Below are 71097 nucleotides of genomic sequence, written 5' to 3'. Positions count from 1 at the left end.
CTATCAGAAATTTCAAGGTTTTTTCCATCTGTTTTTTCACATTAACTGGTAATTATCCAGAAAGGCACATAATAGTGCAGAAATGACAGAAGCTGACAAAGGTTTTCCTAAGATATGTAAATTGTCAGTGATAGGCAAGGTGCAACAGAAAGGCTTTCTACAGCACAATTATTTATGCCAGTTTCATTTGCTTTTAGGTAGCACTGATGGCATACCGCACCGCCGTGCTTATCACCGCCGCTGCACATTCCCTCCACCACCAGCACGTGGGAAAGATGGCAAAAACCGAGCTTGAAGGTTGGTGGTCTCCTCCGACTCCGCTATTTTATATTAAATACGGGTGCGCGTCTGCCTGTGTGTATAGCTATTTCTGAGGACTCTCCTGTTTATTAGAACATTCCCCTTCGTTTCTCGTGCCGCATAAATAAATAAATAAGTGGGACCCTTCCCACTGAAACAGCTTCCACGTATCGGTTACGGTACGTCTACGAGTCCACCTTCCTCCCAGCAGCAGTATTTGAGGGAGGATGTGTTAAAAGAGGCACTCAGCCCTGTGCACCGACGGCACGTTTCCAGCAAGCAGGTGAGCCCGTTAAAGCGGCTGGGGTAAAGCCCCCCGCCAGCTGCGGCGCCCGGCGAGCGCTGCGCAACGCTCCTCTCGCTGGGGTTGAGCAGGTGAGTGGTGGGACAGCCGCGCCTTCTGCTTCTAAAAATTCAGTGCTGGCATGGCCGGGCTCAGATACGCTTAGCTCACACTTCTTAAGGGAGAAAAGACCCTCTCTCCCTAAACTGCCCAGCCGGTCTCAGGAATTCATACACACAGGACTGCAAAAATGCCGCCCCCTCCGTGACACGTCCCTGCAGGTCGCCAGGGTGGGCTCCAGGTCTTGAGCAAGGTTTTACACAGGTATTTCAGGTCTCTGCTATACAATGGAGGGTGGAGGTTTGATAAATAACCCCTTTCAAAAGGAGAGGTTGGGTTTCTGAGTCCTTCTGGGAGGTTGATTTTTATTTAAGTAAAGCGTAAGGGGCTGTGCACGGGAAAAATTCCTGCCTGACCTTCGCCACATTTGGCTCATACCGGAATTACAGGCTTTAATTAATCTTTTCTGGGAATAGGACTTCATATGTAACTACGTACGTAACGAGAGGTTATAAGATCTTTAATGGATGAAAGGACTTTACCTATCAGTCCCTGATGTAGTGGTACCAGAGGTATTATGGTGGTATAATTACTTTACATTACCATGTGAGTGATGTTAAGCTACTCTGATGGGAGGTGTTCCCATGTGTGTGGCGGGGGGGGTAGAATTAATTTCCTTTATGGTAATATTAACTTAGGTAATGGGGGCTGTGAGAAAGTAAACAAGGATGCAACGCAATAGATTTATATAGAAAAAAAACGAAACAAGATTGCATTTGAAAGTCAATGGGCTTAGCTATTACCTATAAGGACCTTGTCTCCTATCTTGAGCTTTGTTTTCCCAAACCAGGAGGCTGCAGATCAAACTCACGTGAGAGGCTTTGGGGTGGAAGGGAAGGATTTGACCCACTAGAGCCGGCGAGGCTGAAGGCTGCTGCCCGGGGGGGTTTCTATCCCTGCAGGAACCAGCCTGGGTAGTTACTTGTTTTCTTTATTTCTTTTTTTTTTTTTTTTTAAGACAGATTTTCTTTCCGGTGTTTTTGTGCCATAAAGAATAAACAAAAACTTTCAAGAGCTGCTTTACTTCATCAGTGCTTAACTTCATCAGGAGGTGCAGGGTTGGCGGCTTTGGCTGTAGCGCCCCAGCTGCTGGGGGGATCGTGGCTGATTTATGGGGGCTGCAGCCCAAAGATGGCTCCTGTGCTCGTGCCACCCTTTGTCCCCCCTCCTCACACGTCTCTTTCCTCTCCTGCCTTTCTCTGCACAGCCCTGGTAATGCTGGAGAGACTAACCCACCAGCTGACACTGGGCTGTAGCTCTGCTGCACGCTGGTAAAGCCCCCAACCCTCTCCTTTCCCTCTGCTGCTTCTCCCCTTCGTTGCAAGTTTGGGCTAAGCAGCGGCACCGACAGGACTCGGTCATCACGCCTACTTTTAGGAAGAAGCTGATATACAGCAGAAGCAAGGAGAGGGAGTCCCCAGAGGAGACCCCACCTCAGGCCCAGGGGAGGCCCTGGGACAAGACGAGGTGGGGGATGAGACCCCAGGCCCACCTGGAAATGGATTTGGGGAATATGCAGGTTATAAATCAGGTGCCTGGCCCAGCACTGTACTTCTGATACTTTTACAGGGTAAAATATAGGGTATTTTTACAGGGTATAAGCTATTTAAGCTATTTTAAAATTGCCTGAGCGTTAACTATTTCATTAAACATTCTGCATTTGCTTTGGGTTTAATTTTTACTTTTTTTTTTAAATAAAGTTTAGATTAGATCAAAAACTGTCAGGCTTGTGAAGAGGGTTTTAGGGGGTCTGTGCAAGGTGCAGCTGAGGACGTTGCGCCATTCTCATGTGCAAACATCAGGTTAGAGCTGGCAAAAGGCCTTCGAAAAGGCACCAAGGCGCTTAAGGACAGAAACCTCTTTTACTGGGTAACAGATAGAGCTGGGCGAAAGCCCGGGGGTGATCAGTAAGCAGTCACGGGCATGGTGGCGTGAGGGCAGCGCCGCTGCCCTTACACGGTTCTGCGCTTGCTTCTAGAGACATTTTGGCCACCATGTCACATTCCTGAGCAGAGCGAGGACACTGCCAGCCTCAAACTACCACAAAAAACCTCAAGAAAAGAAAAAAAGAAAGGCCATCTGCCTGAGTCTGCTGCCAGCCTGGAGCCTGATGTCCCCATCAGCCAATGCCACACATCGGCTTGGAGAGTGAAGGGGAGGGAAAAACACCCACACAACTCATGTGAGCAGTTGTACTTACCCAGCAGAGCTTAAATTTTGACCATTTATAATGGGAGCAAAATACTCACCATCCATTTACAGCCAGAGATTTATTTACTAAAGCTATTCAGCAAATAATTGGGAATAATGAATCCATCAAAGGCAGTCGTATACTGAAAAAGAGGCGAAATTCACTGGAGGAATTATTCACTTCAACTTATTCACTCAGCCCTGCTAGTAGAGAGTTGAAATATGGGCTTCAAGGAGACTGTTCAGGCGTGGGGGACTGTGTGCAATGGAAGGAGAGAAGGGTAAGGAAAAACACGGAGGCCGAAAGAAGCACAGCACCAAAACATACCTGCCCCCGTGGCTCTTGCTGTCCCCTAGTGACCCTAAGGATGCTCGGCAGCCGGTCGGGGAGTGCCAGTCGTCTGGCAAAGCGAGGCATGGCATAAGCCCCCAAATAGATCTTCTGGTGCCTGACTTCAAGGTTGGCTGTAAGTCAGAAGGGATTTCTGGAGGTGATGTGTTTTGCCTAAGTCCCTTGCTGCAAAATTTTGGACGTGCTCTGAGCAAGCAGCGCCCCTCCTGAGACGTCTCTCCCTGGGAAGCTGAAAATCATGAAGTAAATGGTCACTGGGGATGGCAGGAGCTCTGCATCTTTCTAGGTCATAAAAGGATTTAAAAAAAAAGAGCCATGTAGAAAAAAAAAAAGCTTTAAAATATCATGTTTTCATTGACCAAAACCTTCCAGCTTCTGCAGTGGCAGAGCTCCCAAACATCGTGGCCAGCATTTTGGGCGGAAAAGGCAGGGAATAAGAACAGGCAAATGTGGGGGCTGAAATACACAAAAAAACCTGAATGCATCGCCTGGATTATCTGCATTTTTTTCTGCAGCCTCTTGTTAGACTTTGAAAGAAAAAAAATAATAAAAAAAATTAAATGTATTTCAGAGTTATTGAACTGTGCTCACATTAACTTACACTAAAATTATTTTTAATTAAATGAACTTCCTCTGTTTGTAGCTGGAAGGTACTTATGTGAGATAAAAACTCCGTTCTAATAATGCTGAGGCTCACCACCAATTAATTAGCATCACAAGTCAAGGCAGACTGAGCAGGAAGGCGAGTGGGGAGGTGGCCTTGTGCTGCAGGGTGGGATTTTGGGGAGAGGTGCTCCCTCCTACAGCAGCCCCGTCCCAGAGCCCACCCAGCGCCGCGAGGCACGCCGGGAGTGAAAATCGCACCCAGTATTTGACACAGTTTGTGGCAAAAGCAATTATAATTAACATTATATTAAATATTAAGTCAAGATCATAAAATGTTGATTGGTACTGATTAGCTGTATAATCCATAATTAGAAATCACTGCACCCTTCACCAGATACTGTAGTGCTTCGCTTATGATTTCACAGCTAAATCAAGCAAGTGATTCAGCTTTTGCCCCGAGTTTCACTTTTGCATTTAGTTTAGGGCAGAACCGCAGTCAGGTGAAGAAAGGCACAAGACCTGCTCCTGCTGGCACGCTTCCCAAACCCTCCATCCCAAAGGCAGCGCCCCGTCACTCCCGCGCCCGTGGGAGGGCGATGGCCCAATTCTCCTTGAGCAGCCCCAGCACTGCCTCGGTTGTGTGCGAAACACAGGAAGATGGAAGCGGCGAATGCAAGAGGTAGAGCCGAGGCCGTGCGTGCCGTGATGGATTCGATTTCAGAAGACCAAACCCACCTGTGCATCGCTCATTAATGGGATGGAAACACCAACCCTCTGGTAAAACGGTTCGGCGAGGACGGTGGCGCTGGGCGGGCGAGCTGCTGCCGCAGCCCTGCCTTCCTGAACAAGGCCTTCCCCTGACTTTATGGGCCCATTTACAATGGATAATGTCATCACTGCACACTAATAAGCAGTCATGTGTTGTTAAAGTGAAAAACAAAATCCACTATCCATAAGATTTTATGTCTTTGCTACTGTTTTTCAGTGACTGCCTTGGCTGGAGACCCACCTGTGATTTTTCCATAGCATTTCTGGATAAAAATAATAAAATTCGATGGATGAAAACCCAAACCCATGGCAGCCGGGCCGTCAGGAGGAAACCAGCTGTACCTGCTTGAACTCCAGCAGCCTCCCTGCAGCACTGCTGGTCCAGAGGGAGCTTCATGGGCTGAGCTCAGTGCCTGCTGGCAAACCCAGGACTAGAAAGAGAAAATACACTGTAATAATTTTTCTTTTCTGAGGTCGCTCTTTGGAGTCCTATAGAAGAAATCTCTTTATTCCTTCTGAAACTAGAGTGCATGCTGTTATCTTTTGCACCGATTAATATTGCCTGGGAGCAGAGATGTGATGCTGGGCAGAGCCCGGCGCTCTCAATCAATTAAATCAATGCAGTCTTGATACTCCACCGATTTTTCCCTAACGAAGAGTTTGGCCTAAAAGGCAGCGTACACAGTGTTATGGAGGAGATGTGGAATCACAGGCAACGTGGCTGCCAGGCAGGCTGAGAAAAACAGGAAAGATGTGCTCCAGGTCCTCGTTTCCCCGCGATGGGCACTGTGGGCTGCAGCCCCGGACCGGGTCAGGGAGGCACTGCACCCCGTGGTGCTCACACCTCATTCCCACACCCTTTTAATCATTCTTATTAGTATATCAATGATTGTATTTTTACTTAAATGATGGTTTTAAGCTTGGATAGCTCATCTCCTTTTAAGAGCTGCTTTGGGTTAATCCAGGGAAACACCAGTGTGTGCTCTCCCTCGCAGGGACTGCCCTTGCCGAGCTCCTCGAGCAGCCGTGTGTCCGGGCAGATCTTCACCTGGTCTGCTACAAAGCAGCCGAAAAACAAAGTCACTTCCCTGAGCATCTGGCAACCTGAAAAAAACAAAGGAGAGGCACAAACCTTGTGGGTTATTTGCTGAAATGGTTATAGTGTAGGGGTTACCTCTGAGTCAGCAGCTAAACAGGCAGATAGCTGAGACGATTCCCATGCCATGACTGCCCAAAGCAAGGTATTTCTACTCTTTCAGGACTTTCATTAGGAAAAAAAAAATGGCAGAAAATAATTGCAGATGTTCCTCCCTGCAGGCAGCTGCGATGCTGCTGGGCACAGGGTGCTGCATCCTGGTATAAAACGCTGTTTGCATCCACTTTACAGCCCACATCTCCTACCTGTGATGTACGACAAAGCCAGCCACCCAACAGGCAGCATGTTGGCTTGTGTAATGCTAAAAAGCTCTAGTTTTTTGCCTGCAGAACCAATGCATTAACTCAGAGAAGGGCACCTGAATGAAAGCCTGGCGTCGCTGCCCACCCACCTACCTCGGGGGGCTCCGACCGCCCCGCGGGGCTGTGCGGGGCTGCCCACCCTGGAGCCGAAATGTCGCCCCAGTAACGGCGGCGGGATTGCTGCAAAAGAAAGAAAAAACACTCGTCTCCAAAATGGCCACAAAGAATAGGTCTCTGCGGTCCCTTCTTAAACACTGGGGCTATTTTCATTTAAAATTATCTACTTAAAGGCAGGTTTAATGAAAAAAATGGCATTTTCCAGTTTAAAAAAAAAACAAAAAACAAAAAAAAAAAAACACCAAAAAAACCAAAACCAAACCCATCACCTTCAAAAATGTCTCCAGTTATTTCTCCTTCAATATTTTTCCAATTAAATTAATTTCAAATGAGCGAAAAATGTTTCATACCCTAAGATCCTGAAACCTCCGGTGTCAGCTGAAACCGGCACTTCTGCGCTCAGCTTCAGCCCTCGCTGCAGGCACCTCTGCTTTGAAGCCTTTGAAGTGTTTGTGGCGCAGGCAGAGGCTCTCTGCAGAGAAAGCCAGTCATTTTATATATAGTTAATGTGTAAAGTGTGCACGTGCATGTGTTTGCGTTAGTGCAACATGGCTTTTCACAACGCAGATGGAAAGACATAGAAGAGCTGTTGACTTGCAGAACAAAATTGCAGGAAAAACCACTGTCTGCCTCGCTGAGAGCATCCATCAGGTGCCTTTTGCCCAAGCCTACGTCACTTCAGCATCACCCTGAAGATATATTTGAAACTACCTGTGACCTTCAGAGAGACTGAAAGAGTTCATTGAGGTGTGCCTATAGGACCCACTTGCTAGCCCCTCTCCCGGCACCACAATTCATTTTTTTAAAGCTTAGAGGAAATAACTCCCCCGAGAAAGCACAAAAACACCCCGAGCGAACTGGCTGCGAATGCCCGCCCCAACTGGGAGCTGCAAAGCAGATGCCATGACTGCCCTGCCTTTATTTTGGGGATGCGATGCCAGAGAAACGTAATAGATTTGAGTAAGGGTTGGGTCTTGGAGCCAATTATTTGACTCACGAGGTAACGACCTTGATTCTGGAAACAAGGTGGTGGTTTGAGAGGCAGCATCTCTGCCTGGGTAAGAAATGATCTGATGCAAAGGCTCCACCTCAGCAAGCAGCAGGACTAACCCACTGGCTGATTTGTCTAAATTGTTAAATTTCCCTACTTTATTTTGGCAGGGACAGAGTCAGAATTGATGCCTCTATTTTGGAATGAGCTGCATTTATTCGCCGTACACTGTAATTATTCCAGCCTGTAACTGGTGAGGTTTAATCAGTAATAAAAGCTTCAGACCTGAAAGCATCCAGTTCAGCCTATGTTATTTGGGCAGCATTTCTGAATGGTTTGGGGAACAACTTCTCCCACGGACTGGTTTTTAAATAGAAGAAAAGTACAAAAGATTTCTAACAACATCTGAAACGGAAAAACAATTACATTCGGTGACGCTACAGAAATATTTGGGGACTGGTAATATATATTGCCAGGGTAACGTCCCTATTCTAGGAGCGGTTCCTTCTTGTCAACATTTGTTTCTTGTTTTAATGCAGCCTATCCAGAGAAATACCGGAAAATGGAGAGGGAAAATACAATTAACCCTGTGTTTTCCACAGAATTGACCTTTGTGCTACTTTATTTTTATTTTTTCTAGCTTTTAGGAAGCCATCATTAATCTAGTGAGCCAAGGTCAGGCGAGACTTTTGTCTTCTTTGCAGAGCCTGAAGCTTTTAAAGCTTCAGTCTACTCTTCCAAAACCAAATGGTTGGTACCTACCAGTTGGGTTAATTAGAGTGCATTCTTTACAGCGCTGATAATAATCACTGCTACACCATCATAGTAGTGGCTGTAGAGACTATTTTTTTCATTTGTTATTCCTTTTTAACAGTAAGAATTTACGTAGCCACACTGTTTAAATGATTGGTTCTTTTGGGTTCAGCCAAGGGTTCATGCAGTCCTACCTGGAAGTATCACGTTCCAGAAGATAAGAGCATCACCTGCACTGATGGCAGGTCCTAAACTAAATGCAGCACAGCGTCTTGGCTGTACCTCAGAAATAAGTGACTTCTTTTTCTTTTAAGAGGAGGAGAGAATATTCAGAGGGGAAAAAAGATGAGAAGAAAGAGAGAAGGTCGCTGAAAGTCCAGCATTAGAAACAGACTTTGCCATGCAGGGTGAAAAGGAGCCTTCCCCAATCCATTCAGCGTACGGTTATTAGTATTGATGACTCCCAAGAGAAAGAGTGGGGAATGAATTATGAAAAAAATACATTTCTCTAAATAAAGTTTTTCTAATTCAGATGTTTTTTAGGAAATGGGAAAAAAAAAAAGCGCTGCTTCTCAAATGTCAAGTACTTGAAAGACTAAAAATAGCTCACCGGAATAAATAAATTAACCCAGAAGACAGGACTGATGCTTTGCAGGCATCAGGGATTAAATAAATTCACTAAATTCAAAGTGGTATTCCAGATAAGGGCTCTTTGTGCTGCAGCATGTACAGCTTATTGATTATAGGATTGAGGTGCTGTGCACTCTTGTAAAATGTACTCTGGCTGATATGACTTAATCCTGCGGTAATGTACAGCCGGTGCACAAAGCATGGAGCTAGCTTATATTTTCTTATTTATTTTAATTTTGTTTGTGTCTTAATGTGCTGCGCCGCGTCTCCCACCAGCACTTCCCCGGGCAGCGTTCGCTCAGGATGAGTGACGAGAGGCATTTCAGAAGGCGCCGACTCAGCAGGATGAGGGCTGGGCTGCCCAGTGGAAGCCTGCAGGACACCAGCCGTGGGCATCTGCTTTGGTTAGCTTCCGTCGGGGTGCAAAGCCTGAGCGCCTCACTTTTCCATTGCGTTGCATGGGCTGGCTGCAAGGATGAGTTGCTTGGTTGACGTAGGGAGCCTTGGGGAGCAGCCCAGATGCAGATACTTGCTCTGCAGAACTTCACATTCTGTTCCGTGAGGCCAGCAAGGCAGCAGAAGTGTGTCGAAGCAAGGAGATAACACTACCTGTGCAGGTAAGATGAAATCTTCTGGACAAAAAGAAAAAGTAGGAAGATTTGTAAATCCTGTTGGTCAAGGAAAACGATCCTGGAGGGGCTTTTATCCACCCAGCTGGAGTGAGCTTTCGTTACGTTCCACTTAACCTGTTTTCCATAGCAGAGGGTGCTTTCACCCGCCCGGTCAGATGTTGAACTGCCAAGGTCACTTCACACTAGTACAGAAGGACATTTCTTCCCTCCTTTGGAAGCGCTCCTGCCTCTGCTGCTCAGCCCAGCTCTCCTCTGCAGGTTGCTCTGGGGACCCAGCAGACTTCTCTGAACAGGTACTTTTACCACATAGTTTATCAAGAAAGACAAACCCCTCCAGGCCTCCGGTGGTGTGAGGAAGCAGCTGGGCACAGCAGTGATGCTCTCCTGCTCATCACTCAGCACGTTCCCAGCCTCGGGCCAGCCTAGTTTTCTGAATCACCAGTTAAAAAGTTGGTGTGACCAAAAGGAAAAACTTTCGTCACTAATTTTTGTCTCCTTGGTGTGAGGGTAGAGCTGAACAAAGGACCTGCAGGGGCTTGGTTTCTGGGTAACCGCCCCAAATCCCCACACCTCCCACAGGTTTGGCAAATCTCCCAGTATCTTACTTTTTACCAAAATCAAGCCTCTTAATCTCAAGACACGCAGCCTTTACTACATAACACTGCCTCCCGAGCGTGATCCACACGGCCTGCATTTCAACACCCAAGGTTCATTAATATTTCCTGCAGAGTGTTCAGTAAGTAGCAAATAAAGCAGGAAGTGTCCCAGATGTTGGAAAGAAAAAATGGAATTATTCATTGCTTACTAACGTCAAATGCTAATGTGAGAAAAGCATCCTTGAAGAAATCCTTGACTAAAATTCATCAGAGTGATGTGAAATCACTGTTTTAATTATGCATTTTTGAATGTATTTATTAGTCCCGGTTCTGATCTGACTTACAGATGTTTAACAGTGATAAGGGTCTACTGCAGTCTTTGGAATTACTCATGATTTATAATGACAAACCTTGGATCAGAATTAGGTCCTTGTCACTACTCTATAATAGCCTTTCATCAAACTTCTTCACATTCAACAGATGAAAGGGGCGGTGGTTTCCGCCATCTCAAACCCTACCACTGAGTCCATTAGCTTGTTTTTTGAAATTTATCCTCCAGAAATGATGATTCTCACACAAAATTGTGTCTGCTTGAGTTACATCTGCCCAAGAAACTTGAAAGCTAAGAAATAAAACTCACTAGTCCACAAAAATGATGCATTTCGTCAACACGTGTGCTGGCTACTAATGTTGTATTTTAATGGAGAGGGTAATTAATTTAGTGATGCTAGTCTATAACCTCATTCTCTGTATCCTTAGTGCTGTGACTGTTAGAGTATGCTCAACACCAGAGGGGTGTTCTTTTAAAAAAAAAGAAAACATTCAAGAAAGATTCAAAGTCATGTGTTTTTCAAAAGAATGATGGAGTTTTAAACCATTGCTTGTTCTAGAGCTGATCCAGAATGAGCAAGTCTCCAGGGACGGTTTACTCCCGACGGCATGAATGCGTGATTAAGCTAAACGTATTCCATAAATGCCTTGATGACATTAAACTAAATTTTTTAAAGAACAGATGGAGAAAGTTAATAAATATTTCATTCTATAATATAAAACTCACTTCTATATTCACAAATTCAGGGATCCTCAGCTTCACAGATATCAATAAGTCTGATGGATTTCTTGCTGCATTCTCATTCTTCTGCCCTGGTGTCTCTTATGGGATCATCATTTCTGCATGCTTGGATTGTTTTATGGGATCAGTGAAAGGCAAGTGACTGTAAATCTTGACCTCTTCTGCTCCTGGATTATATACTTTTATTCTTTGTGACCATAAGTGTTCATCTCTACACTGAATAGATAATTAAATGACAAAAATTATTCAAAGGGAATTTATAGTGAGAAATTATCGCTTGAAGAACTGATGGGGCACAGGCATAACCAAGGAGATATTGCAAAAAAAGCCCAGCTTAGAATGGCCAAATAAAACCCCGAAATAGCTGTGTATTTGTAAATGTCATGAAACATCTATTCACTGGGGAAAAAAAACCCACAATTTTTACCTGTGTACACAAAGTCTACTCAAACAAAATTTCTATTAAGGGAAGACAGTGTGAATTTTGCTTGAGAACTGTAGACCAAGCCTGTTATTCATCCGAAAGGACTAATCTTTACACGTGGGATTACAGTTTCTCACCCTATGTATGCCACAAAGCTTGTAAATGAATAATTAGAACTTACTCCAAAAGGAAAGAAATGCCGGGCTTGAGTAATATTTTAGGAAAAGCATTAACAAAATTTTTTATACTGCCAACCATCTTCACTGCTTTCTAGAAGAGATTTACATTACATTATTAATTAACTATACTGAGTCAATAGTAAGGCACACAGCTTGGGAGAGCTACGTTTAGCACAAACTATGACATTCACGAGAAAAATGCAGACGACTTCAGCAAACAAGGGCCCAGCAAACTACTTCAAAGCATCAAGATCCAGCTCGAAAAACAAGATCAAATCGTCGTCGTTTTGTAAACCTCCACATACCCAGGGTAAATTACGTCACCTGCCGTACCGCGATAGTTTGGTATAAAAGCAGCACGCACCCCTCCCAGCGGGACCGTGTAGTTTGCCGGACAACGCCCACCCGAGCTACTGCAAGAATTTAAAGGTATCTCAATAGTATATAATTTGTCTTTTGGGGGCTGACTCTTGTGCTATGGCTACAGAATACAAGGTCCCGTGGTCTACCATAACGAACAAAAATGAATAGTGCTGCTGTTCCCACTCCCTTTCCCCCAGCTCTGACCAGCTTTTAGGTTTTGGGCTGAGCATCCCCACAATGCTGCGTCCAGGGAAAATATTTAATGCAGAGTAATGTGCTGTAAAGAAATACCAATTAATTCAGGTTACGTTTCATGCCACAGAAATCGGTTTATTCAATTATTGAAAGTTAGGTTAGGTCCAGGTACATTTGTATCTTCAGAATCAGGGCTTTTAACAAAAAAAAAAAAAAATGTTTCTCATGTTTCCCGACATCCCATTAAAATGGTGGTCCTTTGACGTCAATTAGAGCCAGCTTAAAAAAAAAAATCATACTTAATTGCTTTACAGAAATAGACATTATACCGTATGCCGTCGCAGCCAGATTCGATTACCTTTTACAAGAAACAAGGATGCTGGGAACGCCATAAAAGTCCAGCTCTGCTGAATGTGGATGCGGGGCTCTGCTGACGGCCGGCGGAGCTGCTTTTCACAGCGCAGGCTCTTCCTTGGGCCGCAGAGAAAACTGATGCAAAACCCATAGACACATCTAAATTTCTCCAAAGCGTAGAAATGCTGAAACTGGACGTTCAGCTGGGGCTGGTTTTGGACGGACAGTGGTTGGATGCTCAGTGCTCCATCCCTGCCTCCATGTAAGCGTGAGTGTAATCATGCACCTATGCTGACCATTATAGCTACAACAACCATCTAGTCCTCAAACTTGTGTACGGTTCGTTACAAAGAGCATCACCAATTTTCTCAAAGGCTTTCTCCAAATTTGTCTTACTCCAGGGACTTCATAATGTCTCTGCCGACCAGGTAGAAGAGGAGTCCGGAAAGTAAAACCAGGGGCACCCCCGCTGCGGCGAACATGAACGACCACCCGTAATACACATGCACGGGCACATCGTCCATGCACTTCTCGCTCCTCTCCAGAAGGATGTACTTCTGAAAATCAGCCGCAAACTCCTTCCACACCACGAAGAGAAATATGAGCAGGAGAAATAATCCTCCTGGAAAGAGAGGCAAAGAGGAGTTATTCTCACAACCAGCATACGGAACACGGAAATAAAACTGAGAAAAGATCGCAGCAGGTTTCCATTTATTCTTGCAGATCCTTTGCATCAAAGATGAGTGTTGCGGCATTATTATTCATTAGCTGCTCTGCAGGTCCCCGTGACAGCCAAGCCCGCCCGCCCTGGGAGCCCCACACCGCCACGACCAGCTCCCGCCCAGGCACAGGCACACCGACTCCGGCTGCCGAGGGCTCCGTTACAGCGAGAGACGGCCACGGAGGAGCCGTCATGAACACAGCTGATGTTCACAGCAGGGATCCGCATGACGCTAACGCTGCGCTCCTGCCTTAAAGGTGGGTTGTTTCCCCTTTTTTATTCCCAATTTGTCTGTGATGAGTGAGAAGGCAAGTCTAAGACTTACTTTTTCCATGTTTTTCTACCCTTCCAAGTAGGGTCAGATCCAATTCCCGCCAGAAATGCAAAGGCACGGGATCAGTCCTGCTGATGGCAAGCGTCATCCGGCATTGAACCTGCTACGCCCAGCCCCAGCGCAGGCAGAGCCCCCGCAGACACCTTCACGTCTTGTGTTACCCTTCCTTAAACTGAGCTTGGCAAGCGAGTATTAAACCACACGGCAAGGAGTATAGATGATCCTATTTGGCAGAGAACTAACATGTAATAAGGTGGAAAAGGTGTGTAGCCATGAGATATTAATCTCAGATGGGCTACTGAGTAACAGAATAATAAACAGCTTATACCATGAGGCTAGAAGGTCTTTTTATTGGCAAGTGAGACCTCCTCTGCCCTCCCCTGGAGCCAGCCGGGAGAAGGGCCAAGGCCACACTCAAGCCTGAGCAGCGAGTGCGAGGTCGGCATCTCGCTTGGAGAGGGTCTGCGCTCCTCGGAGCCTCCCAAGCCTCGCGGGTGCCCGTGACCCACGCGGCAGCTCTCCCGTGAGACCTCGCGGTCTCCTGTTTCCAGACGCATACCCATGGGAGGCCAGCACCTGGCGGAAGAGCTCGGTCACGTCTGAAAAGCACGTGGCAAACAGGCACCTCCCGGACCTGGCGCAGCCCCGGGTGGGCTCGGGGGCTTCGGTGCCTTAATAGGAACTGCCTTTCCCCATGATTCAAAGCGATGGCGGTCGGAGGCTGCAGGTCTTGCTCCCGCACCGCCCCCCCCACCGTATGAAGCAGCTGACAAAAACTAGAGCGGCCCCAATATTATTTACTGTGTCACATTAAAGAATATATATAGTGCATTTTACAGTCAACATTTATTAAAACTAAATAGTGACAGTGCGCTGACAGGTCTGAAAGCACTTCAGTAATATCTGATCTCGCCACATCACAGCTAGAAGCTTGCTATTTTTAAATGGTGCCATATAACATATAGATATACGCACATGCACACACATATATGAAAGAAATACATCACAGATTATAATATTTTTATAGTAGAAGTGAACAGTTTGGAATTAATTTAGTTGACACGTTACCACACAGTTCTGCGGATGTGTTGTGGCTTCTGCTAGATTTAATTTCTCCCCCTGCAATTTTTAAATCAAAGGTAGCTTGTACAAAATTTAATTATTCTTCCTGGCAGCTCATACACTACAAGACCCAACTCCCATGCTAAGCAAAGGAAGCGGGTGAAGCTTGACATTGATATATCTGCTTAGCGATGGTGGTTCCTGAAACCTCGGCCAGAGACAACACGTCAGTGTTTAACTGTGTTTCTGCTTCTAATGGGCAGAAGCACATCTGCGGCTACAAACCTCCGCTTCGCCTCTTGTAGCCAACAGTGAGGCTTATGTGAAAGTATAGAGGGTTTGAAGTCCTCGCTCCGCGGTATATAGACGTTGAAGCCACTCATCCTAAGTTGCCATGCCTGGTAAACTGCCCTCTATACCCTAAGGCTGCAAACTGAATCGTAACGATCAAAAATCTGTGCAACCGTGGGAATGTACTTTACATCACCACACGCTGCCACTGCGAGCCGTTCCGCCGCACATGGAGAAGCCCTCGCCGTTTGCTGGAGAGGCAGGCTAGGAGTTAAACAGCAGCTGGTGTAGCATTTGCATGTTCATTGAGATTTTGATACCACTTGAAATTAAGTGCACAAATAAATATTTTACACTTAATATGATAGTTGTATGCTTAAAATACCAATTATTCTACTATAAGAAAACGATTGCATGTTTAAATAGTCACATGTCCTTTACAAAATACAATATATTGATAAGAAGGCAATTAAGTCTTTATTACTGATGTAATTTAAAATTAAATTAATTAGACAGCAACTGAACCTTGAAAAGTGCTCTTTTAAAGATCAATTTCTATTTCATTAGCTTATAATACCTGCCGTTAGAGACACAAATAAAAGCGTAGCCCCAGCGGGACAGAGGACGCGGGTACGGTAGCGTACTTTTGCATTCTCCCACTTTTCTTTAACTAACTGGGGGTTTTGCTTTGAATTGTCCCAGGATAATTTAGATGGCTTAAAACTCATTTATTGAAGAAATCAGGTTAAAACCTACCGGTTCTTACCAAGGAGGGTGCGGGGAAGCCCCACGAGTGGGTGGCACCATCCCCAAGCTCGCCAGGAGCTAAGGATGGGGAAACAGCCCCTCCCCTCGCCCCAGGAGAAGCGCCAAGTCTCAGTATGGAAGGATTTATTATTAAACAGGTACTGGAGGTGATGGCATCTAAATTTAGATGGCATCTAAATTAAGAACGTTTTCACACTCTGGGAAAATGACAAGAAAATGTAAAGTGAGCAGCCTTCTTCCCTGGAATAATTAGGGCTGAGTGGTGAGGAGTCCCGGGGATTTACACCATCTCCTCAGCGAGGAAGGAAAATCAGAAGGGCAGGCGCAGCCCAAGGAGGAGGGTGGAGGCGCAGAAAGGGCAGCTCACTGAAAAGCGGTCAGCAAAAAAATGCTTACTTGGAACAATCACAAGTATTCATGAAACTGCCTAAAATTTGTCACGCTTTTAGCTGTTGGTAGAATTTGCATGAGAGTATCAGGATGTTTCACTCCCATATTACCAAAGTAAGCACTTGGCAGTTTTGTTTTAAAATTCTGTTTTATTTGGGATTGTTCACCTTTTGAACAGGTCTCACTTTACCACCGCCTTTTTGGGGCTTTTACTCTCAGCCGCAGCGCAAACGTGTCCTCGTTTCCTGCCAGTCCCAAATGGCTTTTTATGTACAGAGACAGGTTTCTTCCCGCCTCGGACAGCAAAATGAAAAACTGGAAAAAAATCAAGTATTCTGCTCAAGAAATGAGCCCGGCGCTGGCGCGCGCGCCTGAGGCACAGGCCACCTGTTGGGTTTGGGTACGTGTAAGTGAAGACCTCATCAAACCAGACCATCCCCACGCTCCTCTCGGCGTCCCTGATCCCTCAGCAGCCACTGGAAAATCAGCCAAGTGAGCGCCTCCTTCCTCTCCCTTTCCCGCTTTGCCTTGGTTCATACGGAAAAGAAATTAACTGCGAAACTCCATCTCGTAGCTGAGGAGGTCACTGGCGTCTTCTGGGGAGGGGCTAATTGCAAGAAAATTGGAGCAGGGTATCGAATCGTTCTCCTTCGTACACAGCTGAGCGCAGGACCACGGCCCCCCGCGCTCCATCTCCCCCTCCCAGGGGAGCTGCGCCTTCGCTGTCAGTGAATTGGAGTCCGGCCCTTTGTTTCTCTCACTTTATATCCTTGTGACACCTTTACAGCTGCTGGTTGTAGGGACAGGTGAGTGAACCCAATCTTTAACTCTTATGCTGTGGAAGCTACTGAACTTTCGTGTGATCTGCTAATTACGAGAAAAATGAACTTTGACTCATTCGCCTTTCTCACGAGTTGCCTCTTAAGGATGTTAATAACGAGGAAATGGAGGGGTGATCTTCAGCTGTCCTTCCATAGCTGTGAGTCTTTGCTGCACGTGGGGAGCCTGAGTGTGCCAAAATGAAGGCGCTTCATTTGGGAAGAGGAATCTGAGCACAAAATTTAGCACTTTTAGTCATCAGATTGGCAAAGCGGCCTGTTTTTTAATGCGGCCAGCTCACTCTGAAGGACAGGTTGGTCTGAACACGCACCGTGCCCCTCTGACGTGGCTCTGAAAGTGCGGGAGAGGCTTTGCGCTGCCTTTGCCCGCGGGACCGGCGCACGGCCACAGCGATGCTGCGGCTGCGGAGGGCGCGAGCACGCCGTGCGTGCCTCACAAGCGGGGACGCTGGAGGAACAGCACCGCGACCACAGCGGCTGGAATAAGTGCGGGCTGTACGTGGTTCATCACGTATTTGGGCTTTCCAGCGTAAGGAAGCTGATAAAAAGCTCCTCTGTTGGTTCCTTAACTTTGCGTGGGACACGCATCCTTAGTGCTTGCTTTGACAGCTCACCATAGACTCACGCTTTGCTTCTGTCCCCTCCAGAGCAGCGTCCCCACCCTTGAACAAACCACCAGGTAGAGCTCAGGTGATTTTTTCACTTAAGCCTACAGCTATGCAGCTACTTGGATGCATTGGAGCAGCGCTGCACGCTCAGTAATCGCCCTCGGTCTGGATGAAGAGGGTGCTCGCTTCTAAGCTTGGACGCTAAAATGCCCAAAGGAAATGAAAACCAAGGAGCACAAGCAAAGTTGTCTCAGCAAGTCAAACAGTTTCCAGAAGCTGCAGTGCAGTGGTCGCCCAGCCCTCTCGGTGACACTGTAGTGATAAGTCATCATATTGTCATCTGGCTATTGAAACGAGGGGGTGACCAGTCACCAGGCAGTATCCGCCTCCCCCGTGCAAGCGCTGCAGCTAAGTCTGAGATTCGAAGGAAAGCAACACGCCAGCTATTTGCTCATGTAATTCCGGTGCTTTTGGGAGCAGGCTGGCAAGGATAACTGCTCAGCTGGGGCGGTAGGTGTGCAAATACAAGCAGCCGCAAACGTCAGGTGGGCTCCGGCTGTATTTCCCGAGTTGCCGAGCAAAGGAAATCAAGGGGACAGCCCTGGTCCTTTGAAAGGGCTCTCCCACCCACCGAGCACTACATTGGTTACGGTAGCTGGCAGACAGTCAGATCTGTCCTCTTGAAAGTACAGTAAATAAAAGGCATCTCCGAGAGGAAACCCAAAGGGATCTAACTGAGTGATAACAATCTTCACCCTTAGGCACTGAATTCCCCCCCCGGCGACAGAGGGGCACACATAACTCCTCAAGATCGCGTCAGGCTGGTTACCCATAAATGCACCACAGGGTGCATTTGCACCAGTTATATCTTTAGAGCCTTTTGGTTGCATCATTTTGCAATGATTAACCACGGCTGTGATTTCACGACCTCAGCGTGGGCTGCTACCAAAAGGGGCAGAGGGACTTTATGGCCAGAATAAAGTTGCGTATAAAGGATGCCCTGAGAGGCCGGGGCATGTCGACGCAGTGGTGCCCCATCTCGCCATCCGACTGCCAGACCACATTCCCACTCTACAAATTGCCGGCATTTTCACACTTCCTCAAGGAGAGATCATTTCTGCAAGAGAGGTTAATTAACACTGACCCGCAGTCCATGATTAGAAGACAAGACACGCTTTCTCCTGTGTCGCCTCTCCACATCCCGCTACCCGAAGGGAAGGGACGGCTAGGGAGTTGAAGCTGTATTAAATCTATTGTTCCTACTGCTTAGTGTGATTATGCAAAATATTTTAGAAGGGATAGCGAGAAAATAACCACGGAGGGATGCAGCCTGAATCCATCAGGAAGCCAGTGTCAAGCAGGCTCCAGAGGTCTGAGTTCAGGATACCCCTCCTCTCCCCCCACTCCCCCCAAAAAAAGAGCAGCTGAAACTCTAAGCAAACTTTGCTGAAAATGTTGAAATGAAATGAGAGACTACTGCATTCTCCTACCTACCATTTAGATTGAAAATATAGCGGGAAGCCTCTTCCAGCTGAACTCGTTCCTCCTAATGACAGTTAATAACAATGATTGCTGTTCAGATTGAAACTGCATTAATACAAACTTCAATTTAAACAGCAGCATCTTTGTCTAATGCCAAGAGGTTTATGTGCTGCATAATCAGCTCTTCTAAAAAGTGTCATATTCTATGCCCCAGCCGTTTAATCAAGAAGTAGTAAAATAAAGTGCAAAAACAATGAAAAAAAAAGTAATACAGTGATTCAATATTACTCAACATCCTTTTCTGTGGGATATTTCACCTATCTGGCCAGGGTCAGAAGGTGACCAATCTCGGTGTTCCAATTTGGGTTGGAAGTTGAGTGTTTTGAAAGGGTAGGGCTTTAACTGAGGTATCCAGACTGTCACGTCTAAGAGGATTCAAATATTTGTCCCCAGTGTCACAAAAAGAGATGACTTCAACGCACACACACGTCAAGTGGCCAACACTACTGAGTAGAAGACATTGGTACCTAACGGAGATCTGACAGCAAGATGTCTTGCATTCCTAAATCAAATCCGTGTGTGTAAAACCACACGAAATTTGCCTTCAGAAAAATTAAGCCCAGCCAAGCATTTATTAAAATATATAAGGGAGAGCTAAGCAGATGCCCACAGGCTTGCTGCCCACACTTCAACAACTGAAGACCTGGAGGCAAATGGAAAATTGGACAAAACGCAAAGCGAATTAGCAGAGGCAGGTAGGGCCACCTTGATTTAGTGCCTTCCAGATTTTTTTAGACAAATAGATAGATGTCATCTAGCTTCATTTTAACAAGCAGCTCAGCTGGTGTCACATAGTTAATTATTAGTACATCTGGAGGAGATAGAAGTTAGGAAAGGAACTATGAAATGGATCAGGAGCTAAATAATGGGGAAAAGAGTAACAGGTAATGGTGGTAGGGCGTGGCGAGACTGGACGGAGTTTAGTGGAGCTCCTCCAGGGTCGGTGCTGGGACGTCTTCTGTTAAATCTTTTCATTGAGTTTTTTGGCCCCCAAAACCTTGAGCACACCCAAAGCCCAAACTGGGAGCAAAGACACCAGCTCATGTTTGAGTCACACCATGTATGAGGCAGCAGGACCTGGAGCAGGATCCATAATGAAACACTGTTTTTTCAGAGAAAGGCCCGACTTCATTACAAAGTTCTTCACTTGGCACAGCTCAGCTGAGCTCCAGCCTTCAGCTGCTTGAGTCACAAAAAAAGCTTTTTATTGAGTTTGAGTCACTGTTATAAATCAAGTAATTCTACTAGTTAAGCCAGTTATTCCTTCTCAAATACAAAAAAGGGAAAAGCCCAAGTGATAATTCAGTGGAATCATTTGTAATGGCAGTGGGAATAATGAATAAATGCCTATTTTTAATTCATTTTCCTGCTGTGCCACCGCTTTATCTTTTCAGGTTTTATTAAGCCAGCCCTCCCATTTTGAATCGCCGGGTATGCCTTTCATCACTCCGTGGCTTTCCAGCTCTGCCAGATGTTAGCAGCAGAGACAGGAGAGGCCCAAACGCAAAGACTGACTTCGGGGAACAGAGCGTGGCTGATTGCTGCCCAGGGCTAACGCTGCTACGGACTTTACTAAAATAAAAGGCTCTGCTCGTATGCATTGCGCAGAGAGAGAAAACATAAAAGTATTTTTCCCAAACCCCAGCCTCCCTAGGACTAAGGACTATCTTTCTAAAGCTTGACTGAACAAAGGTTTATTTCCAGTGGGGGAAGAGGGAAACCATTTACTCGGAGCGGTGCAGCTCCCAGCAGAGCCCCCGGCTCCCTCCAGCAGCCCCCAGCCGCCTCCCCTCTCCCTGCACACGCGAAGCGGAGCAGGGCCGCGGCATTCCCGCCCCGGCCGTATCCCGTTACCACAGCTCAGCAGCTTACCCGAGGCGAGGAGGAATCCACCGCCGACTTTGTAGGCCCGGGGGCTGACGAAGGGCACACCACACACCAGCAGCAGCCCTCCCACCAGCCCGGCAGCGACGGCCAGCATGATGAACGCCGTCCAGAAGCCTCTGTACACTGCACGGTCAAAAAGAGTGAAGTCAAGGGAAAGGAAAGGAAAAGCAGTTTTGAGAAGTCCATGCTTAACTCCTGCTTCAGCAACAGTAAAAACATTAACCTGTAATTCTGCAAAGGCAAGGCAGAGCTGGAGCTCCTGCCTTGCTAGCTCCCTGCTGCGGCATGGGCGCGATGCGCCTGGAACCGGTGCAAGCCCAGGTTGAATGTCACGCCCTAGCCATGGGATTGGAATGAGTACAAGGGGTTGGAACGGTTTGCCAGGGAAGCACACCACAAAAGGGGGTGAGTAAGGGACACCGTGCTTAGCTGCGCATGTGGGGGACGCAGGAGCTTGGCAAGGAAGGAAAGAAAATAGCAAAATTTGGAGAGATGGTGTCAGACCATATTTTTGTTCCATTTTAATTAACATGGAAGGTGCCAGGTTCCTGGTTTAAAATAAAGGTGGTTTTTGTTAGCAGGACTGCAGGGAAAATGGGAGCTCATGATTTCTCCCATTAATGGCCTTGCTTGTCTCTAAGTAAGAGACCAGGGCACGAGAACAGCTGCCTCTTCATCCACTGAGGTTCGGGGCGGGGGTGACTTTATGCAACCACATGAGCCAGAGCCGAGCAAGCTTGTGTCCATCACATCCCACGGGATGGGACGTAGCCCACTGATTTCAGTCTCCCAGTAGCCAACTCTCTTCCAGTCACTGCCGTAAACCTTGGCCAAAGGTGGTGGGGTCTTCAGGCAGGACCCTCCGATACCCTGCTCCCCGTTCCCGTGATGTAACGCATCCCCTCGGGCCCCTGCATCTCGCTCTGCCTGTTGTTTTTCAGAAGCGCTAGTTAGAGAGATTTAAGCTGAGCACAAGCAAGTGGGTAATGCTGAAATGATTCACACTTGAAAGAAAAATGATACAGAGAAGATGCGTTTTACTCATTTGAAACCATTTTGTCAGGAGAGCCACTTAGGGAGAGATAAGTATCTTGAACTCTCCAAAACCACAGAATTCATTTTCATGTTTAACCTCCCGTCACCCGGTTCTCTCAGGGAGCCTAAGAGGATGAAGATAAGGGAGAATTACGTCTGGAGCAGGTAATAGCTGGAGGACCCCTCTTCTTGGCCGGCCTCCTGTTTTGTCATCGTTTGCAGATGAGGATGGCCTCGTTTGAAATAAAATGAGCGTTAACGACAGGAGCGGAGCGTCAGCTCTCTGCAGATGTCCCAGTGCTTTGCAGTGGGGTTGGTGCAGCAGAGGAGCCCAGTGCTCCCGCTGCCCTAAATGTGGGTGCTGAGACATCCCCCTCTCCCTGGGGTTCATAGCGGGGTGGGTGCCAGGGGGCAGAGCCCCGCAGCCCCGCGGGTGCAGCCCCTGAGCAGAGCCCCCCCCACCAGCACCTTCCCGGGACCCGTCCCAACGGGCATTTCTGGGAGGCAGCTGAAGAGGGTTTCACAGCAAGGGCTGACAGGCAGGGACAGATGCCTCCAGGGCCCTTTATTTAGTACGGAAAAAATAGTGCGTTTATCAGCGAGATCATTCAGAAACTAGACGTCATGCCTGCCTCTCCTAAACTGAAAAAATCCCACCGCTTAACCCGCATGTTTGCTGCACACAGCCAGCGACGGGCTCCTCCTTCTACCATCGACGGGTCCCTCGTATCCATTTTACGCTGCGGCGCGTTCCCCGGGGCAGGAATCCTGCACAGCACAGCAAAAGGAACTAGCTGCTCTCCCTCACATGCTCCAACTGAAAAACGTTTCTTTTTTTTTTTAATTAATTCCTCATAAAAAAAAATAATCTAAAAATAAAAAAAGGTACTGCTAAAGGCTAAGGAAAAGGTCAAGATGTTTGTTTGTGCAGTATGCCTGCCCCAGATCCCCGGAGGCAACGCAGAGTGATGCACACTATTTAAAGAAATCAATTCATTTCAAAAAAGATCATTGAATTAATTCTAGCTGCTGCCACCAATTTAGCAAATTAAAATTCCTAACAGCAGCTGATTCATTAAAGAACGCTGAAAATACAGAGAAACATAAATAAAAAGGGAACCAGTTGAAAGGAGAGCTCTCCAACTGTGTCATATTCCGTGTATGAAAAATAAGCCATTCACTTACGTGGGTCTTCTAACAATCTGGTCTTTAACTGATTTTCCAGTGCTTGTTTATTTTGTCTTGCAACAAATCAGCACTACAGCTCTCCAAGAAGCCCGGCTCTGGAAACGAGTCAGCGCCGGACTGCCACAAGCCTGCAGCCCAGGAGCAATTATTTGTGGTGCTTGCCCACAGGGTCTGGATTTGGCCATGGAGCAGAAGCCCTTTGCCTCCAGCTCCTTCCAGCAAGCGAGAAGGTGGGAGAAGGGAAAGGGTGGACGTAGCACCCTCCCTTGCTCACCGGAGTAGGCGCCGAGAGCCCAGCGGGAGGGTGCGTGGCTCATGGCCGGGCATGGCTGGCTCTGGAGGAGACAAGACGTGGGAGGACATTGCCATGGGCTCATGGCTTGGGGCAGTAAACAAAGCAAGGCCATTTTGTAAAGGAGCTTTCCAAAAGTCTTGGTCATGCTTGGCCACATGCATTGGCAATGGGAAAACTACAACAGTGACACACCCCATAAATCTCCGCCCGGTCGCTTGGGAAAAGAGCTGCTGGGTGAGCAGGAAAGAAACCCACCTGCCGTCGTGTCGTAGGAAGGGTGGGGGAAAGGTCCGAGAGCAATGGGCATGGGAAAGAGGTAGCCATGCATGCAGAACTTGGGGTGCGCTTGGCTGGCTGGAAAAGAACAACAACAAAACAGTTTGCTTTCAGTTTCTGCAAGATCACGGTTACAGCATTCAGAGGGCGATGCCCTGGTCTGCAAAACCTACAAACCCTCACTGAAGGGAGAAGGCTGGGGAGTAAAGGAGGATGGTAAATCCTGGTTAGAAAGAGAAAAGAAAAACAAGACTGGTGAGAGATGGGAGAGATAACGGAATCTGAGCCTGCTACCCGTAGCTCTTCCCATCTTCATAGCCTGAGTCTGAGGTGGACATAAATCATGAAAGATGGAGCAACTCGAATTACTGTAAATATTCCCATTGCTATTTTCCTCCAGAAAGCGTGTCAGACCGCCTGAAATTATTTGGGTACCGGAACAAGCTACCTTACAAGACCTCCAGTTTGCGAGAAGGTAAAGCACAATTAGAATGGAAGTGCTCCATCAATATTAATACCACCGAGGCTTATCATGATTAACGGTAATAGAATGAATGTTAAATGAATTAATTAATGGTTGGCCACTTATTTAAATATGTTCCCCAGCTCAAAGGAACACTTTATAATAGGTGGACATTAGTTCATGCTAAATTGACTATGGAATACCTATTGAATTAATTATTACATCCATGAGAGCAGCAAATTAATTTGCCATGATCAATCCTATTATAATAAATACCTAAAGAAGTAACACAAATTTGCCAGTTATCAGAAAGAGTCACTTTACTTCAGGTAACATTATGTTATATATGTATTTCCATATAATGTAATTAGATAGCAAACTCCCTCTCTCAAATCTGCCCTTTTTTATAACAAAAATTTCTCTGTGAGAAATCTCACATTGTTCATTTGAACAGCGGCAGTAACTGTTCCTGCAAGATTTTACAGGAAACACAGGTCTGGGACTGGGGGACAGCAAAGTCCTCGGCAATTTCAATCACTGCAGCGTAAATTTATTGTGGGAAACCTGCATTATTTGCAGCCAAATGCCGTACGAGGCGATCACGCCGCTCCACAGGCACGTCAGCGCCTTTGAGCAGACCAAAGCACCAGCGAGCGCAGGTTTTTGCGGTGTTTAAAACCTTTGCAGAACTTTTTAAAAATCTCTTTCTTTCATCCCAAATAATCGTCTAGGCTTGTGGCATCCCAGGGAAAGGCTGCCCGCTCGTTCCCCACTGTGCGCTAACGCAGGCGAGCTGCTGCGGGCTCGGCCGCCAGCAGGGCTGGGGCCAGGCGCGCTGTGGGGTGCTCTCACTCCTCTGCTCTTTCTGGTGGGAGCACCTGGTTTATTGGGCCAAGACCCCACGCTTCACTGCACGTGGGCCACCAGTCAGCACCAACTGGTGTCACAGAACAGGTTTCACCTTCTCCTTCCATTTTTTTTTTTGAGGAGTGAATGTGCTTGCAGGAAAAAAAAAAAAAAATTGCATCCATCCATTTATTCACACGTGTGATTTCAGTGACCTTAAAAAGCAAAACAGGCAAGACCTTAAAATACAGGTCTTGTGTGCTTAAAAGCATAAACACATGTGGTTACGGCTCTCCATAACCCACCACTGCCCACTGCTAGAGGGCCCAGGGAGGCCACATGTGTGCGCCTCCAGCTTCCCCATGCTGAAGTCAGTGGGAGGTGGGAACACTCTGATGGCTGAAAATGGAAGAGCAGTGCAAGGGCCAGGAAAGGCATGGGCTCCAATTTAGCAGACCTTAGCTGAACACAAACATCAAGAGATACGGGGGGAGGGTTGTCCGTGCTGGTAGAAGCCACCACTCGGTAAGACTTTGTAGGTGATACATTAAATGGCATCAAAAGGTTCTTCCATTTCTGTGAACAACCCTCTGAGAGCAAAATCCAAGTCAATAAAAGAGCACAGAAAGGGTGAGTCAAGTTCGCTTTTGATAGAGATGATGAGAATAAAAAAAATAACCAACACAATAAAACAAAGGCAACTGTCTCCTCCTCCCTGGGAGCCCTTGTTGTGCTTGTTTGCAATTCAAACCGTGAGCGAACGCTGTGAGTGTGGTGCGGTGGCATCGTACTCACTGTACCAGAAGGTCCAGATGGTCTCCGGGTGGCCCTCGCCAAAGAACCAGCACCGCCAGAAGAAGCCCTCGTGATGGAAAGTGAGGATCTCCTTCCTGACCTCCGTCAGCATTTCAGCCTGCGGAGGAACGAAAGCCCAAGCTGATGTGGGAATAATCATGGTGGAAAGGGTGTATTTTTTGCTTAGACAGTTGTTGCTTTCATTTTTTCTTGGGGTTTTCATTTGTTGTTGTTTTGGAGGGTTTGGGGAACACAGAGGCAGCTGCTGCCCTTGACTTTCTGCCGTATCAGAGCTACAAAATGTTCCGATAACAAATCAAAACAGTTTCTCCTTTCTCTCAAATCTTTAAACCACTGGTTGCCAGAGCTGGACGGGTATGCCAGGCAGCAGGGCATTCTGGGTGTATTCGACTTCTTAAATACTTCCCTTAAGTAAATTTTACTGCTGTTGTAACCAGCTGGAAGCAGGTTGATTACCAGGTAAGCAATTTTAGGGGTGATGCAGTGCCACAGTTCAGATGTCCTTGCTACCTCTGCAGGATCTGTGTAAGGTCTGGCTTAACCCCAGAAGACAGCCCAGCCCTAACCTCCCCACTGAGCCTCTTCCAATCACCAGCCCAAAGGCTTTCTTCTTTCTCTCCCGCTGAGCCCAGAAAAAGTTATGCTAAATCTATTGCCCACAGCAGTCTTCTCATACACCAGGGATGCTGACAATTTCTCCTCTTTTGGCAAGTCTGCTTCAACCCCCAGACCAGACCTGCAGCACAAGGTTTAGGTCTTTTCGGAAGGAAGGATATTGCAAAGGTGAGTCATGGATGATTTATCAAAAAACTTATTAAAACTATAGCCAAAATCAGTTTTGCCTTTCTCAGACACACAGTTTGGTAAAGCAGACATGTCTGTTATAAAATTACATTTTGTGGAGGACAGAGAAACACCATGCAGGATTGGGCCCTGTGGACTGGAGAAAGGAGATGGGTCTCAGCGGGGAGGTGCTGGAAGGTACTTCCCTTGCCTCAAGGTTTTTGTGCATGAAGTTACGGCTGCTTCCAGGGCTCTGACCTGATTCTCCTTTTACTTTCAGGGTAAAATACTAACTAGGGCAGTGGTAACATGCAGCCCTCAAACTTCACAAGCTGGATGGCTGCTGACTTAGTGCATCTACGGCACATCTAATCGCCGTTTGGCAGATACTCGAGACCGTCCTTATCTGTAAGGGACAGGATTTGCCAGTTTAAGAAAGGGCAGAGAAGGTAAAAACACAGCCTGCTGTATACAGCTGGTAACTGAAATAGAAATAATAGAAACAGTGTCTGAAATAGAAATAAAATAGCTCAGAGGAAAGGGTAAGAGCGGATCTTATTTCTGCCTGGCACTTCTGAAGCCGCTCTGCCTTAGCGACAGGCACCCTGACACTCGGCCAAGAGCGTGTCTGAAACATTTGAGATGCTTATTCAGGTCGTACAGCGCAACGTCTCTAGTCCCTCCGCTTTAAAAGGGAACAACACAAACAAAAATCCGAAACAATTAACATTGTCATTTCCCAAGTGCACAGAAACCGAGCGGCACTTCTCCGTCCGTGACTCTCTGCCATCTCCAGGGCTTTACTGTGCTGCTTGAAACAGTAAAGACAGTGCTTTCTGCCAGGCGGTTCTGCTACCGTAATTTTTGTTTTCAATAGGGAAAGTCATTTGGAAACTTGACTCAAGCGAACAGTGTCCTACATTTGATTATGGGATTCTGAAATGAAAGAAAATATTTCTTGCTGGCATCATGATGCTTACCCGGTGTGACTCACCGCACCAGGGGAAAAAAAATCAAACCTAATTAGATTGAACTTTGAAGTAACAAAAAGTCTGCACACAACCAGGATCTTCCTGTCATTTTGTAATTGAAACCACACATTGATCAGCGCAAAAACATTTTTGAAGAGTGGGCGGCTCAGGGAGCTGATCTGGTTGTTATTTCATTGAAGAGTTTGACAATAGCAAGTGCAGCTAAAATCAAACTTTTGAAAGGATCCATAAACAAGCGATACCAGCAGTTAGCACTAAAATATCAAATTGTCCTTTGCAAATTACATTTCCTGCTAACTAAACTCCTATATAAATCTTAGTTTTAAAATACAGAGGTCTGTGCTTGTTAGACGGCAGGAATTTTTGCCTACTCTGTTCTGCTTCTGATGTTCACTTGCGTTTTCTGCCTGTGCTCTCGTATCGCTTCAGCCGTAAACAATTGCCAAAACCTACACTTTAAAATACAAACTATTTTTAAGCGAAGAAACTACAGAGGGAGAAATCTTTTAATGGCAAATATCAGGAGATACCTTTTGTCTTTAGAGGCAAATGCTGCCAACAAGTAAAGTCTTATATTTTTGCCTTTTGTTCCCTAATGTTCGTATCTGCCAGGTTAGTGAGGTGCTGCCTTAATGTTCCCTAGATGCGCTTTACTTCACCCAAAATGCTAGACACAATGGGAATGCTGGTTTGGATTTTAAAGTCAGCTCAGGCTGACATTTTACATCGGCAGGTCACTTTCAATAGGCATAAGTATTATCATAGGTTTAAAACTTTAAAAATTTGAAATTTAAAATTATTTAAATAAATCAATTCTTCTGAAGCAAGACACGATTTCAGAGGTTACCTCCCCGCTCCGCAGGGTGTTATTCCCACGCTCGAAGACGCCGCAGGTCTCCGTAGCTAGAAGCCAGTAATCCGTCCCGAAAGCGATGAGAAAGAGCAAGACGCCGGTGCCGCCGAGGACCCCGGCTGCGAGGGCGGCTGCTCCAGCCTTCATGGGGCAGCAGGTAGGCAGCAGAAAAGGAGAAAAATGCCGAAGTTTCCAGGTTCACTGGAAGAGTGGGACGAGAGAAGTGCTATTTTTGGACGTGGATAATAATCTTCTCCTGGCTGGTGTGAGTTTCAGGGGGTGGTGGGAACAGAACTAATAAAAGCAGATGACCTGGCGTAACCAAACAGCTGTGGCATTAAGGAACATGACAAATAGCTATTGAGACAGAGCAGGAAGATTTCCAAATGAACACATGGCTGTTCATTTCAGAAGAGCGGTGCGGAGAGCCCTTAGCCTCGGCTGGTCAGGCAGCGTCGGTAGGTCGCGAGTGGTTGCGATGCAGAGCTGCCCGGGACACTGGAGAGCTTTTAAAACTCCATTTGTGCACGGGATTAGCAGAGAGGCTGCACACGGCTTGAGCAGATCTGAACTCGACGACCTTTACCATGCCTTTACCATGGAGCCTGCGCTTTCTGCAGCCTATTGCTGTGAGACACTTCTAGCGCAGTATAGAAGTGGCACTTCTGGAATAGGCGCCTCCTTCAGCTCCTGCTTCCTCTGAGCAAAACGCTAACGTAGCTCTCACACAAAGTAACCCCAGAGATCCAAGATCCACATTAAACTAGTGGTGATATCTTAAATATCTCCGTGCTCTCAGAAGAGACGCAACCAACGCATGCAAACACGTTTAAATCGGGCCGGCCCACATCTAGCTAGACAAGGAGCGTTAAAATGAGCTGTACGTACCAATATACCCAGTGTCTTGCTGTGCAGCTGTAGATGTTGACAGAAGAGCAGACTATATAGCATCCATACCCCTCCCACCGGTCGAGCCTGCTGTGGAAGAAGCGTCTCATGGGGATGAGGACATTCCTGCATGGAATTTCATTGCCATTTACTTCCTAATGTTTTTGTCTTCTGCTGGAGCATCTGCTGTAGATCACTGCCAGGAACGGGATGCCAGGCTAGGAAAATGATAATTTCTGTAGGGCAATAACTATATTCCTGTGACACGCCAGGAGGCTGGGGGAGGAAATTTAAATTACAGTGAAAATTCAAGTTCTGATTTTCTAACCTTAGTCTGCTGACATGACCTGTTCTAAAACGGGGGATAGATGAAGATGTTGACTTCCTAATCCTATGGGATTTTGTGTTGCCAAATTAATTTCCAAATCAATTTAATAGTTAAAGTTAACTGTGAACATATGGGTATCTCAGAGAAACTGCACACTGGTTAGGGAAACTGGAGAGGGCCGGGTAAAATTTTGACTACGCTTCTAGCCAACTGTTGAGGCATATGGACTGATGAATATGCTCGCTCTCCTTCTATGAGCACAATAGAGTTTAAATTATAATAATTTATTCTATCCTCTGCACTGTTCTTTCTTAAATATTGCAGGCTGGGATAGCTTTTAAATAATGCACCAGACCTCTCACCCTCACCGTCGCAGGGGCAGAGCTGCTGTTTGTGCAACCCGACCGCGAGCGCGTGAGGCATCCGAGAGGATCCAGGAGCGAGACGCCCGCCCAGAGGAGTCCCCGCACTGACACGCGGAGAGCGGAAGGTGGGCCAGGCTGCAGACTTGCCGACAGGCAAGGTCGAAGCTCAGCCGCAGTTCCACAGAACCATTAGTTAGAGCCAGAGCGGGGCTGCAAGGGGCAGGAGTGCAAGGAGGGCAGAAGATGCTGTCGCGCCTGGCGCGGCGGGGCTGGCAGTGGAGCAAGGCAACGGGGAGCTGCAGGACAGGGCCAGCGGGCTGTCTCAAAGGTTAGGTTTACACCTTGGTTCGTTGCTAAAATGGAAGAATGCCTTCTGGTGTTCGCAAAATGGGATGAAAGTCCTCGCAGCGGGGCTGAACGCTGCTCTCGGCAGGTGGAAACTTCACTGCGCAGCCTTCAGACAGGAGCAGTGGATGGGCGGCTGATGGGAGAGCTGCAGTACAAAGGCCGTTTTCAGGGAAGTGAATATATACCTCATGTCTCTGGCCTGCTTAACCATCCCTTTTCTTCCAAGCAAACTATTCAGTCAGCTAAGGGAGAGGAGAAATCATTCTGACACGATACAGCCTCCCACCGAAACCCTTGGCGTGCCCGTGGGTCAGGAGCGAGCAGCTCGGCTGCTCCTGTGCTCTCTCGGCAGAGCTGCCTGGGAAACGAGCCCTCCTTAGCCCTGTAATTCTGCATGAATAAACACGCGCTGTCCCTCCCCGGCCACTCACTCGCCCTCCCGCGGTTAGCTATCACCTCGGCTGGAAGCAACCCCTGCTACCGCCCTTAGGTGCTCCCGGCCAACCCTCCCATCACCTTCCCTCATCCCATTCCTACGCGCATTAACCCTCTCCCAGCCCAGCGTGTCGCCTCTTTTGCCGTAGTTTTGGACTGCAACAGCATACCCATCTCACAGTCATTTGGTTACTTCGCAGGCAACAATTGCTGCAATGAGATGACCTCTTTGTATTGAGCATAAAATGGTTGATTATATACAAAGGGCGATATATCCATCACCTAAATAATCTTCAGTAAGTGCAATTTCAATCAGTCGCCATTTAACTAGCACGTAACACTGGTTAAACCTGTCTGAGGTGACAAGGAAAGTCAGTTGCCCTCTATTCTTGTGATCTATACCTCAAAGCTGAACACGACTGACAAATGGCAGTGCTTGAAGGTGCTCGGTGAAGACAAGGGTTTGCACACCAGAACTGAGGACTCTCTTTTGCAGATTGCACTGCAACTGCATAAGATTAAAATGCAAAGTGGGCACTTGTGTAGTTAAAAAAAAAAAAAAAAGGGATTAATGCACACTTCCACATTTATGTGTGTGCTTTTTAGTCAGCTGTATTTGGCATTGCTGTATTTATGCTAATGCGTATTCGCAAGTTAGCGCCGTTCGCCATTTGGAAGGCGTCCTCAGCAATTCTCGGTCCCGTTGGCACAAAACCCTCTGCGTGGCTGCGGCAGAGCAGTGCTGGTGCCCAGCCTTGGCTCCTCACGGGCTGTTATGTGCCCAGCCAAACGTTTTCCAAATTCTTAGGCTGTGGAACAGGAATTGAGTTTGCAAGGTCAAAACATCTCTCCGTGCAACGAGTTTTCCCTTCTCCTTGGCACTCACTCGCCAAGGCCATCCACTCGCCCCTAACCACGTGCCCATCGCCATTAGGATCTGAAAAATTCCTGGACACGATGGACAACGGGACCGTGCCTGGGGCACCGGCTTTGCAGGGACAGGACAGCGCAGCTGCCCCAGCAGCACGTGGTGGGAGCACCCAGGCGTGCTGGGGAGAGCAAACGCGCGTGGTGGGGCTACAGCCTCCTTGTGCTTCCTTCTGTTGAGCTTGATTATGTTTTTTTAATTAGGCATCAACCCCACTGTGTCCATCAGCCCAGAAGGGATGAAAGTCCCCAGAATGGATGAAAGCCCCCAGAAGGGCCGGCTCCTCACACCAGCAGGCTGTGGGGGCTACCAGAGGAGCAAACTCCTTCAGCCCAGCTCGGCCAGGGTTCGCCTAACCTCTGCAGCCCACCTTGCTCCTCTCTTGCCCCAGTGCTTGGGGAAACAAATAGACAACATTAAAATTCTTATCATAGGAATGTTTTTTCATAAGACACACAGAAAATATAATTCCTTTACTCTTAAAAAAAAATCTTCATTAATTATAAGATTCAGACCCATTCTGGTTTCAAAGTGGAAATTAGTTTGTTTTCCTTCATGCAAGCATTTCGTTCATATAGATTTTATACAGTGCAATAGACGGTCACGTTAATAGACGGGACACACGTACACAAGAAGAAAAGAAAGGAAAAAAGGAAAGAAGAAATGGCAAGAAAGGCACCAATACACCATTCCAGCCCCCCGCCTCTCCCTCTGCGGTTAGAAAGGGCTGGGGATTTTCTGATGAACTGATCAGAAAATGTGGGATTTAAAACCAAATCACTTTTGAGGAAGGGCTGGGGTGAGTGAGTACCTCTGGAAAAAAATTAAGAAAGGCTTTTCTTAATTTTGAATGGTTCATTTCAAACAAAAAGTTCTATTCTAGAGGGCGGAACATCTTTTGATATCTATCAAAGAATGAAAGCAGTTATTAAATATGTAAATCAATGTTGTTGTTTTTTAAATTACGATTGACTTATCCATATTTTTTCACCTTATCACTTCCTGGGCTGCTTTACAAAGTTGCCTTTGCATCTGAGCTGTGTGGAAATGTTGCCCCTGCGGAAAATGTTGTAAAGTGGCGGGGGTCAGACTGCAGACCCGGGGCCACACCACTGACATCCAACATTTCTTACTGGGAGGCCATGAAGAAGGCACAGTGAGGCCATAAGGATGGCCCAGTGTCCGCCCAGCCTGAGCTCCACACCGCTTCGTGCGTTTGCAACATTTGTAGGACGGGGGAAGAAAGCAGGGAAAAAAGTGGGCTTACTATACAAAAATACTGTAGAATAAATCCTGAAATCGATAGTAGAGTTTCAATTTCCCTAACACGATGGGATTTCACCCTCCATCTCAGCCTCACCAAGGGCTCAAGGAGCCCTGATTTTACTCTTCCAGCAGAGATGATCCTTAATTTAGGGAAGGAGAGACACAATTTCCCAGCCAGAACAGCAAGCCCTGGTACCAACACTCACCCCACCAGTCCCAGGTCCCGCAGGTGCTCTGCCCGGTCCGTCCCACCCCTCAGCACGAGGTCCCAAAAGGCACCTCCAGAAGGCGATGTAGCTCTTGGTTGGCCTGGATATTGGACCACGCTTGTTTCCCCCTACAAAGCAAGTGGCAGCGCGTCAAACAGGCTACCTTGTACTCGGGCACTGGGCAGACCAGCAGCTCCTCTGCCTGCCTCCCCAGCCTGAGGGCTGGGGTTTGTGGGGGAGAGCCGTGGGGGGAGCAACCATCCCAAACAGCCTCCTCTCATCACTAGCTGGTGCCTGAGTTAATTTAACACCCCTGGAGCACTATAGCTACAGGCTTAGGACCCCTTCCTAAAAAGAAAACCCCAAAAATAAACAAAGAAGTAACTGCCTGCCACGCTTTCTAAGCCTAGAGAAACTGGCGATGGTGTTGGTTGCCCTTTGTCGCTTGCGTTGGGCTCTCTGGAGTGCTACACCAACGCTAGGCAGGAGGCGGGTGTACCGACTGACCATCACGATCTGTGCAAAAGCCAGACCCAAATACCACTTAATTACCAAGGAAAATGACCCCCCCCCTTTCCTCCCTTACCTCTTCTGGTGCCAGCGGGGAGCTGCCTTCAGGGTCCTCTTACCCAGAGAGGCCGAAGGCGGGTGCCCTCACGCACAGCACTGGGTGTAAGGAAAGGGAAGTCGTGTCCTGGTCATTTCAGTGACCTTCATTTCCTGATTGACCCTGAGAGGGTTTTTTCCCCTTAAGCTTTTAAATTAAAATTGTGAATGTGTGAAACACAGATACTCTAGCAAGGAGCTGGGGCTAGTCAGCTCAGATTGTTCCCAGAATCAGTGTTTTACCTTGTGATTGCTCCATCAGCACAGTCTGAGTAATTGCTATTTTTTGTGTTTTCTTCCATGCTTGCAGAAAATTATATATTGTGTAGAAAGATTACCATATCTTCACTCTCTTATGGTGAAAGCAGAGTATTTCTTGCAATTGTATAACCAGATGTGGTTTCAGGGCTGCCTTCGGAGACTTCCCCAAGTCCCCTTGGAGCTCTGCATACCTTGCCGCGTTGGACCTTACCCTGACGATCCGTCACGCTCTGGAAGAAGTTCCACGTAGTGTTTCCTTAGGTAGATGAGGTGATTCTCTCTCGCAGGTCTCTGCCTTTACTGTTGTCTCCACGAACCTCAGAACAAGAAGAAACTAAGGAGAGCAAAGCCATTCGGACCATGACAAGTGCTACCAACTTTGCCTCGGAAACGCCACCAACATCCCCGACGGTTTTGCCAAGAGCAACCCCCCAGTACGAACGGCGCGGGAAGGTGAGGAGGAGGTATCCATATTAACATTTGCCCCTTTAACTCTGCCTTAAAATTACAATCACTGGTTCATCTCCATCACATGCTCCTTTTTCATCTCTCCCGTCTGCGCGTCTCTTGGAAGAAGCACATAAGCCTGGGTGTTGAAAGATCCCTAATGTTTCTTATGAGGTTGAATATCCCCAGTGCTTGGTGGCAGGAGAGAAAAAAAGCTCACATTTGCCTCACCTGCTTCTTAAGCGCTGCCAGTACTTTCCAGGATTAAGCCATTATACTCTCCTTAAGCGGTCGTGAAATAAAATAAACATGAGTGTGATTTTCTGGTCAAAATAAAAATAAAAGGAGCCCACGTGCGGAACACGAACACTTTTGGAGTTGTGAGTGCAAGGGAGAGTTATAGCCTGATTTTTAACCGAGGCCGCTCGATCTATGCGCCCAGGGTTCTCTGACGTAGTTTTCGGGCTCTCACTTTGCCACTGAGCTGCTCCCCACCATTAGCAACTTCTGCCTATTTTAACCTGAACTTTCAAAAGACTCCTGTAAACTTTCAGCGTAAGTGCAGAGCCATAACTCTCTGAACTACTGAAGGAATCAAACTGATGCAATTTATTTCCACAGAACCATGCAATATTCAATGATACAGTGAATCCATGTTTTTAACATTTTTTAAAGGACTAAAACCCTGGAAAGAATTAATTAGGCATGCTCTGAAGCCTGAGCATTTAACAGTTTTTCACTTGGTTGTAGAATTTTAAGACCACCAACACTGGATACCGGCAAAGATTATCAAAGGTATTCTGGGCTGAAATACATACTAGGCAGAGGCCTTGGCCACTAAGCAACTGGAAAATACTTCATGAAAGCTTTAGCTGTGCTATTATATTTTGTAAAGAAACATTAAGAAAAAAAAAATCCATAATAGCTAGAAGGTTAAATGTGGGGCAGAGTGACTCATTGGGAAAGTATGTACTGCACAGAATATTGTCTTCCCTGCAGATCAAGCAAACTGTTAATACAGCAGAGAGGTATGTATGGTCCCAGCACTGCAAAGCAGGGTTGTGAAGGGATTAATGGGCTGGGATCGGCGCGGGATCCGGCCAGTGCTTTTGCCCAGGGACGCGGGGCCGGCTGGAGCAGCCTCTGCAGCCACGAGCCACGCACGTGGAGCCGAGCAACATCTGGACCGGCTAGAAGCTGGGAGATCCTGGTGTCAAAAGGGCTTGTCGTGCTACGGTGAGATGAAAATGTACAGTTCTGAAGAAAATGCACGCAAAATGGTTTTTTCTTTTTCCACATCAGACAGAATTTCAGTTCCATTTTCTAGAACTGTCCTGATTTTTCCAACCATTTCCGTTGCCTACTACAGTATTGCAAAGAAAGGGACACATGCCAAAACAGCCACCGTTTGATAAGGTCCTCGGTAGCCCGTAACAACGTTGCAGAGAACTTATTTTACATGATGGGAAACTCAAATGGAAAAAGATTATTTAAGCCCAGAAGCATGACGGATGCCGTACAAGACAAAGACGGTACAGACATCCAGCTATTTCGCACAAAAGCAAGACAGTTCAGAGGCCAAAAGTGTAAGAAGAAAGGAAAAAAAAAAAAGCAAGAATTGGCAAAGGGATTCACAAAGCTTCTCTCCTTGATTAAAAACAAAAAAATATTGATTAAAAACTCCTTGGCAAGCAACTTTATTTTCCTTTTTGCGCTCCAGCTACAGAATAAAAAGGACCCATCTTAGTAAATCCTTTGATAACTATTAACTGTGCAGAACTTTTAAAGGATTTTTTTAAAAAATTAAACACCGTGGACATTAAACTGCAGGTAAACAGCAGCCATTTTAACCCCGGGGACCTTCAGATTCAGTACTTTTCCCCCTCTCACTCGCATGCAAGCGCTTACGCCAATGAACAGACCATTTTTCTCGCTCGTTACAATCGCTTGCCTTGCGCGGATCTCGCGATCGCCGACCGAGGGCTGCACAGGGCAGAGCTGAACGCGCCGCTGTTCGGAGCGGGTGCCTGGGCTGGCTGTGCCAGACCGACGACACCCGGAGAGACGCCCCCGCGTGTCACCGGCTACCGCCGACGTCATTGCGGGGCTGCTGCGGATGCAAGGAGGTAGTAACTCTTAGACGATCTCATAGCACAGCGTGTTTAATTGAAATAGAAACGTAGAACATTACGACGTATTCACATATGTTCCGTACTACAACATATTCAAAGATGGGCAGTTTTCTACAAGTGTAGACAAATCCACGTGACTCCCGTGCAAGAGGGATCAAGCTAAGAAACAAACCAAAATTTTAATAAAGTAAATGAACACAACAATGGACTTCTTCTAAAATCCACAAATATGCACGTATATGTATATATGTACACAAAACACACAGGTAAGATTAAAAGCTCCAACTTTCATTCACAAGGAGGTGAATTCCCAGTGATGGGGCAGTGAAGAGTGGCCTTCAAGTCGAAATGAACTCCATCAGCTTATGTCAGGGCACTGTAAAGGAGTTTGGGCAAATGAAAACGAGGCCTCCACACCGTTGCAAAGACACAATTTTGTGTCTTTAATTTAAAGTGAAAGCCCCAGGGTCCCAGGCAGTGGCCTCCTAAGGGAGTATTTCTGCACACAGGAGATTGGCTCTGGAACTCCAAAAATATCACGGGAGGGAGCACGCAAATTCCAACGGCTTCTTTTATTTCAGAGAGTGCCACTTGTTCAGGTTAAATACTCCTGATCCTTCAACGCGGAGGAAGGGGAAGAGAAAGAAAAATATCGACGTTTGCAATGCTAAAACTTACCCTAGCAGCTTCGGCTAAGGACAAGAATCCGGAGGCTTGAACACTCACCTGGAGTTTCAAAGAATACCCAAATGTGGAGATACCTGCCTTCCCCAGGTGTTTACCTGTAAACCAGGTGCTACCTGTAAACTCCCCTGGAGTTTCCCTGCATCTGCTCTGCAAAGGGCATCGCACCTTTCCTGGCAGAAGCGCTCCACAGGAGCAAGGTTTTGGGTCCCTCTCTCTGCCGCATCTTCGAAGGAGATACGTTCAAACCTCCTCCGACCCTGCAGCTCTCGGCTACGGCAGCAGAGATCATCTTAGAGAGCCTTTGCGGGCTTGCTGCAGGCAACCGACCGCAGCACAAGGCTTGCCCGTCTATTTAAGGGCTGCCACGCTCATCTCCTGGTATCGCCACTGGATTTGGAGCTTCCCCACTTTATTTTTTCGAGGTAAACCGTTCCTTAAATAAATTTTAAAAAATCAGTAAGAATATATCTTCCCTTTTTAACACAGCTGTAATAAGTTTTTAATAAAAGAACTGTGCCTAGCTGTGGGACGGTCCCTGTGGTAAGACACGATGCCTTATTTAATTACGATTTCACTTTGGACTTCACATGATTAATGTTCGTAGTCAGGACCCACCAGTTCCTGAGGAGCAGAAGGGATCTTTCACCATTTCTGCTGTCTTTCCTGACGGCATGCTCCATCGCCTAATAAAACCCTCCTTGAGATTATAAAGTTTTTCCTAACATATAATCTAAATGCTCCCTGCTGTTTAGTCTCTCCCTGCTGACTAATGAGAAGATTGATATCTCACCTTATTAAAACATCCTTTCTTGCAGTTGTAGACAGTTTCAGCAATTTTCCCAGACTGAGCAGACTGATTTTTTCCTAGACTTTTCTTAGAAATTCTCCCTCAGACATTACCTTGCACCGCTAGTGTTCAGCCGTGCACCTTTTCCCCCAGTTCCCGTTACAAAGCCATCACGGCGCAATACAAGCGCACGTTTCGGTGCAAACTTCTCAGGATATTTTGCCCTGTCCGAGCCGTCCTTTTCAACATGCATCTTATTTACATCATCGACACGTATAGTGGCCATCCATGAAAGAGAGTCAGGTCCCTCATGGCAAGCCAGCAGCATCACTTGTCCTTCTACATCTCCAAAGTCAGCTCTCTCTCCATCCCTTTCTTCTCAGCCCAGGCCGTGCCGCTGGGCTGCGGCGGTGGGATGACACACATCGACTTCGACCGGCTCTGTTTCACTTCCCGAACCTTTTCCGTATTCCCCACTGCAGGAAGAGAAAAACACCGGCTTGTGCGAGAAAGCTTCTCCTTTGAGGGTCAACGGGAATGAAGAAATACCGAGAGCTCCCGAGGTAGCCATTTGCTCATCGGGGACGAGCTATTCCACCACGAGGACCACTTTTCAATTATAAAACGGAAGACAAAGATCAGTCTTTCAATGGAAGAAGAAGAAAAAAAAGACTACTTAAACCATACTTTGTACTTTGAAATATGCTACTTATCTGGATCAACTTCGTAATTCTTTTGTCAGTCCCCACCAGCAACTTTGCAGAACAAAAATTCATATCAGTGACTAACTTAAAATAGCTTTCCAAGACGCAGGTGTCCTGCTGGAGCACCTATAATGTCAAGTGATTTTGGGGGGGCGCGTATACGCAATCATGATGGAAGGGTTACAGGCTCCTTCGGCCCTGTCACCAGCTGCGTTGGGGGCCATCGTGCTCACGTTTTCCCTGGGGTAAAAGAAAAGCCACCCAGAAACACAGCTTTTTATCACTTTGCTCTGCTTAGACTCATGTTTTTCTCCAGGAAGAACCTAGTTTAAGCATTTTTAATAAACTGTGGATTAAAATAGCTACGCCCCCAGCAGATGTCCATGTTATGAACAGAGGAATGCCACACAATTGCATTCCTTCCTTCTGCTCTCGCAAGCCTGTAGTAAGATACCCTTGTGCAGAGAAAGCGCTAGCTATTCTATGGCTCTTTAGCAAGTTTTTAGTTAATTGTTTAAAGAAAATTACAAAGGAAGAGAACACTCACAATAGAAGGATGGAAAGGAAACTTCCTTGCTTCTTAAATATTTTTCCAGTACATATGTAATAAAGAAATATTCTGTACGTTAATGTTAGACCCAGCCCCTTAACCTACCTCAGCCCATAGTGGGAGGCAACATTATTTTTTTGTTACTTTCAACAAACACCGAATCTGTTCAATCATCACTTTTACAGACGCGATCGTGCTAAAGGGCGTGCCAAGCACTGTAAAGATTCAGTGCTCAGTTTCCCACTGAACATCTCACTGTGGTCCAGAGGCTAAGATGGCTCTGTCTACAGTTTTTACCAGCTACATTTTGTATGAGGCTTCATTGATATTAAACCTTTTTGGTTTTTATGTGTGAAAACTAAGCTTTCAGTTATCTAAAACCTGAGCTTGGGCTTATGAAAACATGAGGCCTTGAGCCACTGATCCTTCTGTAGCAGATATTCAAAACAGACAGTGCTGCTAAGAGGGCACTCAAAATGCATTTCAGTAACACTTAGCAAACAAAAGAAACAGGTCTTGATTTTTGGAAAGCATTTGGGCACAAACTTCATGTTTTGAAGTATCCTTCAATTTTTATAAGGTTTTAGTTTACACATTACCATCACCATAGGCAGAATGATCTGCAGCTACCGCCAAACCCCTCAGTGCTTGGTGGAATGTGAAGAACGGTACCAGTTTCAAATGCCCCCCCGGCTGGACATAGGAGACAAAAAAACTCTGTAAATTCACGCATCCCCTTGCAGCACGCAGGTAATAAGGAGGTCAGACACCTGGACTGGGATACGCTTCTCGCTGCTACGGTTCCCAGCACCGCCGCCTGCCTCCAAGGAGCTGCCCGGAGCACCTTCGCTGCCAGCAGCGCATCCCAGCGCACACTGAATCTTGTCTCAGGTCGGGCTGAGACGGGGCCCCGGGGCTGGGAAGGCTCTCAGCTCTGCTTGCTCACTCATGATGACGATCTAAGGAGCCCCACTTTGTCCCCTGGGGCTGGAGCGACGCCCCTGCCGCCACCAGGCTGCAACCTACAGCCCAGGTCTTCCCGCTGCTGCCTGCGGCGAGCTAGGGTGGCAGGAGGCTTTGCCTTGGTTGTCTCACAGACCCCAGCCCTGCAACGGACACGCCACAGACCATGCACATCCTCCCTGTCACCTGCCGGACCACCCCACAGGGACGAGACGGGGCGAGCGGGGAGGTAGGAAATCAGGGCCGGCAGCCACCAGCTCCCCAGCTTACCGGTGAAGGAGCGGTACAGCCTGGGCTGCGTGCTGGAGTCGCCCTGCGCTGAGTAGGAATCATCCTTCTGTGATTAAGGAAGAAAAGTACTTTAATGCATTTATGAAGATTGCTAGCAAGTCTGTTAATGACACTCATGCTTCATAAACAAGCCATTTGCAGTCCCCAAGGACCCCGTTTCCATTTGTTTTACTTTTGCCAAGAAAAACAAAAAGTACTATTGCTAAAAATAGAACAAATAGACAGCAGAAAATATTTACAGACGCTGATTTGTTTCGAGTTGGTGGAGGAGGTCTGAGCTCTCCAGGAGTGATTCGGCAGGTGGGATGGGAAGGAGCAGCCCTGAAGCAGGGAGGACGGGGCAGGCGAGTGCGGGAGGCAAAACCCATCCGCAGGACAGGGATGTTTCTCACCTTGGCTGTTCCCTACCTTGGCTGCAGGCCAAGGAGGCAGGTTACGAGCTTGCACTAACGAGCTCCCTGTCCTTTCACTCCAGTGCTAATCTCCACCCTTCAAGGGGGTAGAAAAAGAAAAAAAAAAAAAAGAAAAAAAAACCCCAACAATCAGGTAGCACAATGCTGCCTGAATTGTTCGCTGCCTCTGTAAACTGGGAATAAGTCTCTTAGGCGCAGCTGTGATTTGGCACCTCAGTCCAGAAACCCAGACTGCCAAAATAACTCTGGACACCTCCCAGCCTGGTTTTCTGTTTCGTTCGCTCTCCTCCCTCCCCTAACGAGGACCGATGCCCTCCATCCCTTGTTCACACTTTTATCGACCATTTTAATAACAATGCCTTCCCAGTTCCAGCAGCAGCGCCTGGCTCCCTGGAAAGCCATTCCCAGGGGCGGTTAACGATTCTCAGAGCACGCTCCATGAAAGGGCTCCGACATAATTACCAAAGGCAGTATGTCATTTACACACATGGCTTACAGGCAGCTCCAAATAAGCTCCTTCTGGGGGAGTGTACTCATGTTTTGGCAGACGAAAAGAGGACAAAGTTGCCTGGCTACAGGTGCAAGGATTTTCTGGGTGCTTGGTGGTAAATAAAAGCTATCCTGGGTCTCAGGAACCGCCCTGCCAGGGTACTCTGTGTTGGATTCTTGCCTAAAATAAGGCAAGCCCAAAATCCGGACAGCGTTCAGAGCCAGTGTGATGCACAGCTCCAGGAAGCAGCAGCCTTCAGCAGGAATTTTGTCCTTAGGCAGAGGAAGGCAAACTTTCTGCTGGAAATAGATAGTCTTGGAGTTAATCCTCTGGGCTACGATTCAGATCTGAAGTCACCTCATAGTCTTGCCAAGGATTTTCTGCCTGGTGTAAATCATTTAACCTGTGCCGTTGGCTCGGGAGGGATGAGGATTGTTCTTTTCTTATTACTCCTCTCTGCCTTCCCTCTTCCCTCTCCAACCTCTCCTTGGCAGGGGCTTCTAACGCAGCCTAAGAGTCATCCCTCGCTACCGTAAAGCACAGGTAGACACCTAAAGTGCAGCAGCCCCCTAAGGCACCTAAAGCCACCCAGGTCAGAGAGGAGAGGTGATTCATCGTGGCTGAAGCCTGGCGTTGGCCAGTGACTGGTGCCTGTCCCAGCAAGGGCACCGGTTTCTCCGCACCGACTGTGGAAGGAGACGGATGGTCCATCAGGCGGGGACAACTCCGCTCCTGGCTCCTCCCCAGCCTGGTGGAGCCACAGACCTGTAGAAAGATGCTCTTCCATACACACCTTATTTTTGTGGTGACTGATACAGGGGAAGAAGACCAAGCAGAACCTAATAAATTATGAAATTAATCTATCTGAGCTACAACAGCTTCACGCTTCAATAGCAAAGGACTAAGCACCTTCACTAAAAAAGATAAATATAGATGCAGACAGCCGGAAAGCAGAAAAAGCAGTGTTTTACTCAACCAAGGGGATTTTTAATTATTCTCTCAGCTCAGAACACCTAACTGATTGAATGCATCGCCAAAACTTTTTTTTCAAATAGACTGGCCATGGAAGGCATGCAGGCGTCGAACCAGCACCGGGGGGTTCCCAGCAGCCCTTTGCCTGAAGTTTGTTTCACTGCTCCTCGATTTCCAGCTGGGTTTGCAAACGCAGTTGTAATGCTTCCATCTCGTGGTGAAACGCAGAATAGAAAAATCTGTGGCATGAGAGTGCCTAGTTTTTTCTTGCTGACTCAAACCCTTCCCTTCGGGACTACAAAAGCTGGAGTATGTGACAATTACAAACTCCCAAACACTAACTAGCGATATTTTTAATTCACCTCTTTTCTAAAGAGGAAAATGCCCCTTGCTTGTCAATTGGTGTGAAATTAAATGAGTAGCTTGGTTTTTTCCCCAAAATTTAAAATACTGAGCTGCTTTTGATGGGCTGAAATCTACTTTTTAGCACAGCATTCCTTCTTTCTGCTGACAAATTCTGCAATCTGTCCTCCTACAGCGTGAAGTAACAGCGTTCACCCATCCTCCCACCTCATGTTAATATTCCAGGGCTCTTGTAGAACATCATCCCATCACTTTTGGGTATCGCCTTATTTCTATTCACAGTAAAACGAGGCAGCTATTCTAAAACATTAGCAGATACACTGCCGATCACAGAAAGTATGACTGACTTTTCCTTTTGGGTGCAAAGGGATGCTTCCTGGGCTTGGCGTCACCCTTACAGATGTCACTGGACTCATCTCTCAGTATTTACATCTGCTTCACTTAGACTGGCACAGAGCAAAGGTAGCTGCTGTCAAGAGGTGTAATTAGCACCAACAAATGACTCCCCTGAGACAGCAGTATGAAGCCTCAAATGGGCATCTTGCATAACCCATAGGAGCATTCGACAACCCCACAGGGCAGGAGCCACCACGTGTGTGTCAGCAGAATGAATTCTACTGCTTTTGCCGTTCCCCCCAAAATATTGTCCTCCGAAAGGCCAGCTGTGAGCATTCAAAGCAACAGGAGAAACAGTCTTCCCAAGGGTGCTAAGCTTCCTACCAAAAGCACCATGGTACCTAATGGGAGCAGCAGAGAAGGGGAAAGCAGGAGCACAAGGGTTAACAATCAAATGTCCTTAAAGTACGTAACATCGTGCTCAAAATCAGCCCTAGTTTGATGTTGTTCTTTTGAAGTTTAATTATACCAAATGTTCTACAGGAACATGCCATGTTCTTGCCTATCTATTTTGAATTGTAAGTACCAATCAGCATGTAAATGATCAAATTAAATCTTTTAAGTTGTTTGCAAGAGCCGGAACACCTTTCTGTGAATGGAGGGCTGAGAAGCAGCAGCATTTGCTGCGTTACTGCCATTCTTCATGGGCTTTTCAGTGACTGGCATTTGAACAAAGAAATCAGAGTGGAAGAAAGCCTGTGGCAGTCCTGAGTTCTTGTACTGTCGTGGAAAATTACTATCTAAATAAAGAAAGATAAATTATTTCTTTTCTAAAGGTCATTCTGTTCTCAGTGATGGAGTCTTGCTGCCCAGATCAGTGACCACAGTCTGCGCTTGGACAGTGCTCTAGCCCAAGCCATCAAAACCTAAGATTCGGAGAAGTGGGTGAGATTTAGGGATGGCTCAGCAATTACTGCTGCTGAACTGGGGGTTTGGGAGCAACATACAGGGCGGAGCTTTAATTGCTTTGCCCCTAGGGTAAGAGTTACAGAGGACGGGAGGAGTTGAAAAGACCAAGCCTGCTCCTCGTGCACCATTCCTGGATTATCTTGTCTTCCCCTGGGGAAACGCTTGCCCAGTTTCTCTCACTGATTTCCAGAGAAGTCAGAAAAAGTCTTCACCAGCCACAGACATTGTATTTACCTTGTTTCTCCTCTAATTCAGAACAGGAACCGATGTGGAGCTCTGCCAGCACTAAATTTGGACTTAAAGTGATTCCCCCAGGAATCTGGTATGCAACACTTCCCTTTCTTTTACTCTCTTCAGGTCTGCCCAGAACCATAGTTGGTTTTGAAAACAAAACATTCACCTCCGGAATAAATAGGAAAACTCACAATAATGCTTCTGTCCTTTCAAAAGAGTTGGGGGGGGGGGGGAAAAGACCAAACAGTTTCAAATATTTACAGTCCATCTGGAGCGCTGACAATGGGTGCACCCGGTGCCCGCCTTCGATGAAATATCCCAGAAAAGAAAACATGGGAAAACCAGAGCTCTGAAGCTAGAGACTGAAGCCCAATTAATAACATTTGCTCAGTAAATAACTTCCCTAGCACGGATGGAAGCCTGTGTTCACAAAGCACTGAACGGTGCTGCACCCGAGATGGCTCATCTGTTTGTCAGGAGTTGGGCTGGTTTTCTTGGCCTCGGTATCTCCCACTCATTGGAATGCAAGTTAGGATTGAGAAACACTTTTTGTTGTTGTTGTTTTCTAAAGTCAACTGGTTTTATCTTTAAAAAGAAATAACACCAGCAACAAACAGCACTATTCCTAGCACTTGTTAAACCTGCGTAGGGAAAGCAGCCCGGCGCATGGTCTCTGCAGGTCCAAGCCTTCCCCAGTCACTCTTACCTCCTTCCTGGAGCTGGCCGTGTCACCTCTGCTCACTTCCACCCACAGGCTCTTGTGCCGGAGGATCAGGATCTCCTTGGCATGCTCCACAGGCTCGGTCTCTCCGGGCAGGGTGTGCCTGTTGTACGCCGGCCCCTGCACGTTGCACCAGAGAGGCCGCTGTTGGAGGTGGGACCACCCTCCCTCCAGGGCAGCATCCCTTCGCTAGTGCCTGCATCTTCCAGCCGCCTTCACCCCCCCTGTAACCGTCCTGCCTAGTTATGGGGATAAACTGATCCACCCAAGTATGAGAGGTGGGGACGGAGGGAAAGAGCCAAAGAGGGAAGGTGGGACTCCAGACTCTGCTTCTTTATGCAGCTCACTGAATGACAAGACTGAGATGCATCTCTATTAGTCCAGCTGCCAGACTGACCTAGTGCAACTACTCTGTTCAAGGCGTCTTCAGCCTCAGTGCCTCTGCCCAGCCCCCCAATATTTTATACCAGCCCCACTTTCATATATAAATCTTGCAATCAACAGGAACCATAAAACCTGCTTCAAAATCCATAAACCAGCTGAAGTTAATTCTCCTACTAACATCAATGGGAGCTGGGATAACTGTCGCTAGAAGGGGTGAGGCTGGATTTAGGTAGGAGTAAGTGCAAACAGGAGGTATGCCTTCATCTTCATCCCATTCACCATTACTATAGGTTTCCTCCCAGCCTTATCTGGTTGCTGCTTTCGGCTCAGCAAGGGGACACGAGGGGGTGGTTGATCCCCCTGTGCTGAGCTGCCCACACCAGCCGCATCCCCAAGGACTCAGTATTTCGTGCGTAATCCATAAAACAAAGGCTTAGGTGGATTTTAAGGATAAGGCTCCATGTATCACCATGTGCACAGTAATTACAATTCACAGTCCTAGGTACTGTGTAAAACCTCAGACAGATTATTCACAAGTCATTCTGTAAACAGCAAGTGGTTTCTACGCTGTTTACCAGCTGTACCAGTTTCACAGCAAAACCGCCGAGCGGCTTTAAAACCTCTGCAGGTTAATTTTCACTCGCAGCTCACTGACTGTGCTCTCTTCTCCGGGGTAAAAATGCAGCGTGAGGATAACCCCATCCCTGCTCTGCCCTCTAGGTAACCAGGAGCTGTTGCAACTGCTGGATCTGCTAACCTGATGCCTGAAGATCCATGTGCTCCTCCTTTCTGCTTTCTGGTTCTGGGTACTGATGCCTAAAATACTTCCTGAAATTATAGGCTGACTGGGTGAACCTTTCAAAAGCTGTCACGCTGCAAACAGAAATGTGCCACTGACTTGGAAACTGGATCTGGCTTCACACAGCCAACTATTCTCTGCTCACAAAGAGACATCATTAGTAATTATGTAAATATTCATAACATCTGCTCAGGCTGTTAGGATAACTGAGATAACTTTTGTTATTGGACATCTAAAATACAGATCGAGGGAAGAGTTATACCGTTCTCCTTATTCTGTACAGGTTCCTTGCCAATATTTCCTGTATATTTTCCAGGACATCCGGATTCAGAGTATCCTCCAATTTTTTGTCTGTTATGACAGTCCTGTCGTTATGGCTGCAAAGAAAAGCAGAATGCTTTATTTTGGAGGATGCACAGCAGCACAACCGGTGCATCCCCAAAGCCCCATGTTCACAGCAGCCCTTTTGGACCCCACCACCAGTGGACACGACCAACAGCTAATCCCTGCAGACGGAGATCGCTGCAGAAGGGGCATTTGGTATTTGCATCAGAGCTGTGCCATCCGTGTGCTTGCCGGTAGATAAAAGAGCTGCGGGGAGCTGTGGCAGAGCAGAACCGTCTCTGAGAGATGAGACAGCCATTCTGACATGCAAATATTTGACCCTGCTGGCTCAGCCGATGCTCGTTCTAGCCCTTGGTTCCTTAAGTAAGTGTAACGGTGCAAAGCCCTCAAAAAATGGTGCAAGAGCCTCTTCCTCAGAGCACCATCTCTGTGTAATTCGGGGCCAGGATACAGGTGAGCCTCTGTGTACAAGATCAGAAACTGTGCTCATCAGTGCCAGAAGAGTGCTCATCCACCTGATCATTTTTAACACCCACCTACTAATCTTTAAATAGTGCTTGCTTTGCATTTGTCCAAGCTATGTTGCTCCTTCCCATGGGACAGCCCAGCAGGGAAGAGCAGAGGAGGCAGAGAAGTTTGCAAGAGCGTTTTACAACCGTTCCCTCCGGCGGGAGGGTTGGGAGGAGCGGTGGAAAGGGGAGCACTTACAGCAAGGATGGGTGGGACGGGCCGTGACCCAGCTGCCCCGCTTCTGCCAGCTCAATGGCGTGTTTCCGCTCCAGCTTTTCATGGAGAAGCACGATACTTGATTTTGGCTGGTCGTGTTCTCGAAGTAGGATCTTCTGCAGGTATTTGCTGTTGAAATATTCTAATCTGTTTGAGAAAAAAAACAAGACAGACTTAGCCACCTCCCAGCACCGAAATGGACCTGAGCAAGCCAGCAGGTTCATAGTCCCTGACTACCCCACGTTCCATTATATTCCATTACCTTCTTGCCAGAAATCAGCGGTCCACGTGATCAGTCCCTAATTATTTCTGCACTACAGTACATGAGCTAAGATACTAAAACTTTACCAAATACAATAAAAACTCCCCGAAGTCCCAGATTTACCATGAACTCTAAGTCCTACAAGTACACGCAGTAGCCCCAAGGGACGCAACAGATTTAAACGCTTCCAGATCCCCTCTTGAGCCATTTCCTCTCGCTTTCTGCTCAAATACAGCACAACCTTTGGGAAAGATCTAGCCAGTATCAAATACTGGCACTCAAGTCTGGCTGTTGTTAGCTGTTCACAAGCCTGCTCGCAAGGAGCCAGACGCTCCCCAGCAGCGGCAGCGATTCCCATACCCTCTAGTGGCACTTCCAAGCACTGGCATTCCTAAGAAAATCCCTGCCAGCTGCATTAATCAGAGTCCTTAGCATGAAGTTAGCTGCATCTGTGTCTGCACAGCTAAGGAATTAAACCTGGTAGGTTGGTATTAATGTATTTTATGTTATTTGTATTTTAAAGAAAACAACCCTCCTACCAGAACTTCATGAAAATTGAGCACTTTGCTAGAGAAATCTGTTGAGGTCCTCTATAATTTGTCAATGCACAATAAGCAGTTGCCCCTCCAAGTGCCACAAGCCCATATTTTTCATGTTAATTGTGCACTTGCCGGGTTGGGTCCTCAGCCCCCGCGTGGCCGGACAGGCCGGAGGGCGCGGGCAGCGCCGCTGCAGGCAGCGAGAGGCTGAAGCCACGCAGGCTGTGCTGTGCGGGCACGGCCCCTTCGCCTCCAGCAGATTTCTTTGGACAAGAAGGAACACACGCAATAGGAGAGGAGAACGGAGTCTTTTTAGGGTGAAGTATGATACGTGACCTGCAAGCGGGGAAGCGCCCTGAGAACCTGGTCTCACCTTGGACGAGGAGAAGCTGCCCCTCTGTCACCTGCCTTGTACCCCAAGGATGAACAAGGCTTGGCTGCCCACAGTAGAAACTTAGGGAATAGAAACCAGCCTCATATTTTTCTACACATGTACACGGTTGTATTTTGGCAAATCCTTACTTGTCTTTCCAGTAATACTGTCCCCAGTGTCCAGATATATCTTCGATGCCAGCCAGCAAATGATCCAAGAACTAAACAGAAGAGAGGATTTTGCTATACACCGGTTGCATGTATTGCATACCTGATGAACTCAGTCAGCAAACATCAAAAGCCAGCAGACAAAGCGGGAGCTGCTCTCAGCTCAGTACACAACACCGGTAAACAAGAGGAGGGAATGTCGGGCTAATTCCCCATCCAGTCATCCACGCGTATCCCTCGGTTCTACAGTACAATAAGTGGTTTGGCTGCTTGCTTTCAGGTCTGTGCGAGCAAAGAATAATTGCTGAGGGACGTGGATCTGCTCTTTATGATAGGTACAGGATGGCTGATGGCTTGCATGTCCTGCCTATTGGGCCTTGATAAGCAGGAAATGCTCATATTGAGGTTTTTGAGGACAATTTGTCCCAAGAGATCAGTATCTTCAGGATATAGATGTAGATAACATACAAATGATGCTTCGACTCGAATAATAAATACTGCCTTCCCCAGACGCTTCCCACTAAATGAAATCATTGGCTGTATCATGCCTTATGCAAAAACATTACTGTTGTTTAAAATTATATTAAAAAACCTGGACAGGTTGATTTTTCCACCTAGAAGTTAAACCTCTGCAATTTCCCAAATCGCTTTCCCTCCTACTGGCAGCTCGAACCCGGGAGAGGTCTCTGCTCTACCACAGTCAATGCCCCTCCACACGCAGGTACCGGTGTCCCTGGAGCTTCGTCCAGCTCTAATTTGAAAAAGAAATTATTTTTTGTGAGGTCAGAGGCAGAAAAGTTTCAGAGCGGTTCGCTCAGCCCTGCAGCCTGGTACAGGTTTAGAGTCCTCACATTGCTATTAGCTGCTGCCTGAGCACCAACAAATGCCCCCCCCCCCGCCCCACGCTGGTCATCGCTCCTGAGAGCAAGAACGTCCCGACAATCCGGACGGAGAAATAAATTCGAGGAAGAAAGCTTCTGCCTTCTGCGTGCCTGGCTTCCAACTATCTGCATTACCTTCCCTACTTAACTTAATTGGTACACAGCCGTTTTCAGCTCACATTTCCTAATAAACACATTTCCAGAGATGATTTACTATTCACACGCTAACAAAAGAAGAAAGTATTCTCTGTTCATGGCAGGAAAAGCCTCTTCAGCCTATTGAACTGTTCTGTTAACCTCAGACAAAGCCCTGTAATACAACCTAATTGTGAGGATGCCAAACTGGTTTTATAAATGTTCTCAGACCTAATGTCTTTATTTCTAGCTACCCAAAAAGGAGACCGAAATATTCCTGAAGAAGCCATACCTACAGAAATGTGACCGGGCATGAACAATTCGGTTCGGAAACGTTATGTTTTGCAGCGGATGCAGGGTACCACCGCATTAACGACCCCAGGCCACAGCTCCCTATCGAGTTGTCAGGCTCAGACTGAAGGAGAGCTGGTGCAAAGCCTCTCCGATTTGTTCCTCGGTGCAGAATCCTCTGTAACTAGAAAGGCCAAAGTTTGGACGGGAGAGCAAGGTGAACTAAATGCCACCTTTGGGTTCGGCGGGTCCCTCCGCTTTCTGTACCCTCCCTTTTCTGATTTTTTTTGCAAAAATATCCAAACCGATGGTGGTGAAGTGACCGCTCGAACACACAGAAGATCCCAACCCTGAGAGCAACCACGTCTCATTTTCTTTCTTCCCCTCTTTTCAGAGAAGCAGGAAAGGCTAGGTTTGAGTACAAGCTTTTGGGCGAGCGATTACCCTTCCGTGGCACGTTTGCGCAGCACCTAACGCAGCACCAGCCTGAGTAAGTCTGTGGCTGCTATTCCAATGCAAATAACCCCCCGTGGTTAGGAAGCTGCACAGGGCTTCAAACCTGGAAAGGGACTGCCCTGCAGAGGACTCGGCTAAAATCGCAGGCCTGTGGCGTCCCTGGAGGCTCGCCACATACCAGAAGGACCGTACTGCTATCAGCAAAGCATATTGGAAAGCTCTGGCTGCGTGTCGACGACGGACGCATCACTTACCCGAATATGGATCTGCTCTCCCACTGTGGGAGCACTCTCTCTTTTCCTCTTGACAGCCAACAAGTCGACAAGAGGACGGATTGTCATTCCCTGCAGCACAACCACAAACACAAAAAATCAGCCTTTCTTTACATGATGCGTTCTTAGTCTCACCAGGAGCTCACATACGGGCTTCGGGATGGGGCTAGGCAGAGAGGAGGAATGCTCCGCTCTCATCATCTGGCATCTCAAAGACCACAAAAAGTCAACCAATAACTTCAAGGTCAAGCCTGTGGTTTGCTATTGCTTGTGGCCTACCAGACGGAAAGGGGCTTGAAACGTTCAAAGTTCAAATGCCTGAAACGACGATGGTCCTTGAGACTTCACAGGGCGCAGCCTCTGCCAGCATTTCTCTGCTAACTTTCTGAGTATTATGTGTCACAGATCATTACTCCAACCGTCTCTGATGGCTAGCCGGTGGCTAAGTTTACTAATCAAAGTATCCACCTGGTGGGAAGGGGCAAGGGAAGAGTTTTAATGTCCTTTAAGCCTCGAGAGCTTCTAAATGCTGCTGTGATGTGTTTCTTAGCCTGGCTTTGGTATGAAATGACTTTTCTAGGACATGTTTACAGCAAAAATGATGGAGTAGTTGATGTTTATGACTTCTGAATGTCACAAGTGCTGGCACGGAGGAGAGCTGAACACATTTTTAATTGCAGAAACAATTAATGTGTCATTTTAATAGCTAATAGCAATAAAAAATGCATTGCTATTCCAAGTAAACAACATAAAACTCACAAATTCAGAAATAACAGATATTACAAAAATTAAGTAGAGACTTTGGACTCTTGCCTCCACTGGAAAATCAGCTGTGTCTGTTTTCATTTTAAAGTGGCATTTTGGAGTTCTGTGACCAGGAATCCCAAATTTAGAAACACCTGAACTCCTTTGGCCCTTCCTGATCTTGGGAGCATTACAGGAATCCCACGTGTCATTTCGGGCCACGTGTCATTTCACAACACACCTCTAGGTCCCCTGTGACGCTCCCCCACCCACCAGGGATGACGCCTCTGAAGTGCATCACCCGATGCCGACAGCTCTACCATGGCTCACACAAAGTTGTTCTCCGGCCAGCGATCCAGGAGCTAACGGGGCAGCGTAGGGAGCAAACGAACAAAAAAAACCCCACCTCTTCATAATTATTATATTTGCTAACAATTTCACGGAAGAGGTCAGAGGCCAATAGGCTGAGAGAGTGAACTTCAATAGAGAACGTGGTATTTCATTTCTAAACCGCACTGAAAGACAGAACAATGAGGGCTTTTTGTGACATTCCAGACAAGCCCACAGCTCCTTGGAGGACTTTCTGGCCTACGTGGCGCATACCCAGGCCTGCCTGGCAGCGCTGAGGACTCAACAATTGCTCAGTCAACCTTCTCAAAATTATTAACCACGCTTGTTGTGGGAAGAGCCTTATGCAACTGAGTTAGGCCAAAATAAATGAGTTTCCTGGGTTGTGTAATGCACTGATAGACCCATGTATGGACAAGCCCAACTGCTTACATGCTGGTCATTACTCTGTGTAGCGTGAGGTTTTTAGAGAGCGTGATCAGGATTTCCAAGAAAATGAAGTGGGTTTGTGCTCCAACAAGACGCCTTGCTGGCCTTCACCGGCTTAAAAGGGCTCAAATCACCTCTCTCCTAGTTTCTGTCCTATCTTAACACAGACACACCCCACCAAGTCTGTACCGATACCGCTGTGAATAGCAAGAAAAGTTATTGCACAAAACAACAACTCAAGGCCTCTATCCACAGAACGTGGTTTGTAGCCAATATTTCACTTGTCCTTTCCACCCGAAGTGACATGCACCACAAAAGATGCTGGGATATTAAAGATATTTGCTCTTCAATCCTCCATCCTTCGATGCGGCTGACAGCAGCGCCACGGACTTCAGAAGCTGTAGCAGTCATTTTGCAGACCCAGGTTTCTGAAGGGTCCTCTTAATACCAGCTGCTGTTATAGTTACCTATGTTTTCTATGCTGAGCTACAGCAATATCTTCCTGGTTCGGCGTTTAAGCAAGTTTACTTTTCTTCTACCCCCATTCTCGTGGTGGCCTCAGCTACACCATAGTGCAGGTATCTGGAGCCTGAGCAAAGTCTGTCTTTATAGATGCTATGTTCCCGCTGAATGGCTGAAGGTCAAGGGGTCGCCCCGCCGACACACACCCACGGGGGACCCTGTTTAACTCTCACCCTTTCGCATGGAGATGACATCACCAGTTGAGCCTTGAGGTTACACAAAAGCCCTTTTCCTGGTCCTGGGAAGGATTTTCCGAAGCCCCGGCAGAATGCAGTTGCTGCCTTAGAACAACCTTTGTCTGCGACTCAAGAGCGTCTCTGCATGAGCGGACGTGCCTAGTGACCGTATCTTTTCAATTTCTGACCCACATTTGCATCTTAAAACTTGTCAACCTCCACCTAAGTAGGCTTCCCCCCACCCCGGCCCCTGCTCTCTCCATTCAGTCTGAAAACTGCGCCCGGTCCAGCTGCCCTGCGGGTCTCAGCGCCGAGCCCATCGGCACGTCACACTTGTTGACCATTTTTTCAGCTCATGATGTGGATTAGGTGGATGTGGGGAAGCAGAGAGTCAACTCCAACCGTCCACATTGCCCAAGTGCCTGACACCCAAACCTGAGGCGTTCAGGGAGGCCAAGCAGAAGGAATTTGCTCTTGTGGAGTAATGCTCAGCCACGGGGCAGCTGTCACCGTGACTCACCATCTCCCAAGGCCCCAGCAGCTGCTCTGCTCCCTCCATCCGAGGGCAGGAGGAGGGCAGCCCTGGGCCAGCAGCTCTGCATGGACCTCACGCCCTTGAGCAGGAGCTCCCAGGGAGCTTCTCGGCACAGCATCTTCCCCAGACCCCCATCCCACTTGCTCCGGCCCTATGGAGACCCAATCTTAACTTCTGGGGATAAAGCACACCAGGTGCACATCAGCCTTGCTCATTTTGGGACCAGACGACCCCAGTTTGTCCACCACACCCTCCTTCAAATGTGACAGCGTTTCCCAGGTGAACTAGAAGGTATATTTCAGTGAAACCCCGAAAGGAGCCTCGCCCTTACAGACGTGCTGCTGGGCAGAGAACAGCAGGGAGACACATCCAAAATCTTCATCCCACAGAAGGCTGCAAGAGTGCTTTTACCACTAGATGTCACAGCAATGCCGAGCGCTGCTGCCCGCCCGCTCCTCCCGGGCAGGGCTTCTCTGCGCCCCGACGCACAATAACTCCCTACAGCCTCAGCCTCTGCTTAAGGGAGAGAAAACCTTTCTCCATCATACACCTGGAGGGGTGCTAACTAAGAATCCGTGCAAAATAAGAGCACATTAGTAAGGCGAGCCATATCGGCACCAAGTTCTGCCCTGCCCCAGCTGCGGGCTGACCAGCCTGGGTCCTTGCCAGCTGTGGGGCTGCAGGCAGGGGTCAGATGTGGCACCTCCCGCAAGCTGCCCAGGAGCAGCTCAAGCTGCAGGGGCTCCTACAGCTTTTCCGTATGACTGGGCTTTGCAAAAACACCCACGGCAGAAATCAGTCTTTTAAAAAAAAAAAAGGAAGAAAGAAAAAATAGTACATTTGTAATTTAAACAATAAACCCAGTATCTCAGAGGAACCAGTGCTGTGAGGGTCCACCTCCCTCTCCTACCCTGGCAGCAGGGGTTAACTCGTCCACAGCCACCCCGTGACGTGGGCAGGTTGCACTCCCTTGCAGAAGCTTTCCCACTGGGTAGGAAAAAAACCAAGAATACTAGGGCAGAAAGAGAAAGCAGGTAGCAACAGGGCTTAGGGATCAGTTATAAAAGAAAAATTAGAGGCAAATAAATCAAATGTGCGGTGACTTTTATTTGCTTCTGATTTTCCTTGCTTTTATAACAAGTAACACACCCAATTTTTTTTTCCCGTGGAAGAGTTAAAGCAATCCCCTTCCTGCTGCATCATCATAAAATAACTGCAGCTGCTCTGCTGCACGAATGTGAAAACATCTCAGATATATATACAAAATATTTTGATAAACAGCTAATAAGGGTTGTTGCGTCAGCTGCTGGATGCACCGGTAAAAAGGAACTTGTTCTCAGAAAACGTTAAGAAGTCACTCCTTCAGAATTAGGTCCCTTTAAATTGTCCCACCTGTGAAATACCAAAACTGAGACAACCAAACCATAAACCTCTTAAAATTCACGCTGCCCATGTTCTGAGGGTTTGGAGCATCTCCAGTATCTTCCATCTTCTCACCCCTGGAACCAGGAACACTGACCTTCGTTCCTGCATGGCTCAGGCAGCTTTTCATTTCCCAACAAGGCCTACAGTAACAAGCGGTTCTTCCTTGGTCAAAGAGCAAATTGGTTGGAGAGGTTGATTTGAGTTGGCTTTGCTCTCACATAAGACATGTAAAAGCACTACTTCAGAGAGAAAATTTATGCCAGCATCATTCTTCACAATTTTCACCACTGCTACCCCAATATGGACCAAAGATGAGACAAGCTGGCATGGAAAACGCTCAGCACGTATTGTAAGTCAACAGCTGCTAGTCAACCTCAGGACTGCGTGACACTGTCCCACACCTTCCGCCTCTTTCAGTAATAATTTTAAATTTTTATATGGCTAACCATTCGACATAAGGGAAGTTTTAATGACTGCTAAACCCTTGTGTCCATCTAATGGTTTAGTACTGGTTATTTGTCTGGGGAAAAAAAAATCATGCTCGTTCTTTCCATCTGCTGGTGACACCGAGATTGTTTTTACCTGTACAAACACGGTGAAGAGGATGACAACAGTTGTTGCTGCAATGAAGAGCTTCTTTCTGTGAAAGTCAGGAAGCAAGAAAACCAGAGAGAAACAAATGGCTCCTCGGAGACCCCCGTATGCTATAATGAATTGGTCTTTGCTGGTGATGGTGTTCACGTGAAATCTGTTCACAAAGAATGTCAGCACAAGAACCCCTGAAAATCAGGAAAGCAGACAGGAGCACATCAAACAGAAAGAGGAATTAGACAAAACTCATAATCTTATATTTTACAGTAAAACACCACTGAACTGGTAAACACCAATCTCGAGGAACTGGCCAGGGCCCGAGGTGGTGTATTCCCAATATACCACTGGAGAAGGGCTGCTCTTCCAGCCTGGTCCAGCAGCTTTGCATTTGATTTGTCCAGATAAAAATCAATCCCCAACCCATTTCTGATGTGGGGGATTATGAACATCATTGACTGGCCACAGTCCTGGGGGTTTGCACGACTATAAAACTTTAGGTAGCTCACCTTGTAGCAAATTCTCTTGGTTTTTTAACTCAGCCTTGTGCTTATCACAGTCCCGCTGGGAAACCAATGTTTCCTTCAGAAGGACTCTGAACTCTGCAGAGGGGTTTTAGTGTCATCCCGCTCCCACGACCACGGATCCCCAGAACATGCCATTTACCTGGTGACTCGGTGTTACGCATCAGCTCCATACCGAACACACACAACTATCGGCAACATAGGATGCGTTAGCGCGTTTATTTTGATGGTAGTTAATTAAAATGTTTAGGGCAATTCTGTGGTCATGTGCCAGCCGAAACTTCGCTCATATAATGACACGGAGCCAGATTCCAAGAACGGATTTGAAATACTAATTTATTTGTTCTACTTGGTGATAACAAATGATTGAATTGCTCGGGCTATAAATGCTCTCGAGGCAAACCATCAGCAACAATTTAGGCACAAGTTACCCCCAATTTCCAAAAGTTTCCAGGCAGTAGCTTGGATAAGTAGCTACATTCTGCCTCTGTAAGTGTCCTTTCTTCACAAGTCTTTCACTCAGAGGTTTAAACTGTGCACTTAAGACTACGTAAGGTGACACAGCAATTGATGTAATTTATAGTCATTTGAAAATACATAAACAGATGCAGAAAGGTACAAAAAGTCAGGCCTTAAATCAGTAAGCTGTGATCTTAACACCCACGGATATGATAAACATCTTATTTCCTGAGGATTAATGGCTGTTTTGAGAACTGATGACACAGACTCTCATTGACTTTTGCTAGGAATTAGCCGGATCCACATCGCTATTGCTTTTCTAAAGGGTATTTGTAAAAGAAATAAACTTCAAAAATAGTGCACTTGTACATATCAAACATCTTCCCACACACGTACAACTAAAAAGATCTGAACTTTGACTGCACATCAGACCGCTTTGAAGAAAACAAAAAGCTGGGGATGTTCAGGAATAAGGAACTCAATTAACTGAACCTTGCAAGACCTTCCCCATCTCCAGAGCTCCGGGGAGCTGGTGCCCAGACTAGCAGATGTGAAGTACTTCTGTTTCAAGGTTCTTTGTAATTCAATAAACAAATAAATAAAATTAAGCATACCTCAGATCACATCTGCAGCTACTGTAGGGCTCAGGCAGCGCCAATAATTTAAAGGAACAAAATTTCCTTGAGCTGATACCCTGGCCTTTGTCTTAATTTAATCCTTCCTCATATATTATTATTAGCATCCTCTAAACTAATTCAAGGCTAGTTTGCTCCAAGAGACGACATAAAATTAATCATTTTGAGCAGTATATATTTTCTCCTGGAGATACACCTTGAGAAAGAGCAGAAGGAAACCTGCCCAGCGCTTGGATAACAGTAGAATGCTAGTGCAGTCCTGCAATTAATGTATTTTGGTTTTTAGAAGACCCCTCTTATATCAAAGTAATTCAGTCCCCAGGCTTCAGCATGACCATTTCTCATTTATGAGCACCGGGAGGGTCCAATGAAGGTCTAGAGTACCGCCTACACACTAACCCCAACACTAGCAACCCAAAAGTCCCCACTTCCCACAGGCAGACCCTGTGGGTGCCTCCCATTTCTGGATCGGTGCCGTGAGCACGTCCAGAGCTGCTGGACGGGTCTGAGCAGGTCAGGGCCTAACCTCGGCCACCACCTCCACGGCAGGAGCTTCCCAGGCCGGCTTGGTGCAGCGCCCTGCCCCGCTCGCCTCCTCCCGGCACCCCCACGCTCTCCAGCAAGGCGCTGCACAGGAGGGACACCCTATTCAGGATCAGATGAGCAAGACGATTTGCAGCCCTGGTTTGTACGTTCTTATTTAATTCAAGGGGAGTTTTGAACAGAGAGAGGGTTTTCTTTCCTGGCTGCAGCGCTGAGCCCTTCTCTAATAATGTGCTGCATAGTTTGAGAATGCAATCAGAAGAGTTGCGTATAGAGAGCCAGAGGGTTTTTGGTGTGCTTTTGTAATGCTACTATGTTCCTTATGTCTTCCAATGAAGAATTTTTGAACTCAAATTCACTCAGAACTTCTTTTCATTTGAGTAAACAAGAGAAAACCACTTAATCATAATAAAACATTTGAATGTATGCATAACTGACTAATAAGCCTGTTTCCAAGTGCATTTATGGTGCACAGTTATTAAAACAAACCTTGGCATGTATTAACAGCTAATAAAACCCATTCTGCTATGTCTTGCTAACCATGGCCTACCCTATTTAAGCAATTTCTTGAAGTGTCTGTCAAGTTTGAGTTCGCTCTGGTTGACTCAGTGGTTTGCAAACATAAATCCTGTTGAATGTTGTTTAGCTCTCAAACTCTCTGCCAAAATGCATGCTCTGTTATATTTGCAGATATAGTAAATATATAAACACATGCATAAATGGGAAGGCAGGCACTCTGCGCTCACTTTGGTGACAGTAACTGCACAGTGTAAGAGGCAATGGAGAATCAGCCTCTCTGAGCACCAAACCAGCACGAGATACAACTGGGGAAGATGGTAAAACAGCGCATCTCTGTTTCTGGTCATTTACAATGCATGAAAATGGGATCCCAGAGTATTCTGGGACCAGGACTCAGGCTTTCATTGTAACTGATCTCAAGAAGATTACCTTTAGCCACAATTACCAGGGAAGTATTTTCATAAGTAGCTATCTCCCTCTTGTTATCACTAAGTCTTGGTCGCTTTTTTACCGTGAGGTTGGTCAAACACTGCAATAGGTTTCCCAGGGAGGTTGTAGAGTCTCTGTCCATGGAGATAATCAAAAGCCTTCTGGACCCAGTCCTGCCTAGCTGACCCTGCTTAAGCAGGGCGTTGGACCAGATGATCTCGAGAGGGCCCTGTCAACCTCAGCAGTTCCCCGATTCTGTGCAATTCTGTCACCCTCAGTCCTTATCTGAAGTTCTTGAGTAGGAGCAGAAGCATCCTCACATTTTAGATCCCAGTTCTCACCTACCCAGCAGTAAGCTGGGCAGATCCTCTTCTGTAAAGCAGAACAGCATCTCCAGGAACAGCTGTTTGAGGGTTCCTCCAGTTTCCCATTTAGGGATGCTGCTGTACACAGACTTGTTATGAATTAAAGCCCTTAAATCTCTGCAATTCAGAATAAGCTGTCAGAGGCCCCACGGTTCTACACAGCTCTCTGATCCCAAGCTACGTACTTACAATCTCCTCCCTGTTGTGAGGATACCAAGGGACTAAAATACACTGAAATGTAAGGGGAGATCACGGCAATCAAAGGAGGTCTAAGGCCCTAGGGGTCAATAAAATAGATATTATGAGAATTTCTATTTAGCACCAGTGCTGTCTGTGGTGAGTGCACAGCATAAGAAATTCCATTAAATGAGAGAACACTCCTGCCCCCACCATCATCCTTTCCTGCAGGACTTGCTAAGGAGCAAGCGATGGAGGAGGGGGGAAGCATCGGCTGGGGTGTCCCACTGCAGTCCGTGCATTCTCATCTGGGATAACCACAGACAGAGCAAGCAGGAAAGGATGACGGTGGGGGCAGGAGCATTCTCTCGTATAATGGAATCACATTTTTCACCCCCATAAATAATTATATATATAAAAAATAAAATCAAAATTTCATCATACCTAGTGCTCTCCAAATGAGACAGAAAATGACAGTGAAGCAAATGTATGGCCAGTTCCACTCATGATTTTCTCCAATGGTGGAAACTCCAAGAAAGATGAAGATGAGGGTATCACTAACACTGCTCCACATCTTCATGAAGTATTTGACTGTGGTGTGAGACTTCAGAGAGATGTTGGCCTCCACATAACGTTTCATGCCCATGGCACATGCAATGATTCTGAGAAAAAGAAACAAGAAATTTTTCTACTTAAGCACACAAAATTGACACATTGTCATCTATAAAGAAATAGGCTTCAATTCTTAGTTGTCTGCAGACATCTCACTGGGTAGTGATTTGCTTCCTACACCAGACCAATAACATCAGGAGGACCACCAGGACAATAAGATACTATATGGGTTGACCAGACTGGCTGAATCTGTTTTCTAACAGATAAACAACTCACCTTCTATTGCATTTATCACAGCCACACAGCAACGCCTGTGATTAACTACACCCAACTCTTCCCATCACACCACATTGTTTAACTTTGCCAAACTCTAACCATCTCGGCTCAAGAGTTCCCTGCTTAGAAGCCCACGTTACCTATTTTGCCCGGCTGAGAAAAAGATGTTTGAGGGAATGGGAGACTTGTTTCTCCACGTGAGAAACGTGAATGGGACTCCTCCGAGTTTGGCTGGTATCTGGTCACTACAGCAGGTTCTCGTAGGACTCAGAATGGGTGCAGTTTAAGAGCAGCTCGAATGCTGTACCCCTTCACCCAAGGGACCAAAGCCAATTTGGAGTTGGAGAAACTCAACTATGCGACAGCGTAGGACTCGCACTGTATATTTCCAAGCCTGACCAGCCTTGCACTGTATGTTGCTTGGGCACAGCTAGGAAGCCATTGACTCCATGCAACCAAGAGACAATAAAATGCTCAAGCACACTCATAAGGCTGCACAATGAGCCAAGAAATGCCGCTGCTGCAGTCGGAACATCTGACCTCCTCAGGTACCGCGTATCCAAGGTCACTTCAGAAGTGTGCAGCACCAATTAAAACTTCTGCCTTGCAATTTTTCATGGATAATTGGTTCTTCAAGTTACAGGGAACATGTGGTTAGCCTAATTCATCAGCTTTTCAAATCAATACATTTTCAGGCCAGCAATCTTAGAAGGTCAAAACAATTGAGCACTCAAAGAGTCGAAGCTCCATTTTTTATATTTTAACCTGGACAGAAACATTTTGTTCTAAATATTGTACCAGCAATAGCAAAATGGATTTACGTTTCTGAGATCTGATTTCCACTTGTATTCGGTAAGGCCATCCACACGGAGTTTTATTGCATTAAAACATCCTTTCACGGGGGACATAATGGTAAGTCTCTTCATATTTTATATCACATGCAGACAAGTCCGCAGAGCAGTAGATCCTCGGCTTGCAGAAGTGCGCCTGGGTCTGGCAGACTGGCTTGAAGCACCAGCTGTGACCAGGACAGGAAAGCAACCCATATACATGCCAAGAGGTGTTAAGATAGGTGGTGGCCTCCACAGCACATTATCCATAGCACGTCCTCTCAGCTAAGAAGTATTCAGAAAACAGCTGAGCGACTACTGCTTTCCAGTGAAAACAATACATTTCACCCCAGAATTTCACAAAGGAGATTCTTTGCATTACTTGGGCTGTGATGGAAAAAACCCAGGGCTGCCCGCAGCAAACAGGACGGTTTGCAGGTGGGCAGAGCCAACCGCGCTCTGGTTGTGGCTTTAGAACCTGTATGAAACCGAAGACCCCAATTCTCTCCTTCACAGCTATTTATTTATTTCAGGAAGACACCGTCGGCCACTGCGTTGCTGCTCCTGACAAAAGCAGAGCAAGGGCCACTTTCCTCTGGCTCCTCAGAGAAGCACTAACAGATCTCCACTGCATCTATTGTTGGACCAGGACAAAGGAATGAACAACGGCTACATCCACTTCTGCTCTACTTACAGCACTAAGAAAATCGGCAACACTATTATAGGAAGACACTGTCAGGTATTTAGCTGGAGCAACAAATAAGAAATTACAAGGAAAAAAAAACCACGTTTTCAAACGAAGATGTACTTCCACCCCCTGGGAGCTGCCGATTACTGGGCTTTGCATTCAAACAAAACAAACCCCAAACACAGACATTTCTGTTTCTTTCATTTAGAAATAGTTGTTATTTGGTTTTGCTCATTGCCATCAGAACACCACACATTTTTTTGAAGGAGAAAGAAACATTCGGGTTTGTCTGAAGTTAAAACCGGGCTTCAGGGAGAGGACTTGTAGTAAAGGCACAGGGTACAAAAGGTCAGGCTCAGCAAAGGCACAATGCTCTTACTGGGCAGAGAGATCCTGCATTATCCAGCAGCACGAGACCAAGATTCAGATCCCTTTTTTTATCTAATGCTGTTTGAGTCCCCATTTTTCTTCTCCTAAGAAAATGAACCAATACTTAAAATATTTTTAAATCGGTCTTTTTTGATCCTTTTGATCCTTTTCAGAGTGACCCGCTTTGCATAAAGCACCGAGCCAGGAAGAGTAACAGGGATTGAACCACAATCTAAAATAAATAATAATAATAAAAAAACAATTCTTCTGATTCTGTATCTGCCTCAGTAAACAGTGGATAAAATAGCTCCAGCTAGGAACTAAGAAATCTAACAAATATTTGTGGAAAGTGACTCCCAGAGCCGTGGTCTGGGAAGATCCTTGGGAAGAGGCTACGGGTTCACACCAGATTCACAGACAGGAAATAAACTTGACCTGTTCTGTCACAGCTTCGAAGGCAGGCAGTGCCACTAGGGCAAGGGGGGAAGAAGAAACAAAAGAAACCAAGCTAAAAAACATTTGCAGGACTGTTTAGCAGGTTGGGTGGCATTCACAGATCTTCTCTTTTTTTTTTTTTTTTTTTTTTGACTATGTAAAATTGATTTTTTGGGCAATCAATTTATTTTTCAAAGAAACACACTGCCAGAATCTGCTGCTTATAATACAGTATTCCCTGGTCACAAATGACTGAATTGTTTGAAATCAAGATATCTGGAAGAGGCATTTATAATTTGGCAATTATAAGACCAGCAGTGCAGGAATCAGCTGCCTTTGCGATCGTTTTGCTTTAGAAACAATGCATTATTCAAAAGAATAGAAAATAGGTTCCGTAATGGGCACAGTAGATTGTGATTGATAGAAGGAGACACCATTAGGATTGAATGTTTTCTGCTCCATGATGATTATGCAGCATATTTATTTCACTGTTCTGTCTTTCGCTCCTATAAATAGGCTTTCTCTTACCTATTCCCAGAGCTAGAATTGTTTTCAGTAATGCTACAATATTGCTCCTATTAACCATTCGAGGAAAAAAGAATCTGCAAGACAGAGGAATGGTTTCTGTCCAAAGCAGTATCATTAGTTTTAAAATAGATCTCCCAGATACTCTGCACCTAGCTGGTACCTGACTTAATTTCTTTATTTGATTTTTATGTTCATTATTATCGGATTTGCAGTTGTTTACACTGTAGCCATCAATGCCGTCTAAGTGCACTTTATAGTTTTTAGGGAAATATTAAATAATTGGTTGTGATCCTTGGCACCAGTTGACTTAGTTTAGGGAGGAGAACCAAATGCCACAGATACCAGCCCACAGAAACCAGGAGGACTGAATCACTCTGCTTTTCATCTGTCTCTGCTTTCCAAGGTGACCTTTCTTGGTCATTAAGATTATTATATCTATTTTTTTCTCAGCACTTGCTCTGCAAGTGAAATGCATGAGGTAAGCCCAAAGCTCAGTTTCCTCTCCTAAAACTGAAGGATCTGGCCCAAAATTATTCATTTTATTGAAAGACCTACTCAGTAAAATGAAATGTAAATTAATGGTATTATCTATAAATTACAATTTGTGAAAGACCGAATTTACAGAAACGAGTAGCTTCTCTTCGCTGATCCAAAAAGCTGCAGGGGAATATGCGAGGTGGTACCTGACGGAGCGCGGGCCTCGGCTGCAGGGCACGGGCAGTCCTTGTCTGCCCCATGTTGCTACACCCTGGTCATACAAAGCTCCACAGGGTAAACCCTTCCACGCTCTAAAGCGCTTTTTAGATTGAAGAGCGCGTAGGACTGACTGTGCTGTAGTAAAGTGCACTCAGTTTGGGTTTAGTACCTTTGAAACCTTGATCTCTGACAACTTTGGCTGAAATTGGTCAGATTTCAAACGTTACTGGAGATAGAGATGACAGATGACACCCTCACTCAGGAGACCAGAAAAACTCATGAGCTGTGTCTGAACTTCTGACAGAAGTCTGAATCTCCAAAGCAGAGGTTTCCATTAGAGCCCTCCGCTCCCAAACAGTAGGAACATTTCCAGGCACCAGCTCTGTAGGGGAGACACAGCTCCCACCCATCACTCACTCTGCTCCGACACTGCCGGGTCTGCCTCAGCACGCCTTTGGGGCCACCACCCAAAGGCAGCTGGCAGGCAGGGCACGCGGATCAGGACGGGGGTGCTAGAACAGATGTGCTGTAAACTCAGTCCAAACCTTTCTGAGGTTTTGATTAAATAGCCCTTGCAGCTCTTCAAATGTTAGTTTTGACTGGGCCACACATGGAAAATAACAAAACATGCCCAGAAAGCCTCTTCTGGCTTGCCAAACCCTCTAGACGTCTCGCTGCTTGAAAGTTCAAGGGTTTCCAAATGAAAAACATGGAGTTCAAATAAACATTCCTCCATAACCTACAAACACTGACCAGCCCTCCGAAGCTTGCCCAGGAGTCATCTGGATTGCTTGTGACTTGCAGCTGTGGCCATTGGTGTGTAATGGTGTGGGGCGTGTGAAACGGGGTTACACCTCTCAGCTCTTCCACAGGCTTCTATACTCACTCTTCGCTGCCGTACACAGATTTCCAGCTCAGCAAACTTACTTTAAAACTTCTCCTGATGCTTTTCAGTAAATACAGCCAGAAAGCTTTCCCGGACAGACACGATGCTGGGACATACTTACGCCACGATCCCCGAAAGGTGAAACATTTCAGCAGTGAGGTAGCAAAGATAGCTGTACAGGAAGACAAAGAGCGGTTCGATGACGCGGATATCCTTGGTGAATCGTGTGGTAAAGGCGGCGGTCATCCCAAAAGTAAGACCTACTAGAACTCCTCCTATCCCAACCACAAAGAATTTTCCAACTCCAGCAAAAACATCCACACTTGTGATGGTTGGCATTTCGCAGAAAGATCGAAATAGCTTGTAGAGCACCTGGGTGAAAAATGAAAGAGGAAAAATGACCGTAAACAAGACATTCACCAGACATGGGCATACGCAGCAATGACACTAAAACACGCTGCCAGGATCTCTGCCAGTGCAGGGTCAGCGTCCTGCTCGGGAGGTCAGGCTCCGGCCAGGGGAGTGCTGTGGCACTCACGTGCTTTTCTATCCCCAGACACACAGGCGAAGAGATGTTCACCTGAAAGCTTCTCAGGACCTCACGCCAGAGAAGCGGAGCAGGACTCCTCCACTAGAAGAGGCTCTTGATGCCTCTTCGCTCTGCAGATCTCACATCCCACCTCTCAGCACCAGCCCATCCTTCCTCGGAATGTTAAATACTCAAAATAAAGGCTAGCCCTTACCACCGTCACCGCGTCATTCAGGAGCGATTCGCCGAAGACCAAAATGTGTAGCTTTTCATTGACGTGTATCTCTTCGAAGACCGCTAACACCGCCACGGGATCCACGGCGGCGATCAGGCTGCCGAACAGGAGGTTGTGGAGCAACGACACGTCCTGCAGGTGAAAGGCTTCCACCTGGCAGATCCCGTACAGGGAAAAGCCAATCCCAAACACGTTCCATATCGTCCCCACGACCGCGTAGAGGAGGATAGTACCGATGTTCTCAAAGAAGGGGCGGCTGGGCATGAAGTACCCTGCATCAAGGACGATGGGTGGCAGCAGGTAGAGGAAAAAGATGTCGCTGTCCATAACAGGCGGTGACTTGTCGTTTAAGCCGTAGATGATTCCCCCCATGATGAGTCCTACAAATATCAATAAACAGCTTTCGGGAACGACAGAAGGCAGCTTGTTATAGAGATGAAACCCTGGAAGGGGATGAAGAGAAAAAAAAGTTGTATTATCTCATCAGCCCGAACGGGCTGAAGGGCACCAACCCGAGCGCCCACCCCTCAGCAGCCTACGCTTTGGAGTGGCAGGGATAAACGCACACAATTAAGGTGAAGTCACTCAGTCAGAAATTGGCTAGAAAATCTGAAAGATTACTGAAAATACCAAACCTTCTAAAATTATTTTTGGTTCAGACTGCATTCATCACAGCATAAGGTTAAAGATATATTTTTAGGTAACACACAAATAGAAAAACTAAAGAATCTGCATAAATAAAAAGGTATTTGGAATTATTTATGATATAATCTAGTTAGCACGCTATCTTCGGCACTAATGTGAATAGCAACTGCTTGTTTTAAACACAATATAGATTCCATATGTTAAAAAAAAATCACAAAAAGCATTGTCATTAATTATAAATGGTGCCACTTTTAATATTATTTAATCATTAACACTTAAAGCTAAAGGCAACATTGAAACAAGCCCAATCAAGCCAGCCTTGTGCAACACCCAACGTTAGAGAGAAATGCTAACAAATGCTATAAGTACTCGAGGTGAGTTATTAAAAGAAAGTAATTGAAACAAGCCAAACTGGAATAGGACTAATAAGAAAAAAAAATAACTGTGATCGTTATTATTCCTTCATGCATGTTAATAGAGATGAGATCTCATCATATGCAGACCAGCAAAACAAAGACCATTTCCATCTGAAAGGAATTCTGATCTAAACGAATCTCAGAGACTTCTCCCTTCGGAGGAAAAAAATAATTTTAAAAAAAGCCATAAAATAACTTTTATATCAGTAATTTAACAGAAGTGATCACAATTTCTGGAAGAAAAAAAAAAAAGAACCTATAATTTTAACTTTCCTATGCCCAGTTTTGCAGAAAAAAAGAGTCCAAGTTATACAAAATACGATTTCTTAGGTGTCATTACAGATAACCTCCTGGACGCAGAGACATTTTATTTTAGGCTCTGTAACGCCCTGCACATGGACTGAATTATTCCTTGTGGCTGGCCAGACACAGCACCCTTTTTTAAGAGCACTGAGCCTTCATTTTAAGATGAGGATGTCAGTGGACAACATGCACGCTGGCAAGCTAAACGAGACGAATGCGCACCTTGGTGCGTACTGCAGGTAAACAAAATTCCTGGAAACCCTGAGAGTTTTCCTACTAACAGCAACACCCACAGGTGTGAATTTTGAGATGGAAACCCATCATTTCCAACCTAAAATGCAACTAGGTAGTTCTTTTCCGTGCATGCAGTATATCTGGCACAGCGTATGTGCATCCTTAGGACTTGGTACGTTCTCAGGCACCAGGACTGGACAAGAGGTGAAGCAAAGGCCACCCCTGCCCACACCATCCCCACGGTGAACCCTGTCCTTCCTCACCCTCTCCAGATGCTTTACCTATTTTGGCCAAGGATGCAAGCATGATCCAGAGCGTGATCTCAAAGGGGACTTGAACATGCTGATAATCCAGAGAGAAAAACGCGTGCTCTGAGGATTCGTTGCCCTGGGCTTCCTCGGCAGCCCAGCTGATGTTCTCCGGGATCACGTCCTCCAGCAGCGGCATTGACGGGGAGCCTTGCGGGGCTCTGACCCTGGCGGCCTGGAGGACGGAGGAGAGTAACGACGCAGCTAGGACAGCAGCTGCAGCTTTGCACCCTGGCCTCTGCCCCTCCATACGCCCTGGAAGCCGTCTGCCATGGGGATTTGGCCGCTGGCTGCTCCCACCCTCACCGCTGCAGGCGAGCGGCTGGGACCGCCGCCGGAGACGGCGGAGCTCGGCTCGCCCTCGTTGCATGGGTCGCTGCAAAGAGAGGAGCAACCGCTCCACCTCACACTGACGCTCCTCCCTGGCCCATTAGTTTCCAGCTGGGAGACCCTGCGGAGAATCGCGCCCTTTGGCACCACGTGCCCAAATAGGCAGAGGCTCCTCCTGCAGATGCTTCCTTGAAGAAATGCCTCGTGCACCCTCAGACCTACCGCACATCTATGCTTGAAAAAGAGATGAGTTCCATTTTAACCCTATTTCTTGACATGTTTTGGCTTCCAGTCTCTCAGAAACCCTTTTTGGGGGTGAGGGGAAAGTCTTCACTGCTGCTACAGCAGCCAGGCTTTGATGGAACAGGTCCTACATGAAACAGCCCCATCCAGAAACGGCCCCATCTTACAGTGGGCTTCACTGGATTTCTCCAGTGCCCACAGAGAGAACGCACAGCAGCAACAGAACTGATAATCACAGTTTCCATTTGGTAAATCAAGCAAAGCACCCAGCTGCCTTACGCCAAATCGGGAGCTGCAGCATTGTGCGGGACAGAGGTCACCTGCACTGAGAGAGGAAGCTTCAACAATTGCGTAAAGCCTCTTCCTATGATAAGGGCTAACAGGAGAAGTTATCTTCACCTCTCTTTGCTACTTGAAAACAGCACTGAAAACAGTGAGCTTGCTTGGAGAAGTTGGAGAGACGGAAAAATAAAAAGCTATTTGCAACAGTGTTAGGTGTATCAATAATACAAGGTGAAAAAACCACACTGGGCCAGATTCCTCCATTGCGGCCTTTCATGTAAGTTGATAATGTTTCAACAAGGATGAATTTGGTCCAGAGAACACATATAATTAAAATACGGAGGCCCCGGGCTGTTGCTAGACTGATCGATGGCCTATTTGTTTCTCTTCAGCTGCCTAAATGACGCCAAAACTGAGCTGCCAATAACAGGCTGGTAACCCACTTTTCTGCTGTAAAGTCAGAACCCAATATCATGCAGACACGGACCCTGGGTTTCTCAGTACCATGTGAGCTCCCTGTTTCTGATCTGATTTACAAAGCAGGAGGAGGATAAACTTTGGGAGACGGGAGAGATGCAGTGCTGCACTCTAGGAGCGACTTCTTTCTACTTCACCATGGCTAATCGGAATTTATAGCGTGCCTTTGGCACACCTGCTGGCTTCAAAGCAAAGCAACGCTCCTCTCGGAGTGGCCTTCTGGCAAACTGAGCTTTTTAATGTTGGTGCCACTTCTCCCTTTGCATAAAAAATAAACAAAACTGCAGGACGGACACTTGGAGGACAGAAATCCCACACAGTTTTCCTCCCCCTTTGTTCCTTCGTTCAAGTCCATAGGGTCTGGGCTGGCAAGGAGAGGAAGAGGAGAGGAGACAGCATCCCTTTTACTCTGAAGGAGGGAGAATAGTGTTCTTAACGGAAGTTAAGTAATTAAGAAATCACTCAGCCAGAGCTAAGAGCAGTGGAAGCAGTTCTGAGCCTGGGCTCACATGGCAAGCCATCATATTTCCTCTTTCTGATGAACCATTTGGTGCTGAACCTGGGAGGTCAAAGACTTGTTCCAGCCTGGTGGCACGGATACGGGGTTTGGCCGACATCCCATTCCCCCCACCCCAAACAATCCGTTTTGATCTTTGCTATTCTTGGGGAAAAGGCATGAAAGTTAATATTCGCTTACATTTACCTTAAGCCAAAAATGAAATGTTTGCATCCTGAAAGGAAAAAAGACCTGCAGCGTGGAGCTCAATAGCACTATCTGGAAAATGGTTTTGTGTGTAGAATCAATATCTACTTGAAAATGGAACCAGAAAAAAAGCAGCAGAGTTGGGACAGTATTTGAGGAAGGTCAGAGAGGGTAACATTAAAATATGCTCCATTTTTCAAATAAAGCTAGCTTATAAAATCAGGACTTTAAGCAACAGTTCACAGGTGAAGCAGAGAGACATGCGTGCGCACTTATTTAACTGCTCACCAAACCTCTCTGTCTAAACAGAGCAAAACACACCACGGCTCTGATGAAAAAGCTATGAAATGTTAAGAGAAAAGAGCCTGAGCCAGTACCCTGTGCGGAGTTCTTCATGAACCTGTTTCACTTGCTTTCTTCTCTGCTCCTTTCTGTAATGGTGGAGCAAAGCCTGCAACAAGCTCCACGCCGATGGATCAGTGCAGCCTCTCTGCAAGCTGGCTTTCAGCCTGCAAAGCTTCGTGCGTCTCCGTATCAGCTCCCCGCTCCGTCTCAGCCTCATTGCTGGTCCGCTGTAGCCAGACCTGGGCAAGGATAACGAAAGGCTCTTCGCAAATATTTTGGACATTGTATTTCATTACAGTGAGAACCTTCGAGTTTGCTTTTAGGATTTTGAAACTCCGCATTTTTCTGTTTTGAATTGTTTTCCCCTAGAGTTCTACATAAATAAGTTTGCCCCTTCCCTTAAATTATATGTATCGCTGTTCATTAAGTACTAGTTCTAAATAAACGAAAAGCCAAAGCACAATGTTTTTCCAGAGCTCTATGATAACAGCATTTGTGTTGTTCCTCTCATAATGGCTATTGATATTATTGAACCACTTTTTAACGCAAATACCATTTGATCATATGTTTATTGACATGATTTCATTTTTTGCTAATGTAATGTGCCTTCCCACATTTTCAGGTTTTAGGTTAGGACAGATTCTGATCCCCGTAACTGTATTGATGGGTACCTCGCTCCTGCTGGAACAGACAGGACTACGAGAAGAACAGAATATTGTGTGATACGGTTACAGGGACCAGAATTCAGGCTCCTGCAATGAAAATGTTACGTTAGATTAACAGTTTTATTGCTATTATACTCTGCAATCAATTGCAACAAATTACTTTACTTTCCTCTTACTTTCCTCAGGTGTAATTACTTCTAAATGTGTTCTAACTTCTGCCTCCTCTGTTTTTGCTACAAATGCATGTATCACCCCATGAAAACATAAATACTGTAAATCAAATCCCAATTTCCATCACCTCCTGACATTCATGTGTCAACCACTGAAATTTATGAAAGAGAACTTTCAATAAGCTCATGCCTTATATGGGGGGAAGAAAACAAATTTGTGGTGCACCTTTTAGCTCCGCTACTGCAAAGACTTCCCATATTTGGGCCTCAAATCAGGAAATCATTTAAGTATTTACTCAACTATAAGTACCCAAAGTTTCACAGTTTATGGTTAATAACACATGAAAATCTTACACTTGATCGGGGCCTCCCAGAAATATCCAGCACAAAGCATCACCTCGTATAATCCTCTGAAAAAATTTGCAAGGCTCGAAACTCATCAGGTGTCTTCCTCTCACTGCAAAGGGACTCACGGGACTCCCACTGACTCCCCCTCTTCAGTGGAATCCAGGTAATCCTATTAGAATTATTTCTTCTTTCACAGAAGAAAATATTTCTTATTTCATAGAAGAAAATGCCAGATCTGTGGCATCCCAGCAAAGCACGAACCCCAGGGCCAGTGGCTGCCGGCAGGGACAGGGCTACCTTCGGCCAGAGCCGTTCTACCTGTGGATTCATGATCTATGCCAAGAATAAAGAGATTTTCAAATAATACTTGTGGTGTTTACTGGACTCAGCAAGGCTAAGACTTCTTTTTGTATTTCTATACTAGGAAAGTT

At 46.6% G+C, this 71097-nt stretch overlaps 2 protein-coding genes across 2 annotated transcripts; both read right to left on the bottom strand.

The window, feature by feature from the left end:
• Nucleotides 1–12132: 12132 nt before the first annotated feature.
• LOC142063190 (transmembrane protein 182-like) lies at nucleotides 12133–29615 on the bottom strand. The gene is made up of 6 exons (XM_075106616.1): nucleotides 29261–29615; nucleotides 28367–28573; nucleotides 25724–25841; nucleotides 23599–23697; nucleotides 20811–20948; nucleotides 12133–13005 (listed from the first exon to the last, which is right to left on the bottom strand). Exons 2-6 carry the CDS (start codon nucleotides 28517–28519, stop codon nucleotides 12776–12778), a joined length of 738 nt encoding a protein of 245 aa, XP_074962717.1. The 5' UTR covers nucleotides 28520–28573; nucleotides 29261–29615; the 3' UTR covers nucleotides 12133–12775.
• A 6519-nt stretch (nucleotides 29616–36134) lies between these two features.
• LOC142063189 (sodium/hydrogen exchanger 2-like) lies at nucleotides 36135–67264 on the bottom strand. Its single transcript, XM_075106614.1, has 12 exons — nucleotides 67077–67264; nucleotides 65177–65640; nucleotides 64555–64805; nucleotides 59558–59775; nucleotides 55457–55653; nucleotides 50678–50767; nucleotides 48643–48713; nucleotides 47302–47466; nucleotides 46511–46625; nucleotides 45051–45185; nucleotides 40547–40613; nucleotides 36135–38535 (listed from the first exon to the last, which is right to left on the bottom strand). Exons 1-12 carry the CDS (start codon nucleotides 67240–67242, stop codon nucleotides 38399–38401), a joined length of 2076 nt encoding a protein of 691 aa, XP_074962715.1. The 5' UTR covers nucleotides 67243–67264; the 3' UTR covers nucleotides 36135–38398.
• Between the last annotated feature and the right edge of the window lie 3833 nt (nucleotides 67265–71097).

The sequence above is a fragment of the Phalacrocorax aristotelis genome, chromosome 11, assembly GCF_949628215.1.
Source record: "Phalacrocorax aristotelis chromosome 11, bGulAri2.1, whole genome shotgun sequence".
Taxonomy (NCBI): domain Eukaryota; kingdom Metazoa; phylum Chordata; class Aves; order Suliformes; family Phalacrocoracidae; genus Phalacrocorax; species Phalacrocorax aristotelis.
This window is presented reverse-complemented; position numbering and strand designations above follow the sequence as displayed.

Excerpts from the sequence above, each read along its gene's own strand:
- LOC142063190 (XM_075106616.1), bottom strand. The coding sequence starts at position 28,519 with ATGAAGGCTGGAGCAGCCGCCCTCGCAGCCGGGGTCCTCGGCGGCACC. Across the intron at positions 23,698-25,723 it reads CATCTGGACCTTCTGGTACA|CCAGCCAAGCGCACCCCAAG; the intron begins GTGAGTACGATG and ends GTTCTTTTCCAG. Across the intron at positions 13,006-20,810 it reads TGGATTCCTCCTCGCCTCGG|GAGGATTATTTCTCCTGCTC; the intron begins GTAAGCTGCTGA and ends CTCTCTTTCCAG.
- LOC142063189 (XM_075106614.1), bottom strand. The coding sequence starts at position 67,242 with ATGCCGCTGCTGGAGGACGTGATCCCGGAGAACATCAGCTGGGCTGCC. Across the intron at positions 47,467-48,642 it reads CAGTATTACTGGAAAGACAA|ATTAGAATATTTCAACAGCA; the intron begins GTAAGGATTTGC and ends TTTCTCAAACAG. Across the intron at positions 40,614-45,050 it reads CGGCCAGCTCCAGGAAGGAG|AAGGATGATTCCTACTCAGC; the intron begins GTAAGAGTGACT and ends CCTTAATCACAG.